The 72,089-nt window shown below is 42.0% G+C and overlaps 3 protein-coding genes and 1 pseudogene across 3 annotated transcripts in view; 2 read left to right on the forward strand and 2 right to left on the reverse strand.

Moving 5' to 3' along the window:
* Positions 1-22,561: 22,561 nt before the first annotated feature.
* Positions 22,562-27,398, reverse strand: LOC134099892 (immunoglobulin superfamily member 1-like). Its single transcript, XM_062552919.1, has 7 exons — positions 27,352-27,398; positions 25,852-25,881; positions 25,346-25,618; positions 24,814-25,107; positions 23,632-23,955; positions 23,445-23,555; positions 22,562-23,292 (listed from the first exon to the last, which is right to left on the reverse strand). The coding sequence occupies exons 1-7, from the start codon at positions 27,380-27,382 to the stop codon at positions 23,198-23,200; spliced, it is 1,158 nt and encodes a 385-aa protein (XP_062408903.1). The 5' UTR covers positions 27,383-27,398; the 3' UTR covers positions 22,562-23,197.
* A 1,791-nt stretch (positions 27,399-29,189) lies between these two features.
* LOC134099228 (uncharacterized) lies at positions 29,190-38,218 on the reverse strand (annotated as a pseudogene).
* A 19,968-nt stretch (positions 38,219-58,186) lies between these two features.
* On the forward strand, positions 58,187-64,148 carry LOC134099229 (uncharacterized). Its single transcript, XM_062552019.1, has 4 exons — positions 58,187-58,390; positions 62,572-62,734; positions 63,072-63,209; positions 63,979-64,148. Exons 1-4 carry the CDS (start codon positions 58,187-58,189, stop codon positions 64,146-64,148), a joined length of 675 nt encoding a protein of 224 aa, XP_062408003.1.
* A 675-nt stretch (positions 64,149-64,823) lies between these two features.
* fam118b (family with sequence similarity 118 member B) overlaps positions 64,824-72,089 on the forward strand; it is a 17,077-nt gene continuing 9,811 nt past the window's right edge. Inside the window, exons 1-3 of the mRNA XM_062552127.1 lie at positions 64,824-65,031; positions 66,305-66,394; positions 67,554-67,806. Coding sequence (XP_062408111.1) covers positions 66,312-66,394; positions 67,554-67,806 — 336 coding nt within the window. The 5' untranslated portion in view covers positions 64,824-65,031; positions 66,305-66,311. The remainder of the gene's footprint in view (positions 65,032-66,304; positions 66,395-67,553; positions 67,807-72,089) is intronic.

Consider the following 72,089-nt stretch of genomic DNA (forward strand, 5'->3'; position numbering starts at 1 on the left):
ATACACTTTAGATACTAATTTTAAGTAAAATGTAACTGAAATGCATTAAGTCAAGAGTTTATTCGAGCAAAACACATAAACACAATGTGAATGTTTTCAATGTAAACTGAATGTAAACAAATCAGGTATACCTTACTTGATTATATCCTTTAAGGCAGTTATGTGTGTGACACTCCAGCAAACTAGGTGGCGGTATGCACTGACTTGCCAGATAGCAAAGTTTAGTTGAATCAACATTTAAATATGGTTTGAAATATTGAAACTACGTTGAAGCCTGACGTTGAAGTGATATTGAAAGTGTCTCTTTTACGTTGAATCAACGTTGGATTTTCAACTATTCTGACACAGGTGATTGTGTGAAGTGCTGTCCCAAATACCTATCTGAGCCCATGTGGCAAAATACACGCACTCACTTAGCACCTGAAATCAATTAAGTCTGAGTTTAGTCATCAGGGCTCACATTGGCTGAATCTCAGTACAGCAGTTAGGGATTATGGGTAAGTGTTAGTTTCTTGTTTATAATGTTTTTTTTTCTTCTAATAACTCTTTATTGCGTATTTTTGGGATATGTACAGTATGCCATAGAACAACTGACTGAACAGTCAACAGAAAATGACTGTGTAAGGGATTTGTCAAGATTACCACTATAGAGAAGACCATGAAACATAAATGAAGCCATTTACACTGCCTACGTCTCTGCCTCGACACTGACATTGTGTTTATCCATGTGCTTTTCCATGTATGCTTCATACATATGCTCTAAAAAATGAAGAGAAGCACAATATCTCTGGTCGTAATCAATATCAGCGCTGCCTGTGTAGATAGCATTGACCTGCATCGATCTAGGGGAACATTTCACAAAACCATAGTTGCTAACTAGCTAAATTTCCCATTGCCAACCAACTAAGTTGCCAACAGGTTAGCAACTGGTTTTGGGAAACGCACCCTTGGTCAGGATCCATTACGGTCACTATTTAAAGCGTTTTGATCAATGGTGCTAAGAGGCTAGCTTAACTGTGCTACTCTAACACTCCATACACAGGAGAGGATGGATCAGATCCTCTCCAGCTCCAGAACTGGTACAGCCTGACTCTGAAACTGAAGTGGTCCAGGTGTGAAACTGGAGTAGTCCAGATGTGAAACTGATCTATAGTCCAGCTGTGGAACTGGTTTATTCTAGCTCTGGAGTGGATGTAGCCCGTAATGCTGTAAACGTAACGTGTTGACCTTGCATATTTTCTCCCCATGGCTCTAAGTCAACATGTGGCTTCTATTACATGCTCCCTGGAGCTGCGTGTGAGACGGACCGGGGCTTGATGAGGTTGGGGGTGGGGATAGGGGTGCCTTCAGCCACCTTCCGCCTTGTCTCGTCTCCAAGCATTGGATAAAAATAACCTATGGCTGAAGCCATTCTCCATCCTCCCCCTTCTCTCTCTCTCTCTCTCTCCACACTCTTCCCCCTTTCCCTCTTCTTTCTCTCTCTACCCTCCTCTCTCTGTTTCTGACATTGTCCACTGCTCCTCCTCCTCCCCACTCTTCGCACCTCAATCATTTCATCCTACTTCTCCTCTGCCCCCCATGCCTCTCTCTATCTCTCCCCTTCTCTAGTGTCCACTCTTCCTCTCTCTCTCTCCCTTTTCTACTTGTCCACTCCTCCTCTCTCTGTCTCCCCCCCTTTTCTAATAGTGTCCAATCCTCCTCCTCTCTCTCGCTCTCTCTTTCTCTGTCTCTCTCTCCCCTTCTCTATTAGTGTCCACTCCTCTCTGTGTGTCTCTCTCTCTCTCTCTCACTTGCTCTCTGTGTGCTGTGTGGCAGGTTCAGTTACCTGATGAAGGTCATGCTGTTTCTCATTTTATTCCCAGTGGGAGTAGCCTTGGAACATCTTGCCAGTGTTTCCATGGTGATGTCAGTCTGCTATTGAATGAAATTCTTTGTGTATCTGAGACATGCATGTCTCTCTCTCTCTCGCTCTCTGTGGCTCTGTTCGAAACGGGAATAACGGCTGCCTTTTAAGATACTATCTAACTGGGGAGCGAGGCAGCAAGGACAGTTCGAAAAATGATTTTTGCTGCCTAACATATCTTAGATTTCCTGAATAACGGTTGTTTTCGGATAGCCTGACCAGCCAGATCCACATCAAGCTGTAGGGTCAGAGAACTCACCGTATGGGCTCAATCGGTGGGGTGGGATAAACAGTTGTCTTTCAAATTCCCTCTTCACGCAATAGGATAGCGCTAAACAAATCATCTTTTTGTTTTCAAGTAGCAGGATGCTTAATGGTTGCATGTCAGTCATCATTATGTTGAGCCCGCCCATACACGACGTGATTGGTTCGGTGGTTTCTGCCTGAGCCCAGCTCCCAAGTCAAATGGAGAGTTGCTAGACTGCCCCGGCAGCAAATTAGATTTGCTGCCACTAGGGGCGTCTATTTCTAGGCTAGTTTTTGGAGGGAGCATCGACGCAAACTTCATGCTCCCTCATACCCATAATCCTTTGTGGCAACATCTGAAACGGCTGTGAAAAGTAAACAAAGTTGGCGGATGACATCAGTAATGGCTGCTGAATCTGTTTAAGTTTAATTTCTGTGACATTATTTTGCTTAGATTTGTAGATTTGAGATGAGAAATAAACAGTTTACTATCTGATTATACCATTGTTGTAACCATTAAAGCCCTCCTTGGCAAGATTAGCTATATTTCCCCCTCAGCTGGAGAAAGTGCATGCTATTTCTTATTAACTGTGGAAAAAAAGTAATGATAAAGCACATGGATTTGTTTACAAGCTAGTGAAATTGTTAGCATAAGTTCAGCAGAACAATGTGGATATTACAAGGTAAGAAACACGATTTAAAACGAGTTTCCTGTTTCTCACTGGGACGGTAAATCCCAATGTTGCAATGTTGGTTTTTCGGTCTGGGGACGCTTGGGGAAGCGGTCCGTGTAACGCTTTGCTTTGTTCTATTTGCAGATTTCACATGAAAAGAATGAAAAATTGGCTTAAAATTTCAATTATCCATTTTTCAGACTACTCTGAAAAAAATTGATTGCTGTTGCGTGTTTTATTTTTTGCATTGTACACTTGGGATTTTCTCCTCAGAAGTTTGAAAGTCAAACAATGACTCAATATTCTTGGACTGAACGCTGGGGGTTACCGAGGAGAGTTGCGTTGTGGCCCAGAGGTTTCACTTCACCCGATGTCTGCTTGGGTTAAGAATGGGATGGCATTAATGAGCTTACTCTTGTCAACTTGTTGTTAAACAGCTTCTGTAGGCATGTTGGTGGAGAGGTTTTTGTTCATGGGTAGGGTTGCTCACATTTATATTCAAACTGTCATCAACCGTGAACAAATGCTATCGTAGGCCTATAGGCGACATCAAAGCATCCACGACCCTGCACTATAGATTGTCCATTTGCTGAGAAGTCTGAAAAATGGATAATGAAAGTTTTGAACCCATTTTTCATTCTTTTTTCATGTAAAATTCTGCGAATAGAACAAAGCACTGCAAAGCGTTACACAGACTGGAAGCGGGGGAAGTCACCATATTCACCGGAACGGATCATTTAACCATCCAAATGACTACTAAACTCTAAAGCTAAAAGCTCATTTTTGAAATATACATTTAATCCAAAGTCATGTCTGTGGGACAGCTCTCTATTTAGAGAGGGAGGCAGCAGGCAGCTGTCTTCCATTTCAAACTGAGCTTGTGTGTGTGTGTGTGTGTGTGTGTGTGTGTGTACCGTTCGATCTACACAGTAAACTGGGCCAATCAATTCTAGGCAGAAATCAATTTATTGCGAACATTTCCTTGTTTTTGAAGCTAAACTATGTAAACCGTATTTAAAAACACATTTGTGGGTGATAGACTGCAGGATCCAGTGGATACTGGACAAACCACGCACTGCACCCCGAAAGGCACTTTGACATGGGAAACTTCTCTCTCTCTCCCTCTCTCTCCCTCCCTCCATCCCTCTCTTTCTCTCTCTCTCACACACATATACACTCACACAGTTTGTCCAGGAGGCTGGATAGAATTCACTAGCAAGGTCATTTGACATTCTTGCAATGTGGTGTTGACAGCAATACACACACATACTTCGGTCACATGTTACCAGATAGTACCATTGAAATACCTTTAACACTAACATGTGAAACATGTGAGAGGCCTGACAATCACTACTCTTTTTAGAAAAAGGAATATAGCTACACGTGTTACATATGCACACACACACACACACACACACACACACACATGCATACCATCACTCTCTCTCTCTCTCTCTCACACACACACACAAACACACACACACACACACACACACACACACACACACACACAAACACACACACAGAGGCCAAGAATCTTTAACATGTAAAATTGAACCAGTGCTGTGCCAATGATAGATTAGAGATATGAGCACACTTAGGCATTGTTTACATGTGCTCATATTGAGACTTCCCGCCACCTAAATAGGTACAGTATGTTCATATTTAAAAACTCTCATTCATAAACATATATTACAGTAACCGTGAAACAGGAACTTCTTATTCAGATGGCACTGCCACCTTCATTAGCATAAGTGTACCGTAATCTCCCGACTATTAGCCGCGGCTTACATTGATTTTGCAAACTTAATACAGGGGGTCAGTTACTGTAATATGGTGTTAATATGGTTTTGTTTCTTTTAAATGGCATTAAACACTGTCCTGCGGCTTATACACAATGTGGCTTATATGCGGGAAATTACTGCATGTGTACAGTATGTTTGTATGTATGTATGTGTGTATGATCAAGTATTTCCTATAAGATAAACACAAGTGTGGTCATGTAGAAGATATGACATTGGCATGTGTATGTTATACTGTATGTCAAAGTCTTTCCTTTATAAACATGAGTGTGTTAATATCTATGTTCATTTTTAAGACTCTCCTACCATAAACGTGAGGGTGTTGGTATGCCTAGATCTTAAACGCGAGCATATGTGAGTGTATAGTGTGTGCGCGCATGTGTGTGTGTGTGTGTGTGTGTGTGTGTGTGTGTGTGTGTGTGTGTGTGTGTGTGTGTGTGTGTGTGTGTGTGTGTGTGTATAGTGTGTGTGTTGGTATGTTAAGGGCTTGCAGCGGGGCCTCAGCATGGAACGCAGGCTCCCTCAGCACATCTCCAGGGAGAGGGGGCCGTAAACAGCTCGCATGCAGGGAGCCGGCTGATTGGCCGAGACAAACACGCCCGGCCAGCCACGCCCACACTCCTCTGTTCCTGTGATGTTTAATGTTACATAGAGTACCTTCATAACCACACTCTCTCTCTCCTTTCTCTCTCTCGCTCCTTTATTTCTTTCTCTCTCTCTCCGTTCTCTCTCTCTTTCTCGTTCTCTCTCCTTTCTTTCTTTCTTTCTCTCTCTCTTTCTCTCTCTCTCTCTTTCACTTCCTTGTCTCAATTACACACTTTCAATCTGTTCTCATGCATAGAGAACAGCCTTACAGTCTGTTCTCATGCCCCCTTTTATTATCACAGAAACAATAGAATGTATATCACACACTACCAGACCACCAGGCCAGGTATACCAGATATGCAGAATGACATTAACAGATGAAAGGTGAGAAGATATAAAGAGGTAGAGAGAGCGAGAGACTTCAATTTGAACAAAAATCGCTAGTTTAACACCGTCAAAATACCAATAAAGCCATATCTGGTTACATTGCCAAACCAGATATGCAGCTGAGGCAACAAAGGGAACTTTTTCTGTCCTGCTTACTCATTTATCCAAAACCTGAGCCAAGAGAGAGAGAAAGAGAGAGAGAGAGAGAGGGAAACATAGACAGGGTGTAGAGAGATCAATTACACAACAATTTAAGACTGAGTGATGCCGGGTTTGTTTACATTCCTTTCCCATGAAAGAGGCGCAAGGATGGATGAGAAGATGTCGAGATCTCTCGCTAGGACTCCTCACTAGGTTGGATGGGATGATGTTGAGATGTCTCCCTAAAACTCCTCAATAGGTTGGATGAGAAGATGTTGAGATTTCGGACTCCTCACTAGGTTGGATGAGATGTCGAGATGTCTACCCAGGACTTCTCACTAGGTTGGATGAAAAGATGTTGAGATGTCTACCTAGGACTCCTCACTAGGTTGCCAACGTTTAACATCCAACTCTCACCCCATGTCCCTTCACGTCAACTTATCTCCGAGCCAGGGATTCCTTTTGAGTAATAAGCTGCCCAGTTTTTAAATGCACACCTGTTTGCATTCTGTGTTCCAAACAAATCTGATGGTGTTTGAGTAAGCCAGTGTATGTGGAGGTGTGAGTGCGCATGTGCGCAAACGTGCACACACTAACACAAACACACACACACACACACACACACACACACACACACAGCCTCAGGCTGACACATATTCAGTCTACAAAACAGAGGCACACAAACACATAGTGTCTGCAAACTTTGTTGTCCATGTTATGTTAGGTGATGGTGCTTTATACCAGCGTACACAGCAGATGAGTTTACAAATAGGACACATTTTCCACCCTAGTGAAGACATAGAGAAAGCCTATGACAGGCTGTATCTCTCTCTCTCCCTGTCTTTCTCTCTCTCGCTCTCTCTCTCTCTCTCTCTCTCTGAGTATGAGTGTATGAGAGAGAAAGAGAGAATGGGGGTGGGGCACATTGTTTGTATGCGTCCAGAGATTCCTGCATGCGCATGTCTGGGGTATGATGGACGGCTAGTGGATATAACTGTAGTAGCATCTGAAGGATAGAAGGCGTGACCGTCATCTGACCACATAAATAGACACGTGTAGGTGTGTGTGTGTCTGTCTGTGTGTGTGTGTGTCTGTGTGCATATGGCGTGCTTACAACACATAGTTGAGGTGTGTCAGATGCACTGTTCCAGTGGGAGGAATTCTGTGCCCTTTGTGACACGCTCAGTGTTGTAAATATTACATCGTCACCCCTCTCTTTCTCTCTCCTCTCTCTCTCTGTCTATCAATCAGTCTGGTGATCTAGGGTGAATCAGACTGATTGAGTGAGTGAAACAGAGAAACGGAGAGAGAGATAAAGAGGGGAAGGCAACAGTTGCCAGACCAGAGAGGTCACTTCAGGTTGGTTTGCATCGTGCCGTGTTGCGTTGTGTTGTGTTATGTTGTGTAAACCAGTGGCACAGCACTGGCCCCTATCACCAACTGATAGGCTCCCTTTACAGGCTGACCTTGTTATGTTTAAGCACAGGTCCTGTTGTTACAGGTGTGTAAGAACATGGAGGCGTTTTAGGGCCAACTGGGAAACGTTCTCACATTTTATCTTAGACAAACATAAACAGTTGTGACCCTGGTGGACAAGGTGTCCAGATGTCTAGGCGTATATTTTTAAAACTCTCGATAGAGCGTACGCTCTTGGGTTCTCGGGCAATTTCATGTTTTTAAACACATTTTCGGGTGTTTTTTTTTTTTAAAAATACATATGTTCGCATTACCCACGTTCTTGGTCGTTGGTGATATTTTTCTTGTCGTTGTGTGCATCAGACACAATATTACTTTTCCAAACTCTTGCCATCATTCAGCTATGATATGGCCTAGTTCCAAGGGGAAAAGCCAGTCGGTTCTTCCTTTATGTGGATTAGCAGCCACGAAACTAGAACATGTAGACATTCGGCGCTAGCTTTCTACTTACAAACCCTTCATTATAATGACTTGCTTTAGGTTTGAACTTCTGAACCTGTCTAAAGCCTGTTACATATAAAGACCTACATCCATCAAAAAAGATTAGCAATTAACTTTTACACAATAATGAACCTTGTCCTAGAACACCATTATGCTGAAACAGGCTATTATATTTGTAGTGAAGATTATAGTAAAATCTAAAATGTTGCCAGTAAAACTGTTTAGTGGCTGTTTAGATCTGTCGATTAAAGTCACAACTTGATGTGCCAGACAAAGTGGCTCTCTGTAACAGAGAGAGAAGTACTGAATCTGGGAATACTGATTTGTTATAGGCCTTTGGAACTGCACTGACACACCCGGAGACAAAGATAGACACGTTACATTTCTTATGGCCTGTACAGACTACATGATTTCAAACCGATCTTAACACGATTGTGTCATGGCCGACAAATTTCCATTGTCATGTCCGAATACGAGAAGTCGAGAACGACACTCGAAGGAGGAAGCGTCTTGTAATGTGACATATTCAACGACCCACAATTTATTTATTCTTATTTATTTATTATTTATTTATATATAAAGTCTAGCATGTCAGAATTTTGGGGGAATCTCATACGGCTCCCGTGTTGACACTGACACTATGACGAGACGCCACGAGAATGCTACGACAGATGATCTTTTAATGTGGCCAGTCTTACGACCAAAACATGGCAAGATTTTGTTCGCCTAGTTTGACATTGTCAATCGTAAAAGATAATCACGAAAGACAAAAACAAATGTGTAGTCTGTAGGCTACAGGCCATTATGTGAAGGTCATGTTTTGATTTGTAGTAGACAAGATCACCATTACGTTTCATACTTGCTCGACATAGCTTCTTGACCTATGTAGGATTTCGTATGCTAAAGAAAATCTATCATATACTGTATGTGAGGCCTAGAATCTTTTAGGGGGCCTCAGTTTGGTTCTAGAAGGTTCTATTAACAAAGTGCATGTGACTTGTGATGTAGCCAGTCAGAGTGAAAGCTGATTGGCCAGGGGCGTGATGCCAGATATGTGTATTACAATTCTTGAGAGCACACCAAACACATTGCTTGTGTCTGCTGACCATGCTCTTCATTCTGTATTAATTTAGCTGTGATTTTATGAGCACACCTGTCTAAAGTGTTCCCAGGGTCAGTGTCAGGGGTGGTGGTGGCTCAGGAGGTAGAGCAGTCACTCAGTAATCTGGAAAGGCTGCTGGTTCAAACCTGTCTCCTCCTGACCCTGTCGAAGTGTCCTTGAGCAAGACACTGAACCCCAAATGGCACCCAATGTCCTGGCTGGCGCTTTACATGGCAGCCTCCAACACTGGTGTATGGACGCATGAGTGAAGGAGTAAATGGGTGAATGTAAGGGTTCCTCTGTAAAGTGCTTTTCAGTGCTTGGAAGAGAAGAAAAGTGTTATATAAATGCATCCATTTAGAAGGTGTCTGTAATTAATTAATTGTAGCTTGCTTATGTCGGTCAACCTTGAGTTGTCATTAGGGTGACACGTTGGACCTTGTCAAGTTAGCCAGACATATAGAAGCTAACAGACACTAAAAACAAAACAAAACAAAAACACACACACACACGCACACACACGCACACACACACACACACACACACACACACTTCCTACCTGTGTCCTTACCGGAAGTCAGTCCCCCACACTTGGTTTCTTTTGACCCAATTCTAGCGTTTCCTGTTTGTCTACTCCCTGTTCGCCTGTCTGATCTGTTTGTTTGTCTGCCTGCCTGTTGTCTCCTGGTTTGAAGCCGCGGGAGGTATGGGTATTATATTCAATTCTGCTTTGGCATCATAGACGTCTCATAATGGCGGGGATCAAAAGAGGTCTGAGGGAGGAAAATGCATCTAATGAAATAGTTCTCTGTGCTTCAGCCAGCTTATGTTAGCTTAGGGGTTTCATGAGAGATGAAAGGCATACATATTCCACTTCTAGGAGAAAAGTAAGCTTACTAGGTACAGCAGAGGTTAGTAAGCTATTCTGTGAACACATACTGTCTTGAGGACTTGAATGATATATCAACTATTTCAGATACTTTCGCTGCCACATACTGTACTGTATGCTCACCTTCTTTTCGAGAAGCTCGATTGACTTACTCTAAGTTGCTCACAGCAAGTGTTGTCTAAAGTGTATGTAGTCATATATTGTGTCATTTCTGCGGTCTGCGCTTGCCATGGCCTCAAAACAATGCCATTTTCAGGGAAATTTCTAATAGAACTTGTCAATTCACTCTGAGCCAGTTAACATGGGTTATTCCCCAAGCTGAGGCACTGATTCACACTTTAACTGATCCTGTCCTTCTCTCTTGTCCAACACGAGTTATTCTTTTCAGACAGTAGCCTATGGTAGTAGTGAAAAGCACAAAAAAAACCTCAACACCTTACAGTACATCAGTGGTCTCAAACTCTCAAACTTGCAGAACAGTCTCTTGCAGCCCTTTGGTTGATTCATGTCTGTGATGAGATTTGGTCCGCTTTGCATTTAGCTTTTTTCCGTTAGCTTAGGACTACTCAACCTTTTCCTGTCTATGTAGCCTACTCTACTAACGTTAGCTTTTGGGACTTCAGTTGTATAGACTAACGTCAATTGTGTTTGTTAGCACTGCTGTGGGTTACCCAAACAAAACAATACAAATAGCTCACCACAAGGGAGCCAACAGAGCTATCCTTGCAAATATGTGGTAAATGTCACGGAACTAAATGTAAGCAAATGTCTTTTCGGAGAAAAAGGAAATCTGCATTGGCAGTTTCCAAAAAAGTATGCAATGTGTCTCATTCTTCATTATTTGAGGCAACGTTTTGTGTAAGGACAGAACCAAATTGAAAGTGGCATAACTTTGAAGACGCGTCTTTCAGACAAATCAAGAGCCAGAAATGTCGATGGTGCAGCCGTGAAGCCAAAGGTAAAGTAATTTAATGAGGAACCATTTCTGAAATCTGAGTCAAAAGTATGCTGCTATTTGTGAATATCGTCTGCCCAGAAAAGGCATGTTATTTTGGGAAACAAGCTGATAAATGACAAGGCGCGACTAGCTATTTCTGAGGCATCCTTAAACTCTGCTAGGCTCCTCCCGTCATCTGGCACAGCAGCCCCTACACACAGTAATCAAGACTATCCACCTTATTCCTTAAACCGGAAATATGTATCGTTGCGATGGTTACGATACTGTTTTCAACTTCCGTTCATTCTGTTAACATGTGCGTTCTCCATAGCTCTCAGCATCATATATAACCGATATAAAATAGAAAAGTTTACTTTTATATGCGTTATGATATGTTAAGCACCGTCAACCGTCACGTTAAAATAAATACAATACAGCTTCACCGGAAATAGAAAACCGTTTTCGGTGTCATGGCGACCCCCATTGTTGGCTGCGGAATATCGTGGATAGTTTCATTTATGGTTACCATAACAACTTACCAAGTGCTACTAGCAGGAGTGTCACTCTCTCTTTTCAAAGCTCTCCTGAAGACTCGACTCTATCTAGAGTTCCTCCCCTCCTAGTCCCAACTCCTCCTCTTTTACCACCATTTCCACTTTGATTCACTTGACAAATACTTGAACTCTTTCTGCTCTCTCATTCTCTCATTTATTTTGTGTTATTATTGTTACTCAGGGCCTCCTCTCTGCATCAACAAAGATCTCCTCTGCATTGTAGCTTGAAAGTTATTCCTCATTTAGTCTGTCACTTTGGATGACAGTGCGTGCTAAATGAATGAATATAACTGTCTCAGGGGCTAGACGATTTTCTCTTTCTCCTACTCTATTGCACTGGCCCTATAAAAATACCACCTGGAAAGTGGCCTGTAGGTGATTTGAGTTTGAGACCCCAGTCTTAGAGGATACTACAAAGAGATTGCAACCTGAATTCTAAGAACACCCTTTTGAATCATAAAGATTGCAGTGCGTTTGAAAATTCCTATTTAAGGAGCTCTGCCTCATTGTCTGATGACACTAACAGCAGACCTTTTTCAATCCTTTCAGGTGTTGCTGACGTTCAAATGAGGTGATAATAGGCACCCGGCCGTGACTGCTTAGAGAAAGAGGAGCATCATGGATTTCCCTGAGGATTTGACAGTCACGACAATTTTCTCCCAGAGATTTGCATTGGCGCTACATGACTGTGCTAGCATTAGCCACATGAATGTCATTGTAAGCCGCTGTCATGCAACTCCAGACCACAGGAGATCCCCAGGGACCTGAGTCAAGTCAACCAAATGAGATCTGAGGCCATTCATGGCGGCTTTAGGTTAAAATAATGTTGGTTCAACAGGGTGATGTTATCACAGCTAAGCAGCTCTTTGTTTCTCTCTCTCTCTCTCTCTCTCTCTCTCTCTCTCTCTCTCTCACTCACTCCAGCTTGCTCTTTCTTCCTCTCTCCCTCCCTCTCTCTCTTTCCATCTCTCTCCCACTACTGCTTTTCACCCTTTGTCTCTCCCTCAGCCCCCTCTCTCCCTCTTTCTCTCTCTCCTCTATTCTCTTCCTCTTTTGTTCCCTCGCTCACCCTCTCTCTCTCTCCTTCTCTCTCCATCTCTCTCTCTACATCTCTCTCTCTCTCTCCTTCTCTCCCGCGTTCCCTGGCCCAGCATGGCACCTTAATCCCCTCACAGAGGCGCTTAATGCGGCCCAGGCTGCCATTGCTGCTGCAGCCTCTCCCAGTGGCCCACTTTCAGCCTAATCCTGCACTGAGCCCTGGGCCCAGGGCTGGACAGAGGCCCGCTCCCAGAGACACATAGCCATACAGACACAGACAGAGGCCCGCTCCCAGAGACACATAGCCATACAGACACATAGAGACAAGCCCGCTCCCACAGACAGCCATACAGACACAGACAGAATCCCGCTCCCAGAGACACAGACACACATAGCCATACAGACACAGACAGAGGCCCTCTTCCATAGACACAGACACATACATAGAGACAAGCCCGCTCCCAGAGACAGCCATACAGACACAGACAGAGTCCCGCTCCCAGAGACACAGACACACATAGCCATACAGACACAGACAGAGGTCCGCTCACAGAGACACTGACACAGCCATAGACACACATAGACACAAGCCCTCTCCTATAGACACAAGCCCGCTCCCAGAGACAGCCACACAGACATTGACAGAGTCAACCCGCCTTGGCAATTGAACCCGTCTCGAGGGGTAGTATTATTGCCGAGGTGGGCTCAGTGTGAAAGGAACAGGTCAACCCCGCGATTAGGCGTGTGTGACTGATGACGTATTTGGCAAGGCAGGAGGTTAAAATACAGGAAACACACAAGAGACGAGGACAACTTTAGGTGCTGTGTCCACCAATCGCGTTTTTTACGCTGAGAGCGCCCTGATTGAACCTCCTTTTCTCGGCGCTTCGGTCATGTGTTTATTGTTGCAAAACCGTCTGCCAACACGTCTTTTTGGAACGTGTGCTTAATGCTAGCTAACTAGCCAATGAGCTAACTGAAATGGCAGCAGTCGTTCAGGACTGAGCACACTAAAATATGACTTCGACAGACAAAAGGACCTCATTTGGCATTCAAATAACATAACAAGTGGGCCGCCATCATTTGGAAACTAAACCACCAGACATGAAAATCACTCACCTTTCGGCGAAATTCGCCGTTTTGAAGCCAAAACAGGTGACTTACATGATTCGTGCAGATCCGATGAGAAAACATTTGGGGGGGGGGGGGGAGTTGTAAATTGAATTTACAACTGAGTTTAAAAATCAGGCGCAGACGCTTACGCATCTTGAGGTCCAGAGCCACATTTAAAACGTTTCTGATCAGCAACGGATGCGTGAATGTAGCCCCTATGCGTTTAATAAACATTGGAAGCTAATTGTTGACAAAGACGCAACGCGAACAGAACGCGCACGCCAAGTATAGCCTCCCTGTTGTGAGCGCAGATGCGTCTGAGATGTCAGGTGAAATAGTGATCCTAGGAGAGATGCCGAGGGATTTCACAGGTGGGCTAGTTGAAACTTTCAACTTCTATTAGAAAAAGACGCTGAGATTAGTGTAGCAACGTAGCATAGGTTGTTTTCTTCTAAGGTTCGTTTTGTCCAGAGACACTTTGCCTATGTAACTCAAATGATTCGCTAGTAACGTAGCCAAAAAAAGTTGCAACTGCTTCAGACCACAAGTAACGCACGTAACCGTTTGAGTTATGTGTGTGACTTGCGACAAGTTTCAGTTACACCCTGATCATTATGATTTACGAGTTCGTAAGCCAGGCGTAATGTAAATTTACATTTGATTGTCGAGTTACAGGACCCTGATCAGTAGCCTAGTCTGTAGCCTACCTACAGGTAGCCTACAGTTTAACATGTAATATGAAGACAGTTCACATAACTTTATTGGTTGGTTAAACACACTAGCACAACAATTGCATGTTAAAACGTTTAAACACAATTTTACAAATTAAAGCCTATCTACCCTATTTTATATAATATAAGTTTGAAATAGTGTGTGTCTCAAGCAAGTATATTGATTACCTGGTTTTGACCAACAAATATTCGTACTTAACCTTATTCTGATAGTCTAAGTGTCCATTAGGCCTATGAAATCTTCAGAAATGTGTAATAACTTCATTCAGAGAGAAAGAGAGAGAGAGAAAGAAAGAAAGAAAGCGGGTCCCTCACACTTTGGAAGATTTTTTTCATTTTTTTTTTCACGTTTTTTTGTTTTTTGTTTTTTTTCAGGGTGGGGGGGACCCGTGACCCGTTTTCATGTCTGAAACCACATAGCACTAGCATGACAGTTGTCTTTATCGGTTTATCTCCGAGGTCCGAGGCATGGTTAACGTCATTGTTCACTCCCAACTTGCGTGTGACGTGCTGCTAGGCAACGCCTCCCAAAACTCGCCTCTAAACTCGGCTTGAGACAACCCGGGACCAAAACACGTCCACCTTTCACACAGCGAAATCCCCCTGAACCCGTTATGTAACGCTAATGTACCGTTTCTCAGTCTGAAAAGGGCTATAGACACAAGCCCTCTCCCATAGACACAGACACAGCCATAGACACACACAAGTCCTCTCCTACAGACACAGACAAGTCCTCTACTATAGACGCACACAAGCCCTCTCCTATAGACGCACACAAGCCATCTCTCAGACACACACACACACACACACACACACACACACACACACACACACACACACACAGATAGATATACCCACAGTCACAGACAGACCTACAGACAGACACACACATACACACACACACACACACACACACACACACACATACACACACAGAAACACACACACACCCGTGCACGCGATACAATGTGTGCGACATATTGAGAAAGAGATTAAAATTCAGAGAACCTAACAAGCTGAAAGACACACACACATACACACACACACACACACACACACACACACACACACACACACACACATACGGCAATTCAAATATATTGAGGTGAATGAGGAGGCTTTATACTCCACTATGAGAAGTTCATGGATCAGTAAATCTCAATGGCATGGCTGCTAGCTAAAACAAGTGAACAGAGAAATAGGTATGGAGAGAGAGAGAGAGGAAAATTGAAGTGAGTAAGTGAAGACATTTCATGTCCATGTTTCTTGTATTTGTCATCTTTTGTATGAAAAATGCTCGGTGTGCCATTTCTTTGAATTGAATTGAATTGAACACAAGTAGAGGGAGAGGCTAGAGAAAGAGAGAATGTGTGGGGGGGAGAATATGCAGTGCTGAGACAGACAGAAAGAGATGGAGAGAGGGAGAGATAGATGGGGAGAGAGGATGGAGAGAGGGAGAGAGAGAGGGGAGGAGACCGATAAAGTGAGGCACAGGGGGGAGACCAAGGGATAAAGAGAGAGAGAGAGAGAGAGAGAGCGAGAGAGAAAGAGAGAGAAAGATGTGAGGGTGAGGGCGGTGGGAACGAGAGGGAAGGTGGGTGATGGGGCAGGGGCGAGGGCTATGAGGTCGTGTCGGGGGTCAACGGGTCCAAGCTCGGCTCAAGCGGGAGTCGCCTGAGGGCGAGGAGCACAGACAGGAGTGGTCCCGTGAGAACAGCTCTCAGACACACACATTTAAACTGTACACACACACACACACACACACACACACACACACACACACACACACACATATTTATACTGTACACACACACACACACACAGACACACACACAAACACACACACACATTTATACTGTACAGACACACACACACACACACACACACACACACACACATTTATACTGTACAGACAGACAGACACATGCACACACACATGTATACTGTACAGACACAAACACACACCTACACACAGAGACTCCATGAGCTCACATGAATGTATATATAATATATTATGTTAGATAAAATTGTGTGCCAGTACATTGTGTGTGTGTGTGTGTGTGTGTGTGTGTGTGTGTGTGTGTGTGTGTGTGTGTGTGTGTGTGTGTTGTGTGTGTGTGTGTGTGTGTGTGTGCGTGCACACCCACATGTGCATGCTTGTGTCTTTGAGAGAGAGAGAGAGAGAGAGAGAGAGAAAGACACAAAGCAACCAATTAGGCTATCTGAATATTCAGATTCTGGTTTCTGTTCTCTTATATTTTCACTCCCTCATCAAATACCACAGCCTTATTCACACGTGATCTCAGCCAACACCAGAAACTGACTTGGCTAGAAGCCCATTTCTCACTCTGACCCTGAGGGATGAGTTGACAAAACTGCTATTTTACAGTTGTGATGTGACGTTTTCTTAGTAACGTATACATTTTGCGTAACATCAATACATGACACACAGTACATTACACACAAGACAGCGACGGAAATGAGGGAAATGCCATGGAAACCGCTCAGTGTGGCCAGCGGTTGTTAGAGTTTCCTTGAGACTAAGCTGTTCACTGTACAAGGTCACCTTGGGCAAAATGTCTCCAGTCGCAGAAAATCCAAGATGGCGGACGGAAGAGCTGTTAATTGTCAACAGCGGCCCTCGCTCAGCACTTTTCCAATAGGGAGCCAGGGTGGCGTAAATCTTAGCTGTCTGTGTCAGTGTGAAGCATGTGCACAATGGGCTTTTAAGCATGCATTGATGTGTATCTTGTGTGTAGGTGTGTGTGAGCTTGCATACGTGTGTGTGTGTGTGTGTGTGTGTGTGTGTGTGTGTGTGTGTGTGTGTGTGTATGTGCATGTGTGAGTGCACAATGCATTGATCTGAGCCAGAAATACCTTGTCCCCTGAGACACATTGACGCGTGCACACACACACACACACACACACACACACACACACACACACACACACACACACACACACACACACACACACACACACTCTCTCTGGCCGTCATAGCTGATGTGACGTGGTTTGCCTGAGTGATTGCCACTGAATTTCAATGAGGAGGAAGTGGCCATCCTCACATCTTTCTCTCCTATTCTCTTTCACATCCATGACCTCAAGAGCCCCAGCAGGAGATTCCATGGAACACCATCTGCCCAGTTACAGAATGTTTCTCTCCGCAACCTTCCAGATCCTCATGAGCTTTCCCTCTCGTGCTTTCTGGGTAACTGTGCAAAGCTCAGTTCCTTGTTTTAACAGCATGTTACTGAATACATGTATTCAGTTAGATTTGAATAAAAACATAAAATATGATACAGTATTTATATTTATGTTGATCGTAAATATTTACTCATTAGTAAGATCGGAGAGGCATGTCCATCACTACAAGTAAACACTTGTCAGTGGGATCAGGCAAGAATAGCTACAGTAGGCCACATGTATTATGTACAGTATTGTATATCTTGGTGAGAGTGCATCAGCAGTGGTGTGGTGGGTGAGCGTTCAGCACACCTGATTTCACTACATTTCCCCTCTCTTCACCACTAGCACTTACAGCCTGCTGGATTCCCAGATAACTAAAAAGCTGTCAGTCCTGTTGATATCCAGAAGAGAGGTGAACAGTATGAAGTGGTGAGGGTTGTGGTTGTGGTGTTATATATGAATATTAAACCTCTTCTTTCTATCCCTAGATAAAACAGTTTCTTTTTTTTTTTAGACAGGAATGTGGTGACTAGGAGGGTTAATCGGCTCTCCCCAACCCCCCTACTACATAAATGTGTAGTGACAAGCTCTCGTGGCATTAGTGAAATTAAACACATCACATGACAAATACACAGGACCCGTTTATAATATGGCTGTTGTTCAGATATTAATCACATTTTAAGGGCTTGTATAATATGGCTGTTGTTCAGATATTAATCACATTTTAAGGGCTTGTATAGTTCTAGATTTGAAGAAAAAAAAATATGTTGATGGATACGTAAATTAATTTAGTTTACCACGTGCAGATATCAGTCATGGTCACTCCTGAACACCGCTTACAGATCGGTTTTCAGATATTAGATAGTAGTTATCGGTTATCAGATATCAGTTATCGGTTATCAGATATTGGTTATCGGTTATCATCGGTTATCAGTTATCGCTATCAGACATTAGTTATTAGTTATCGGTTATCAGTTATCGTAGTCACTTCTGGACACCACTTACTGTATTCTATCTTGTATGTAGCAGAAGACAAAAACACCACACAGACTAGTATGTTTAAAAGATATTCATTGAGTAATCAGCATATTGTCCGAACAGCGTGTGTGTGCGTGTGTGTGTGTGTGTGTGTGTGTGTATGTGTGTGTGTGTGTGTGTGTGTGTGTGTGTGTGTGTGTGTGTGTGTGTGTGTGTGTGTGAGACATAAAGAGAGGAGGAGAGAGAGATAGAGGTAGAAAGACAGGAGGGCGAGAGAAAGAAAGGTAGAATACAGAAATAAATGAAGACAGAAAACCCCTTGACATTATCACCCCCAAACAGTTCAGAGCATATAGCCGGGCAGGGACCCTTCCAACAGCACCCACGTGACCATAGCTTACAGAATTCAGAGAAACTTTCTGTCAAGTGACTCATGCTCCCTGAGCAGCTCATGCTTAGCTCCGTGTGTGTGTGTGTGTGTGTGTGTGTGTGTGTGTGTGTGTGTGTGTGTGTGTGTGCAACTGTACACTATAATTGTGCTTGTTCTATGTGTGTAAGCATAATGTTGCATCAAATCTCCCTTTCTGTGTGTATGTGAACGTTTATATGTGTGTATGTGCATGTGTGTGTGTACAAGTAACACCTACATTATAACACGTACATTAGTGTAGTTTCATTAGAAAGATTGCAATGGTAGTAATTTCATGTGTCACAGTGAAATACAGTACATGATGATGTTACATCAGATCTCCCTTTGTGTGAGAATGTGAACGTTTAGCGTGTGTGTGTGTGTGTGTGTGTGTGTGTGTATGTGTATGTGTGTCTTTGTAAATAGTCTCTATGTGTCTGTGCTTCCCCTGACTCTAGGGATGTGTGTGTGAGAGTCATTTGTGGAAGCTTCAGACAGGCCTATCTCATGATACTGTAACAGAGAGTGATATTGCATCAGATCGGCCTGTGTGTTTCCTGTGTGTACACGACCAGAGTTTCATACACAGACACACACACACACACACACACACACACACACACACACACACACAAATGCACACACACTCATATTGACATACACACATGTATACACACACTCACACACACACACACACACTCACACACACACACTCACACACGCACAGAGAGAGAGAGAGAGATTGGCATACGCACACACACACACACACACACACACACACACACACACACACACATACACACACACAGGCGTACACACGTGCACACACACAAACACACACGCACACACACACCCACACACACTCAAATACCACCACATGAGTGCGCAAGAACCAATGTGCCATCGAGCACGTGGAAGCAAATACACACACACAGTGGACATAAGGTGTGGAAGCAGCATGCTTGTGTCTACAAATCATAATGCCCATCAAACAAAGTCAAATACAGACACTTACTCTGTCGACGTGGCGGTATCTAAAGATAGGCGGTACACAGAGACAAGTATAGGAATTGCTAGGGCTGCAACTAAATTTCTTTTTTTACTTTTTAGCTGCTTAAACTGCCGATTAGTTGTTGTGGGGATTTCCATAGCATCTTGTAAATATGAAGGGTTCAGATGCGAAACCCTCTAAATTTAATTCTTTCAAATGAGCATTTTGTATCAGGCTCCTACAGGATTTTGCCAACACATCAATATTTCAGACCAGGAAGAGTCTGGTGTTTAGCGTGTTTTGAAGTGAAATTATGTCATTAACGTATACTATGTGTGGAGAACATTCAATCACCATCGTTATCTCATTTTTGACAGAAGTGGCTTTTAAAGGCTTTTGCATCTGAACTCTTCATGTAGAGTGCACATATAATATTATGGGATACAATGGAATTTATTTTGATTGGAATACTCAAAGTCCCAAATGTCAGACATGATCATTTTGCATAACTATAAATGACACAAATATTACAGTACTATACTACAGTAAAAACAATACAGTAACCAGAATTGTAATTTCAGTTCAGCTGCCTGCAAGCATCACACACAATACCCTCTCTGACTAAATATCTGGGGAAGAACAGTCTTGAATGAGGTATGCAGGCGTGGTCAGCCTCCACATTTGCCGTTCGCTATAGAGGTCGCGCAATCTCTACCCTTTTGTTAAGTGTCTCACCCCTGTATTGCTCCTCTATACTCAAGGAGACAACCGTCAGGATACAATTGGGCAACGTTTATTCATTCTTCTCTATCCGGCATACATTCATACAGAAGTGTCAGTAGAGCGCCGCCACATGGCCATAACCAGTCAGTACAATCCTATACCACCCCTGTACACCAGCACCCAACAAAATTGGTCGCTTCTCTGGTCCTTTCTGTTATAACACAATTGGAGGCTTTTCCACTTCATTTTTCTCTGGGCTGTTTTTGGCTATAGGTCTTGTCGAGGTGTAGCCTGGGTGTTCCCATCCTGCCTTGCGAGGCGCTAGCCAGGCTAGTCGAGGTACTTACTGTAGGTTTCAAATCACTGACAGTCTATTGTATAACTGTGTTTAGATACAGTATATGCAAAACGATGACCAAGTAAGTCTAACCTTTTAGCAAATCTGCTCGATAGCTATCAGTGGTTTCAGTAACAGTGCCAGAAATAGCAGTTCTTGTGTCTTAGCAATTGCAAAAAAACAAAAACTGTAATCGGTCTCTCTGTGTCCAAACCCACCCACGCCAAGCACATTCCACAATGTACTGAACTCTGTCGTTCCCACAGCATAGACAGCACTGGGGCTCTTTAGATAGTCTACAGAAAGGGCTCTATCCGTCCGTCACAGAGACTGTTCCCTCAGCCTGCTCTGGTTGGATGATTGGACTTTTTATGTCAATGTGGAATGAAGTATGTACTCTGGACACAAGGGCTCTTACTGTGCCTTACTTCACTGACTGTGTGTGTGTGTGTGTGTGTGTGTGTGTGTGTGTGTGTGTGTGTGTGTGTGTGTGTGTGTGTGTGTGTGTGTGTGTGTGTGTGTGTGTGTGTGTGTGTGTGTGTGTGTGTGTGTGTGTATGTGTGCGAGTGCATGCTAAAGGAAGAGGGACTGTAAATATGTGAACAGCTGCAGATTAGAGAAAGAACACACACACACACACGCACACACAGACAAACACGCTCACACACAGACACTACCTCTACTAGTTAGCCTACATTTCACCCGCTCCTCTCTCTTAAAAGGAGAATTCTTGCCATTTTTGACATAAATCTCTGTTTCTTGAGGTCACGAGATCATTAATCGGTGCTAACCTACAGTAGCCAAGAGCTATAGAGCAGCCAGGCAGCACAGTGCTCTAGCCCTGGGGCATCTGTAACATTGTTTTTGAGTTTTCCTTTAAGTCATATACTTCTTTAAACATGACTTCATATCGTAAACTTGATTACCCCCCCTGACCTTTGTGATGTTCGGTATTAGGGGAATATACCTTTAAGGACACGGGGAGTTATTATGGGATAGAATACAGAGCAGCCGCGGGAGCGGGAAGTTAGACTACCGGTTGGATTGTAGGCTAGTATGCACGTTATGAGTGGAGCTCAATAAACATCACAGAGTTGCAGAGCTATTTCAGAAACGTTGTTGTCACCTGTGAGAGTGAAGAGAAGGCTATCACAACCATGAGACTGGCTGTTAAGCCCAGAGTTGAAACCCACCGGATCCTGCCTTATGTTATGTATCTTTCTTTTAGGTCTATGATCTCAACAGGGGAGTGAGAGGGAAGTGAGGTTGTACTGGAGTGCAGTGACCTCTGCTGGATGGCAGGAGATGGTGCAGTGGTGCCATGTCCCAAAGTTTTATTTGACATATTGGAATGTCATTATATGAATTATCCCACATAATAACATATTTTGAAGACATGTACAGTGGGGAGCATATGCATTTGATACCATGCTAAAGTTGCCTAAAAAGAGGAATATAAAATCGTCATTTGACAATTGATCTTAATGCCTTATTTTTTAAAAAAATAGTAAAAACAGCTAAGGACACCAATTTTCTGTGTGATTGAAGAATGTATTATAAAAAAATAAATGTTCTTCCTTAAAGAGACCCTATGCAACTTTCTGCAGGAGACGATCGCTCCTTGTTTACATCTGGAAGTCTGAGACGAAGAACCACGCTTGCAATTTATATATTTAAATATAGCCTATACATGTATAAATATACAAGCTAAAGCTGTCGGGGAAGCTCTGCAGAGAAAATGCAAGCATAAAACGAGCGAAAACGAAAAACGAAATCGCCAATCCCGCATAGTTCCTCTTTAAATGCTAGGGGTCATAAGTATTTGACCCTTGTGTTAAATTCAGGAGCAGGAGGGTTTTTTATATATATATATATGTTTTATATATGTTTTTATTTTTAAAGGCCAGCTATTTCATGGATCCAGGATATTATGCATCCTGATAAAGTTCCCTTGGCCTTTGGAATTAAAATACCCACATCATCACATACCCTTCACCATAGCTAGAAATTGGCATGGGGTTTTGTCCAGTTAGCCTATTAGCCTGTCTGATTTGCATTGCATAACTTCACCAGCGGAATCGATACATAAACTAATGAAAATGATTGAAAAATACAGTAAGGTTTCTGGATACAAGTTAAATGAATATAAATGTGAATCCTTAACAATCAGAAATGCAAAAAATCAAACCTTTAAAGATTATTATAACTTATGCATGTTGGCAGCTACTAGAAGACAAACAAAATCAATCTCAAAGAATGACAGACAGAGCAAGGTTTCAGTAGAGTGGATAACACGATCAGAATTGGGAAAAGGTTGGGATCAAAATTGTCACGGAGAATTAAAAAGGTGTTGTGGACCAAAACAAAGGCAGACAGAGACAATCAAAACACAGAGAGGGCCAGAGGAGGGCTACAAGTGAACAGAGTCGTGGGATACTGACACAACAGCTTTCAAATATACCAGACTACTCTGAGTTATAGTTTTGATAGAGGCCATCATGCTCTTCATAGTCATTGCCTGTGGCAGTGGGGCCACATAGTTATTCTACATTCAGTCTTCCTCCAGGACACCGTAGCTATATATGTTCTCTACTTCCTCGTGTGTCTCACCAGCTCCATTGTGAAATCCATATCTGTTTGCAGAACCTGTTAAAATGGAGTGTGGAAGGCCACAACACATTGTTAATGCAAAAGCGGAAAAAATGGTTTAGGATATTTGTTATTTCAAAAGTTACATTAAAATCAGCACCACAGTCCTACACATAGATTTATCTCATTAATGAGATGGTTTGACTCACTCTGTGCCACAGTGTTCATCTTTTTCTTCACCAGGTAGAGAATGACAGGGATCAGCAAAAGTAGGAATAATCCTGAAATCACTCCAGATGCAATGATGGGAGCCAGAGATGCTGGAAAGGGAACAGGGAATTACAAGAGAAAAGAACAAACAAACAAACAAATAAGGCTCAGGTGCTGGATGTTTACCTCTTACGATGACTGTCAGTGGTGCTGTCTGTCTTGACTTGAAGGTGCGGCTGGACACAGTGACCTCATAGACACAGCTGTAGTTGCCCTGGTGGGAGTAGTCTGCCTCAGGAATGTAGAAGGAGGCTGAGTGGTTGATGGCGAGCTGAGTCCTGGTGCTGTTAGACCCATCAAAGATGAGGTGGAAGGAGCCTCCTTGGTGCTGTGGCTCAGTAGAGCAGATGAGGGAGAGGCTGTGGCCCCTGGTCACCTCTGGCCCCTGAGGCCCCCAGAACAGCCCTCCATCTGGGGCACTGAGAGAGATGTTGGGCTGCACAAGCACCACTGGGGAAGGAGACAGTTTATCAGTGGAGGATTAATATGAGATGACACGTCGTGACTTAAAGCTAGATTGGCTCTTTATAGAGGTCTACCGTGCCTTGACAACTTTCTTAATGAGCTTAAAATGAATTGTAATTATTGAACAGAAGACTGTGATAATGGGATTACAGTTAGAAAGGGAAAAACTTAAAATATGGAATTTTATGGAATGGTACGGAAGCCCTGAACCGCAAGTGAAGAAAAAAAAAATTGAGATGCTATCTTGTTATTTCGAGATCATATCTCGTTATTTCGAGATAATATCTCATAATTTCAAGATAAAAGTAACATCTCAAAATAACGAGATAATATCTCGAAATAACGAGATAATATAACGAGATAATATCTCGAAATAACGACTTATTATCTCGAAATAACGAGATAATATCTGAAAGTAAAAAAAAAACAAAACATTTTTTTTATATATATTTTTTTTACCTAAGTGTGTTATCTCGAAATAACGAGATAGTATCTCGTAATTACGAGATATCATCTCGAAATAACGAGATAATATCTGAGGGGGAAAAAAAAAAGAAAATCTTATTTTTTTTTTACATATGTGTATTATCTCGAAATTATGAGATATTATCTTGAAATAACGAGATATGATCTCGAAATAACAAGATAGCATCTCAATTTTTTTTTTCTTCACTTGCGGTTCAGGGCTTCCGTGGAATGGAATGTTAATGGTTTCATATTAAACAATATCCTAACTAAAGATCCTATCATTATAAACAAGAAGATATCCTTATATCCATCCAGAGTCCAGACGCTTCAAAACATTACTTAACAACAATATGTCCAAATGTGATATGGCATTACCTATTACAGAGAGGCTGATAGTATCACTTTGGGGGGAAGTGAAATTACGTCTGGAAACCCTTGTTTGATACTGGCAATCGAAAGCTCCTTCGTGGGTAAAGTCCACTTGAGGAATGGTGAAATTGGCAGAAGTTCCAGTGTCTTCCACTGTCTCTGTAAATGACCCATTGGGCTGCTGTAGGGTGAATGTACCACCCTGGTGCTGTGTGGAGATGGAGCATCTCATCTGGGCAGACTGACCCCAAGGAACCTCTCTGCTGGTTTCCAGTGAAAGACTTGGCTTCTGTAGTACAACTGGTGCAAAACAATCAGTACAGAGGAAATGGAAATACAAACTGAAATATCACAGCAGGATTTCACATCTTGTTACAAATTTAGTTAAAAGAGGGGTTATACAGTAGGTAGCCATTTAGAAGTGAAGATATTCTTTAATACTGCTGCTTTATCATTTAGCTTGTTCCCAGCTTTACACAGCTCATATCAGTATCAATCTGTTTTTCAAGGTGAACCATCTGACTTCACATTCACTCACCTACAGTGATACTAATGGAGCGGCTCTTGTAGAAGCCAGAGCAGGGGCCACATGTGTAGCTGCCTGTGTCAGAGACATCCACAATAAAACGAGTGAAGGTCACACTGCTACTGTAGTAACTGTACTGTCTCATGATGGAAGAACCGTTTCTGTATAAACAGACATCCTTGTATTGACGGTCATAAATCCCGCCACACATGATACGAACAGTTTCTCCTGGTGAGACAGCTGAATATGGGGAGCTGAGCAGGATGTAGGGTCTGTAAGATTGACCTGGAGGAGAGAGCAATTTAAGACCTTTAATGAAAGACTGTGCTTATAAAAAGTATTCAACCCCTTGGATATTTCCCCTGTAACGACATTCATAAATGGCAAATGTATTACTTCTTGTGGCCTCCGTCTTAACAATGAGTACAAATAGCAATGCAGATTTAAAAAAAAAAAAAAAGATTGCAAAATCAAAAATAGCTCTCAAGTTTATTTGAATGGAGAAACACTTCACTTACCAGCTACTGAAGTGACACAGAGACAAAATACTATGAAGAGAGAATAAAAGAGTTTAGTATATACATTACTGCATCCCTAAAATGATTGTCCACCCCGGTGCATTGGGACATTTGACCCTTTAAGAAAAGGCCATCCTCAGCACAACAGTTTCCTTTCTCCTCTCAGTGGTGAGAAATTCCCCTGCTTTGGTTAGCGAGTAGTTGAAGTTCTTAACCGATTTTCTTTGTATAAGTATGCTTACTTGCTCTGCACAAGCTTAAAGGAACCGTATGTAAGAAATATATTTCAATTAATCATAAAATGGCTGATATGTATGTCACTAGACATTAATAAATCATGCTCATTTCAAATGCTTATATCACAGACAACAGTAGTCCGGCCAGGATATTATCACTTGAAAGCGTGAAGTTGCAGTCCTCAACTGATGTTGATGTTTACATATTGTGTGTTTTGGCTTGATGTGCCACCCTCCACGTATCTACTAATCACAGAGTCAGTAGCCTAGTATTTTGGCATCTGGATTGCCAACTTTGACTCTGAGTTTTGGCCAAAATCCTACATACTGTTCCTTTAAGTATAACTACATCAAAGTCCCTTCTACAAGTCTAGATTCTGACCCAGTGATAGTTTCCTCTGAATAAGAATGTCAAAAACGGTTGCAAATTTGACAGGGGGGGGGGGGGGGGGCATTTACCTAACAGGTTGGATCTCTGAAAATAGGTGAGCGCTCCTAAATATTTCAAACTTGAATGTCTGCTATTTAAGCTAATACTAAACTTTCTAGGTTTTGCTTTCATTTCTAGATTATCCTGCCATATCCAACTTCCTATTTCAACTTTTCTATTCAACTTTTTGCTATTCAACCTTTTTCATCAACACTTTTACTTAGTGAGTATTATGTGTGTGTTGATGGGGTAGGAGAGAGAATGATGTCCTTGGGAATGGACGTCAATTAACTTCTTTCCACAAAGACCAATTGAGCAAATCCAAATTTGCGTACACGTTAGTTTGGGTTCAACCATGCTAAGACTTGACCATTTGTCTTGTACATATTTGAAAGCAAAACATATTAGATTTGATATTTCACAACACAAATGCATAGCTTTATTTTATTGAAAGCATTTTAAACCAAAATGGAAAAGCACAGTTCTATATACTGTATGTATTTGTAGGTCAACATATGTTGTCTACGGATAGGGCGCTAATCTCAACAATGCATGCAGTCATACAATTGAAATTGAGTTTAAACAAGCAAACAAACAAACAAACAAACAAACAAACAAACAATTAAAACATTTGAATTCCAGATAAATGTACCAGTGAATTAATTTATTTGTATGATTATATGATTTTTGGATTTCTTGTGGGCTGTGGAATAAAGGGGGAAGCTCCTTTAATCCCACAATGTGCCACTGCTTGGTAAAACATCCATAAATATGTTGATACGGCAGAGGAGTTCACATTGCACATTCAGATAAGAAAAGAGAGTTTAATTTTACCTGAGACAACAGCGAGGACAGCCATCGACATCTTTGTCTCTGATGAGAGTTTCATGAAATGGGCATGTCTTCCTCTTTCTCAGTTCCTTTTAGTCTCTTTTACCCACACTGTGGTCAAGAAAGTCATCAAAGCTATGTCAGCAAATTAGTATGTCATCATACTTATTAAAAAAAAAAAAAAAAAAAAAAAAAAATGTTGGCTGACCAATTACAATATATCTCAAAATTAATATAGCTCAGCCATAGACTGTAAAAATGTATTTTTGAATTATTACAGTGGCATACTCATTGTTTGCTTTTTTTTTATTATTTATAATAAACAATGGAGCAACTGTATTTCACCTGAGGAGGCGCTGAAACTGATTTTCTTTTTATTGTAAAATAATGTTTATTTTGGTGTTCCCAAAACACCTGTAACTTCATGCATTTATTCTGTGAATGGGACATGGGTATTGGTACTTTACACTCTAAATGTCCATATACTTTTCCATTTCCACATGGATTTTCATGGCCCTACTAACTACCCCACATACACATGAAAATGACAAGTAATTACAAACATGCCTTGTCATTTGTTGTGGAGACTTGAAATGATGGGAAAACATTAATAAGCTGATTCCAGATAAAATAGTGATTGACACCAAATTAATAAAATTAAGAAGTCTAGGGCTCTTTTGGACGTCAAGAGACATTTAGTGCAGACATTACTGTAAATTGTTTACAAATGCTTATTATGAATTGGTCTCCATCCTAGAAAATTTGGGGAGGTTAAGGAAAATATTTGTCTAAATGTCAATGCCCAAACATGGCATGAGTTTCAAGCTGTAAAAATGAAAGAATTTCAAGGTCTGAAAAATATCTGAAGACACAGAAGAGTACAGAAATATTTCACAGGTCTTGGTTTTAGGACACATTGATGATAAAGACAAAGTTTGAACAACATCTGAGATAGTAACAACCTTGTCTGATTTGACACAAAATCACTCATTTAGATTTTTTGTCAGTAGGCTAAACCTTTTGATCTCCTATCAATTTGAACCACAGGCCACAACATAAGAAGAGGAAGCAGACGAAAATTTTCACCAAAAGTGATAATTTATTAAACAATTTACAAACATTTAACAAAAGCAATAATTATGTCTAGAGGGTAGAGGTATGTGTGTTCATGCTCTTTGACTGAGTAGGAGTGTGTGCATCGAAAATGAGAGAAACAGAAGAGTGCATGTTGCCTTGCTTTCATTAGCCAGGTAAGTCAACTGCCAAACTACATGATAGCACTGTAGCTGCATGACCGGTATAGGAAGTTGTTGCATCATTGCACTGTAGCCTACTCTTCATAGCATGTTCATAGCTCGACAGACAGACAGACAGACAGACAGACAGACAGACAGACTGACAGATAGATAGTTACACAGTTAGTTTACTACTTCATCAGTTATTATAGTTGATGCATTTTGCTGGTAGGCTGTTAATAAAAATGATGCATATCTGAGGTATGTCATCTGGTAAATAATATCAATTTGGTCACCTATATTTCTTAAATTATACTTGATGCAAATTTGGCCTATATTTCAAAACCCCACTTTTTTTTATGTCACAATTGGGACACATTACAGAATGAGTGTAGGTCAGTTTTCTACCAACAGCTAATATGGTGTGCTGAAGAGATGCAGTTTTTAACTAAGTTTTAAGATGAAAATTATGCCACATAATGACGTATTTTGAGATACACAAACATGCATGTGGTTTGTCAAGTGCTTACCCTGATCAAGGCACTGCTTAAGTCAAGTCTGGATCTGTGAGACTACTACATGACATCCAAACATACCCCAACAGTCTCAGTTATAGTTTTGATAGATGTCATCCTCTTCATAGTCATTGCCTGTTGCAGTTGGTCCATGCAGCTCTTCTACATTCACATAGTCTTCTTCCAGATCTCCTTCAGTGTCATCCTCTTCATAGTCGTTGTCTATGGCATTTGGGCCATGCAGCTCTTCTTCTTCTTCCAGATTTCCACCAGTGTCTTTACCATGATCCCTCTGGACAGCGGGCATGACTGCATACGTATAGATGTTCTCATCTTCATCAGGTGACCCACCTGTTCCATGATGAAATTCATATGTGCTGGCAGAACCTGTTCCAAGGCATTTGTTTTGAGACCACAATTATAAATACTGTACATTAGTGGAAGAAACAGTTTTTGCAGTGTGTATTTAGCGGTACACAATATGACCGCCGCTCAGTTCTCAATTCTCTCCACAAAAATAAATTACGCTTCTCAACTTTCCTGTACAGTATCTCCGATTTGTGCAATATATGTTTATACTGTATCTCCTATACTCTTGCAGTTCATGTGTATATGAGTGTGTGCATGTGTGAGTTTGCTTTTGTGTTTAAAAAGTGTGTGTGTGTGTGTGTGTGTGTGTGTGTGTGTGTGTGTGTGTGTGTGTGTGTGTGTGTGTGTGTGTGTGTGTGTGTGTGTGTGTGTGTGTGTGTGTGTGTGTGTCTGTGTGTCTGTGTGTCTGTGTGTCTTTGTGTCTGTGTGTCTGTGTGTGTGTCTCTGTGTGTGAATGTGCGCATGTGCTACGCTACCGGCGGTCATAATTAATGAGATGATTTCTGACTCACTGTATATATCATTGTTCATCTGGATTGTGTGTGTATGTGTGTCACTCAAACACTTTTTCTTCACAAGGGATCAGTAAAAGTAGGAACAGCCCTGAAATAACTCCAGATGCAATGATGGGAGCCAGGGATGCTGGAAAATTAGCAGGTCATTACAAGAGAAAACAATAAACAAACAAACAAATAATAACTTTGACGGTCAGTGGTGCTGTCTGTGTTGACTTGAAGGTGCGGCTGGACACAGTGAGCTCATAGACACAGCTGTAGTTGCCCTGGTGGGAGTAGTCTGCCTCAGGAATGTAAGGAGGCTGAGTGGTTGATGGTGAGCTGAGTCCTGGTGGTGTTAGACCCATCAAAGATGAGGTGGAAGGAGCCTCCTTGGTACTGTGGCTCAGTAGAGCAGATGAGGGAGAGGCTGTGGCCCCTGGTCACCTCTGGCCCCTGAGGCCCCCAGAACAGCCCTCCATCTGGGGCACTGAGAGAGATGTTGGGCTGCACAAGCACCACTGGGGAAGGAGGCAGTTTATCAGTGGAGGATTAATATGAGATGACACGTCAATAAGAAATAGAATGGCTCTTTATGCAAGTCAACAATGCCTCAATAACTTTGTTTGCAGTATATCCACAATTTTATTGTAATTATTGAATAGTGGACTGTGGATTGCAGACAAGGGCCCGTCTTCACAAAAATGTTTAAGGCTAAAAGTAGCTCCCAACTGGCGAATTTAGGAGAAACTCCAAAAAAATCGGGCGTGTTACCCCTAACTTTAGGACTCCTTTTTTCACTAAAAGTAATTCACAAAGCATAAAGCCTAAAAGTAGCTTCTAAGTCTAGGACAGCTTAAAAGAATTCGAGAGGACACCTAACTCACTAAGACCTATAAACAAACAATCCTAAACCACTTTTTGTAGCATTCCAAGTGACAATGTTTTGAATGAACATGCGTTTAAAGGAAGTCTCAATTGCAAGGGAATAATTGTGCATTGTAACTAAGGGATGCAATAATAACACCAACAACCAAAACCGTCATTGCGGGTGAGCTAAATGTAACATCTCATTGTTAATCAAATTAAATAGTTTCTCCTCTTTGTGAATGTAGGCTACGTGTTTTCATACAGATTCATTCTAAACATGTTGCAAGCTGCTTCAATCCATACTGCTTTAATCCGTAGTGTATTTCATTATGCTACTGGGATATTTGCTCTGTCTTGCTCTTTATTCATTTAGGCCTATTTATTCATCATCTTCCATCCTTCACAGTACTTATAGCACACACATTCTCAGCTAAGCCAACTAAGACCTGTCACCTGTCGCTCGTCATCGTAAGGGAGGTTTTTGCCATCATTCCCACATTATAATCATAAGTCAATCAAGTCAACGTCAACCATAGCAACGGAGCTCTTATCTTATCTTGATTAGTTGACATTTTTCCTTACTAAGAGGAGGTCTGAGAGGCTTTGTGAATAACTTTTAAGAGAAAACTTCTAACTAAGATCTTTTAGTGCGATTTAGGAGTACTCCTAGTGGTAAAATAAAATGCTTTGTGAATACCGGCCCAGGGATTGCAGTTAAAAAGTCTAAAGTTTAATGCTATAAGATGGAAGTTTTCATATAAAATAATATCCTAACTCCTTATGTCCAAACCTGTAAATCTTTACCACATTACTTAACAAAATGCCGAAACCACTTAGATCATAACGAAATGTCCAAATCCTCCAAAACACTACTTACTGTAACAAAACACAGACATATGTACATACAGTATAATTGGATTACCTATTACAGAGAGGCTGACTGTATCACTTTGGGGGGATGTAAATTCACGTCTGGAAACGCTTGTTCGATACTTGCAGTAGTAGGGTCCTTTATGGATGAAGTCCACTTGTGGAATGGTGAAGAGGGCAGAGGTTCCAGTGGTGCCCTTTGTCTCAAATGACCCAGAGAGCTGCTGTAGGGTGAATGTACCACCCAGGTGCTGTGTGGAGATGGAACATCTCATCTGGACTGACTGACCCAAAGAAACCCTTATCCCCTGTCATCCTCTTCATACTTGTTGTTTGTGGCAGTTAGGCCTTGCTGCTCTTCTACATTCACATAGTCTTCTTCCAGATCTCCATCAGTGTCTTTACCGTGATCTCTGGTGAGCAGGCAGGTCTGCATTTAAATAGATCTTCTCATCTTCATCAGGTGACCCACCATCTGGTCCATGATGAAGTCTGTATGTGTTTGCAGAACCTGTTGAAATAAAATGGAGTGTGAGAGACCACAATACATTCTTACACAAGTGGAAAAGATGGCTCTAGGTATTTCAGTCAATAATTGAATGGTTGACGGCACATTATAATGGTTTAGTATTTCAAAGCTTTACATATTATTACTGTTTCTCAGGAGAGAACCATGCCATTAATTGGAGAATTCAGGTTTGAGGCTCAAAAGGGGATTTATTGAACATTTTTTGAAAGAGTGAAAAAGCAGACTCGAAAACTCGAAAACCTATCCTGGCTCCGCCTGTCGTACTTCCGCCCACACTGAAAATTGATTGGTTGACTTACTGGTTGGCATTAGGGAGCCGGTATCAATATTCGGAGACTCTAGGAACTTCCGGGAGACTTGGGATTACCCAACATTAGTGATTGAACTCCAATGTTTTCAAACTTCAGACAAGCGTCCACCGCCAACCAGGAAATACACGTTTGCCAATGGATCTAGGCCAGACCCTGATTCTGAACTTCCTCCAGGAGTTGTTGGAGCAAGGGAAAGCTGCATCAACTATTAAGGTGTACGTGGCGGCTATTTCAGCTTGCCATTTTGACATCGGAAATACTAGCCCAGGCTCTCATCCTCTGGTGATACGTTTCATGGCAGGCGTGAGACGTATCAGGGTGCCTCACCCCGTTCTTTTCCCGGCATGGGATCTATTAGTGGTTCTGCGTGCACTGGCGGAGCCGCCCTTTGAACCTCTTCAGTCAGTAGACATTAAGACGTCGTCACTCAAAACTGCATTAGGCTACTGGTGGCGTTGGCCTCCGCTAAGCGAGTGAGTGAGATACATGCGCTCTCAGTACATCCTTTCTGTTTACGCTTCTCAGCTGGTGGTGAGAGGGTAGTGCTACTGTATGTCCCAAAGCATCTTTCACCCCTAAAGTGGTCACAGCTCCTTTTCAGAATCAGAGAATTGAGCTGTCTAGTTTTTCACCGCCTCCTTTTGCCTCGGTGGAAGATGAAAAATGTAATAAGTTATGTCCTGTGCGTGCGCTGTGTTTTTCCCTGGATAGCACAAAGGGGTTTAGACGCTGTGAGCAGCTGTTTGTGTGTTATGGGGCGGCCTCAAGGGGTAAGGGCGGCCCTTTCTAAGGACAGGCTGGCGCATTGGATAGTGGAGGTACAAGAGCCTAGACTTAGAGCTAGGGTGACCATACATCTGGATTTCGGGAGGACAGTCTGGTTTTCGAGCCCTTTGTGCGGATCTCTCTCTGCGTCAGGAGTTAGGAGTGATTGTATAAGTGAGCTTTGTTTGGATGTCATCTGGCGATCAAGTCCCATAGAGTAATAGGTCTGGTCCCTACTCAGGGAACCAGTGTTACAGTTGTAACCCAGACATTATCAAGAGGTAAATACTGCCACCTAGAGGTGAAACCAAATGTAAAAATATGTTTGAAATACACATACTGTGGTGTAGGCCTATGTTTGTGATAAAAACAGACGGCAAAATCTGTTGGCAAATGACAAAATCTGATTGCAAATGACACTTTAGTATTGTATGAAGTGTAACAGTGTAACAGAGGTCGTCTCTCCTAGATCACTCTGTGTTGTGTATGAAAGGATGGACGCCACAACCGAATGGAATTTTGTTGCTTTATTGCTCTGAGACATTAGAAAAGAAACAAATAATCAGGCATGGAGCAAGCCAGGCGCATCAGGGATCCTCTGCCTCAGGACAGTCGCAAAAGAGCGCGACAAACAATTACGGTCGCACAAATTTACATAAAAAAAATATTTTCAAACAATTATACAATACGTGGCATAGCACAGATATTAGAGAAGAAAGAAAATGATCAGGCATGGAGCGAGCCAGGCGCATCACAGCTCCTGCCAAACAGACCAGTTAAACCACTTATTACAGTAAAACATGACATATCTGTCAAGTCAACACCACATGGCATAACGCAGATAGCAGCACGCTTACTACTAGCCTAATACACACGCTAACTGGCTGCAGCATAAGAAAACATTAAACATTTACTCCAGTGTCATACATTTCATAGATGTTGTCTGAGGCAGTTAGGCCATGCTGCTGTTCTACAATCTCATAGTCTTCTTCCAGATCTCCATCAGTGTCTTTACCGTGATCCCTCTGATCAGCAGTCTTGACAACGTTTGCATAAATGTTCTCATCTTCATCAGGTGACCCACCATCTGGTCCATGATGAAGTCCATGTGTGTTTGCAGAACCTGTTAAAATGGAGTGTGAGAGACCACAATACATTATTACACTAATGGAAAAGCTGGTTTATGGTATTTCAGTCATTAATTGAATGATTGATGGTACACTTTATGGTTGAGCCTGGGTATACCCATGCTGCCTTGCGTATGATTTCATTAGGCGCGTTCAAGTTCAACTCCAAATGACCTCTTGCAGCAACGAGAGCTGCCGGTGACAGCAGGGGAGGGGATACAAACGCTGCTATGAAGTTGTGCACTCTCTACTTCCTGTAGTCTAGACTTGACCATGTAAAAGCCAATTAGGGCAAAGACCTGACGTTATGAAGGCAGGGTCTAGGCTCCGCAGCGCTCCGCAGTACCTAGAGGGCTGCTGCGCCGCTGCTCAGCAGCCGCCTTGCCACGCCTTGCTCCCGTGATAAGTTGAGGCCATGTGATACCGACTGGCGAGTCGAAAACACACCCATCTAGACCATCGTGGACAGATTTTTAACCACGTGCATCAGTTTTTGTGCTGCGCAGCCATCTTGAACGCGCCTATTCTTACAGCTAGGCAGCTTCATTTTCTCCTCAGCTAGGGATCCAATCGCAGAAGGGGTGTGTGTGTGTGTGTGGGGGGGGGGGGGGGTCTTTTGAAGTAATAAAACACTCTACATATGTCACCTGGAATAGGCTAATTGATACGACAGCAGGGGCGGAGCTACATGGTGGCCAGGTGGGGCCACGCAGGGGGTCAAGGCTGTGTTGATTAGCTTCGGCAAGTTAGCAAGCGCCATTTTCAATTATGGCGCCTCATGGAGCATTTAGAACCAGCTCCGTGCACGAAAATCCGTGTTGGGCACGAGCTCTCATGCGCGTACATGTTGGTGGACGGGTACCTACAGCCAATCATTACTCCGTGCGACACTCCACTGGACTCACAGGTGTGCGTTCCCGAGCAACTTTTTCTGCTTGTTGTTACGCGGCAAGCAAGGTATGTGCATTATCGCCACCCTCTGAACTGGAGGATGACTCTCTTTTTACAGAATGTCCAATAAAGATCAATGTAGGTCCATGCGTCATTTCCAGCTTTGGATCTTTGCGCATGGTCAGAGCCGACTGGCGCTGGATCGGAGCTCCAGTGTTCAATATGGCGTTGACGAAAATTGGCCGGATTTACTAGCCTAGCATCGGCCATTCATTTGTATGGAGGGCGGGACTTAGTCACGCTCTCCAGTTATATATAATACCTCCATGGGGCCACGGCCACCACTAGTCAAAGCTCAGCCACGCTCTTTGCCCTCCAGCCTCGTTCAGCAAAACGTAAATAATAATAAGAATGAATTTCAATTCAATTCAATTAAAAATAATAATAATGATTTTCAACGTTTTCAATTTTAGGCAACGGAATGTATTGGAACATGCTCCATGCGGCGCATACTTGAAAATGGTGTAATGCTAACATGCCGAAGCTAATCTGCACGGTCTTGACTCCCTGGATAGTAACCAGCAAGAAAAACCCAGAAAATGCTCTGCAGACCAAGGCCGGAACAAGGCTTTTAAAGAGGGTAGCCAAGTGCACTACATCTTGGCTAACTGGATCACCTGGTTGGGAGCAAACACAGAAAATTGCAGCTAACACAACATTCCACTCACAGCCAGTAGGGTGTGCTAAAAACCATAACTGTAACAATAAGTTAACTTATTGACAACCTTATTGGGCAGCCGTGGCCCGTGGCCTACTGGTTAGGGCTTTGGGCCTGTAACCAGAGGATTGCCAGCTCAATCGCTGACCAGTCCACGGCTGAAGCGCCCCTGAGCAAGGCACCCAACCCCTCACTGCTCCCCAAGCACCGCTGGTTGGGCAGGCAGCTCACTGCTCTGGGTTAGTGTGTGATTCACCTCACTGTGTGTTCACTGTGTGCTGTGTGTGTTCACTAATTGGTTAAATTGGGTTAAATGCAGAGAAACATATTTTCCTCACAGGATCAAAAAAGTATTCTATTAATATTCTATTATTCAACAATAGCAATAAGAACTTAAGGGGTCGTAACACATATGAATTCATTAGCAAAAATGTAGGATACGTTATACTAATAGATAGTATTTAATTAATGAGATGATTTCTGACTCACTGTGTGCAACAGTGTTCATCTGGATTGTGTCCATCTGTGTGCCACTCAAACACAGTTGTTTTCTTTTCTTCACCAGGTAGAGGATGACAGGGATCAGTAGGAACAACCCTGAAATCACTCCATATCTAATGATGGGAGCCATGGATGCTGGAAAAGGAACAGGAAATTACAAGAACAACAAAGACACAAATAAACAAACAAATAACACTCAACAAGGTGCTGGATGTTTACCTCTTACAATGAGAGTCAGTGGTACTGTCTGTGTTGACTTGAAGGTGCGGCTGGACACAGTGACCTCATAGACACATCTGTAGTTGCCCTGGTGGGAGTAATCTGCCTCAGGAATGTAGAAGGAGGCTGAGTGGTTGATGGCGAGCTGAGTCCTGGTGCTGTTAGACCCATCAAAGATGAGGTGGAAGGAGCCTCCTTGGTGCTGTGGCTCAGTAGAGCAGATGAGGGAGAGGCTGTGGCCCCTGGTCACTTCTGGCCCCTGAGGCCCCCAGAACAGCCCTCCATCTGGGGCAATGAGAGAGATGTTGGGCTGCACAAGAACCACTGGGGAAGGGAGCAATTGAAGAGTTCAGATGCAAAAGCCTTAATAAACACAGTCAACAGTGCTTCAACAACTTTGTTTATGTCCACAATTTTATTGTAATTATTGAATAGTGGATTGTGCATCGCAGACCTGGGATTTCAGTTAACAAAAGTGAAACATTTTCAGATGTTGTAAGGTGGAAGTTTTCATAGAAAACAATATCCTAACTCCTTATGTCTCCAAACCTGTAAACCTTTTGCAACATTACTTAACCCTCATGTTGTCCTATAATCTTACGACGTTCGTTGTCCTTGGGGTCAATTTGACCCCAACTACAAAAAACTCTCAAAAATGATTAAAATTATTTTTTTTACCCAATTTTTTTTTGTGGTAGGTACTTAACAAGAGTGTAATAACCACTATCAAAAGCCCTACAAAACAATCCCACCCCCCCACACCCCTTTATGAACCCTGGAACCCTGACTGGCAATATGGCCAATCCAGTGTCAACAGCCCAAAGGCTGACTTTTTGGACTTTTTCAGACCTGCCAAAATAACTTATATGTAATATGTACTTGTATATGAAATAATGATAATAGCTACATGTTCTCATACTATTACAATAATAATATCCATAATTTGTCAAATATTCATTTTCATCATGTTTCATAAAAATGGGGTCAAATTGACCCCAATACCAACTAACCAAAACTATTTTTTTTACAGGACATTGGAAACATATTTTTGTGCAAATTTCATGTTTACTCTGTTGTACCCTTCAAATAAGGAAAAGTCATGAAACTTGAAGCAAAACAAAAAAAGTGAACCATATATTTTATGATGTTAAACACTGCTTGGGGTCAAATTGACCCCAAGGACAACATAAGGGTTAATTACAAAATGACGAAACCTCTTAGATCTTAGCCTTATTTCCAAATCCTCCAAAACACTACTTAACAAAACACAGAAATATGTCCATATACTGTATGATATAAGCACATTACCTATTACAGAAAGGCTGACAGTAGCACTTTGGGGGGATTTGAATTCACGACTGGAAACCCTTGTTTGATACTGGCAGTAGTAGGGTCCTTCATGGATAAAGTCCACTTGAGGAACGGTGAAGAGGGCAAAGCTTCCAGTGGTTGTCATTCTATCAATAAATGACCCATAGGGCTGCTGTAGGGTGAATGTACCACCCTGGTGCTGTGTGGAGATGGAGCATCTCATCTGGGCAGACTGACCCCAAGAAACATCTTTGCTGGTTTCCAGTGTAAGAGTTGGCTTCTGTAGTACAACTGGAAAATAAATTGGGGTGAGAAGCAAGAGATAAACAAACTAGAGGGGCACTTGGAGAGTGCTGGACTAGACGCTTGTTGCCTATGGGGACTATTTTCAGGTGCTACGTGACATGACATCACTGCGCCCATGGTGCGTTTGCAATTTTCCTTGATTATTACGCCAGATGAAAATGTGTCTCCATGTCAAATCAGCCTAGAAAATCGGCAGCTTTCATTTTCAGTTTGTCTTATTGCACTTTCTAACTTCAGAAGAGACACGTTTTAAATGGGAATATTACCACAAAATCTTAGTCACTTTTAAATGTGAGGCTAGCAGGCGAGATGCTAATGGTCTAAACTGATTCAATGATCTATAGGCTGAAGCTAAAAGTTGTATCGCCAGACTCACAGAACGCCTCGATGAATGGGGAAATGGTAAATATCAATTGTTTTGCTCGAGGCGAGGTGAAAAATTAGCTTAATTCCAAAAATGGCGGAATATCCCTTTAAGGTCCCATCTTTATTTCCAAACCCTCCAAAACAATACTTAACAAAACACAGAAGTATGTCCATATATGATATAAGCACATTACCTATTACAGAGAGGCTGACAGTAGCACTTTGGGGGGATTTGAATTCACGTCTGGAGACGCTTGTTTGATACTGGCAGTAGTAGGATCCTTTATGGATAAAGTCCACTTGAGGAATGGTGAAGAGGGCAGAAGTTCCAGTTGTGTTCTTTATCTCTGTAAATGACCCATAGAGCTGTTGTAGGGTGAATGTACCACCCAGGTACTGTGTGGAGATGGAGCATCTCATCTGGGCAGACTGACCCCAAGAAACCTCTCTGCTGGTTTCCAGTGTAAGATTTGGCCTCTGTAGTACAACTGAAAAAATAAGAAAAGTGAATCAAACTAGAGGGGCACTTGAAGAGTGTAGACCTATGCCAGTGGCAAACACTTTGTCTCATAATGTTCCTGAAAGAAGAGTGAATACTGCTACTGCTACTATTACTATTAATATTATTATTATTATTACTGCTGCTACTACTACTACTACTCCTACTACAAAATTCATTAAAGGTTAGGTAGCTGGAATATGGATTGTTTTAACTAAATCAATATTCTACCCAGTAAGATCCCATCCTTATTTCCAAACCCTCCAAAACACTATTCAACAAAACACTGAAATATGTCCATATGATATATAATCACATTACCTTTTACAGAGAGGCTGACAGTGGCACTTTGAGGGGATGTGAATACACGACTGGCAGGCTTTGTTTGATACTGGCAGTAGTAGGGTCCTTCATGGATAAAGTCCACTTGAGGAATGGTGAAGAGGGCAGAGGTTCCAGCGGTTATCTTGGTCTCTGTAAATGACCCAGAGAGCTGCTGTAGGGTGAATGTACCACCCAGGGGCTGTGTGGAGATGGAGCAATTCATCTGGGCAGACTGACCCCAAGAGACCCCTTCACTGGTTTCCAGTGTAAGAGTTGGTTTCTGTAGTACAACTGGAAGAAATAGGGTGAGATGCATAAGTCAATCAAACTAGAGGGACACTTGGAGAGTACAGACCTCTACCAATGGCAAACACCTTATCTCATAATGTTACTGAAAGGAGAGTGAATACTGCTGCTGCTGCTACTATTACTATTAGTATTACTACTACTACTACTACTAGGCTACTACTACTGCTACTACTACTGCTGCTGCTGCTGCTGCTGCTGCTGCTGCTGCTACTAAATTCATTAAAAGTTAGGCAGCTGGAATATATGGATTGTTTTAACTAAATAAATATCCTAACCACTAAGATCCCATCCTTATTTCCAAACCCCTCAAAGCAGTACTTTACAAAACACAGAAGCATAATGATCTATAATCACATTACCTTTTACAGAGAAGCTGACAGTGTCACTTTGGGGGGATGTGAATTCACAACTGGAAACATTTGTTTGATACTGGCAGTAGTAGGGTCCTTCATGGATAAAGTCCACTTGAGGAATGGTGAAGAGGACAGAGGTTCCAGTAGCTCTCTTTGTCTCTATAAATGACCCATTGAGCTGCTGTAGGGTGAATGTACCACCCAGGTGCTGTGTGGAGATGGAGCATCTCATCTGGGCAGACTGACCCCAAGAAACCTCTCTGCTGGTTTCCAGTGTAAGATTTGGCTTCTGTAGTACAACTGGAAAAAATAGGGTGAGATGCAAGAGACAAAATTAAAAACTATAGGGGCACTTGGAGAGTGCAGACTTCTGCCAATGACAAACATCTTATCTAATGTTAAAGGAGAATGAATACTGCTTCTACTATTACTGCTGCTACTATTACTATTACTGCTGCTAAATCCAGTAAAGGTTAGGCTGCTGGAATATGGATTGTTTTAGCTAAATCAATATCATAACAGATCCAATCCTTATTTCCAAACCCTTCAAAGCAGTACTTTACAAAACACAGAAGTATGTCAATAATGATCTATAATCACATTACCTTTTACAGAGAAGCTGACAGTGTCACTTTGGGGGAATGTGAATTCACGAATGGAAACATTTGTTTGATACTGGCAGTAGTAGGGTCCTTCATGGATAAAGTCCACTTGAGGAATGGTGAAGAGGGCAGAGGTTCCAGTAGCTCTCTTTGTCTCTGTAAATGACCCATTGAGCTGCTGTAGGGTGAATGTACCACCCAGGTGCCGTGTGGAGATGGAGCATCTCATCTGGGCAGACTGACCCCAAGAAATATTTCTGCTGGTTTCCAGTGTAAGATTTGGCTTCTGTAGTTCAACTGGGAAAAAATAAGGTGAGAAGCAAGAGACAAAATTAAAAACTAAAATGGCAGACCTCTTCCAATGGCAAACACATTATTACCTCCGCCAAGGAGCTTATGTTTTCATTGGGGTTTGTTTGTCTGTTTGTCTGTTTGTTTGCAAGATAACTCAAAAAGTTACTGATGGATTTCAATAAATTTTCAGGAAAGATCTGAATGACCCAAAGAGGAAACAATTACATTTAGCAAGTGATCCGTATCACCGCTTGGATCCAGGAGGCAGTTATGTTTTTGATTGGCGGACGTCTGAGCGCTCAGAGTAATTTTAGTCTCATACCGTAATTTCCCAACTGTAAGCCGGGGCTCATACATTTTGCAAAAATTCTTCAGATATGAGGTTAAAACACAGGGACAGTTGAAATGGTATTAATATGGTTTTGTTTCTTTTAACTTGCATAAAACACTGTCCTGTGGCTTATACTGTATACAATGCGGCTAATACACAGGAAATTACTGTAATATTACTGAAAAGAAAGTGAATACTGCTGCTGTAACCTCAGTTGTGTGGAACCACCGCAGTCCAGCCCTGCACATGCCCGGACTTGAACCCGTGAAACAGCAGCACTTCGAAGTCGAGCGTACTAACAATCCAGCTAAAAGCCCAGGCTACTATAGCTTTCATGCCAGCAGCGCCCCCTTGAGGCATCGGGGAGTGAGGTTTACTAATGTTTGATAAGCACAGCTAGCTGGCATCCGTTACACTGCTATTACTACTGCTGCTACTACTACTACTACTGCTACTACTAAATTCATTAAGGTTAGACAGGCGAAATATGGATTGTTTTAACTAAATCAATATCCTAACCACTAATATCCCATCCTTATTTCCAACCCCTCCAAAACACTAGAATCAATTAGGAAGGAGACTGGAGCACACAGAATACACTTGCAGTCTTTAATGGTGCAAACAAAAGAACTGACGTTTCGACACTACTGTGTCTTCTTCAGAGTTGAGACACAGTAGAACTCTGAAGAAGACACAGTAGTGTCGAAACGTCAGTTCTTTTGTTTGCACCATTAAAGACTGCAAGTGTATTCAGTGTGCTCCAGTCTCCTTCCTAATTTATTCTCCTGTAAGTCCTACTGAGAAGCACCTGAAACAGCAGAAGATTTTGGATTTTGGATGCGCAGAGTTCTTCATTTATACAAGCCTCCAAAACACTACTCAACAAAACACAGAAATATGTCCATATATGATATAAGCACATTACCTATTACACAGAGGCTGACAGTAACACTTTGGGGGGATGTGAATTCACGCCTGGAAATATTTTTTTGATACTGACAGGAGTACGATCCTTCATGGATAAAGTCCACTTGAGGAATGGTGAAGAGAGCATAGGTTCCAGAGGTGTTCTTTATCTCTGTAAATGACCCATTGAGCTGCTGTAGGGTGAACGTACCACCCTGGTGCTGTGTGGAGATGGAGCAATTCATCTGGGCAGACTGACCCCAAGAAACATCTTTGCTGGTTTCCAGTGTAAGATTTGGCTTCTGTAGTTCAACTGGGAAAAAATAGGGTGAGATACAAAAGTCAATCAAACTAGAGGGGCACTTGGAGAGTGCAGACCTCTTCCAATGGCAAACACCTTATCTCATAATGTTACTGAAAAGAGGGTGAATACTACTGCTGCTGCTATTACTGGGACAGCCGTGGCCTACTGGGTTGGGCTTCGGGCTTGTAACCAGAGGGTTGCCGATTCGGTCCCCGACCAGTCTACGGCTGAAGTGCCCTCACTGCTCCCCGTGCGCCACTGGTTGGGCAGGCAGCTCACTGCTCTGGGTTAGTGTGTGATTCACCTCACTGTGTGCTGTGTGTGTTCACTAATTCGGTTAAATTGGGTTAAATGCAGAGAAACAAATTTCCCACACGGAATCAAAAAAGTATATTCTATTATTACTACTAATACTGCTGCTGCTGCTAAACTCATTGGGTTAGGTTGCTGGAATATGGATTGTTTTGACCAGTGTTTCTTAACTGGTGGGTCGGGACCCAAAAATGGGACCCCTTATCAGATCTAATGTTGTACCTTAATTTTAATTTGAATTTCCCCTTGGGGATCAATAAAGTATCTATCTATCTATCTATCTATCTAATAGATATAATGTATGGGACGGGTCGCGACTTTATGAACATAGGAAATTGTGGGTCCCAAAGTCAGACCAGTTAAGAACCACTGGTTTTAACTAAATCAATAACCTAACCTCTCCCATCCTTATTTCTAAACCCTCCAAAACACAGAAATGCGTCCATATATGATATAAGCACATTACCTTTTACAGAGAGGCTGACAGTAGCACTTTTGGGGGATGTGAATTCACGACTGGAAACCATTGTTTGATACTGGCAGTAGTAGGATCCTTCATGGATAAAGTCCACTTGAGGAATGGTGAAGAGGGCAGAGGTTCCAGCAGTTGTCTTTCTATCACTAAATGACCCATAGAGCTGCTGTAGGGTGAATGTACCACCCAGGTGCTGTGTGGAGATGGAGCATCTCATCTGGACTGACTGACCCCAAGAAACCTCTCTGCTGGTTTCCAGTGTAAGACTTGGCTTCTGTAGTACCACTGGAAAAATATGAGATGCAAGAAATGAACAAACCTCCAACCTCCAACCTCCAAACATCTTATCTCACAATGTTCCAGAGATGAAGGTGAATACTGCTGCTACTATTAGGCTGCTGGAATATAAACTGTTTTAAATAAATGAATATCCTAACCACTAAGATCCAAACCTTATTTCCAAATAATTCAAAACACTACTTTCCAAAAAAAGTTAAATTTGTCCAAAAATCACTGGAACTGAAAGAGAAGTGCAGAGTAGTGTGTAACCAGACAAACAACACAGAGAAAAGATAATAAAACACACATGATATCATGGCAGGTTTTTAATTGTGTTGCATACACAAGAGGGCCATAAGGGTCCTTCTAATAATAACTATGCTTAGTGTTTTGTTAGGATTAGACCATTTACCAAATTATTTCCATCATTGTTTGCCTGGTTAGCTGACACCTCTTTACTCACCTACAGTGATGCTAATGGGCTGGCTATGAGTAGAGGAGGAGGAGTAGGCACATGTGTAACTGCCCTGATGAGAGGAGTCCACATCAAACAGAGTGATCGTAGCGCTGCTCTGGGAGTAACGAAGAGCCTCTGTATGCAAGTGAAATCCATTTCTGTACAGAAGTAAGTTGCCGTTGCACTGGGATGCACTCCTAGAGCATCTGATCAGAACATTTTCTCCAGCTGAGACTGTTGAGTGTGAGGAGATGAGAGAGATGGAGGGACCTGGAAATGGAAAAGAGTCACATTCACAAAGATTCACTTGATTGCTTTTTTAGCAAGTTTACTTTTATCATTATGTATTTACTCACCCATGGAACAGCTTACCCCTGCATCCTCACCATGGCCACAGTTGTGGTTGCTATTGTAGGAGCATTGGGTCAGAGACTGTTCAGTACCAGAGCAGGCAACATCATCCATCCGAATCATCCCTGTGCCTGCACCAAAGGAGGCTGTACTGAGTGCACAGCCACACCCCAGCTGTCTGCACACCACCTGAGCATCATTCATGTCCCAGTCATCATCACACACAGTTCCCCAAACGTAATAATACCCAGCCTTATTATAAGTGTGTTCCACCTCCACTCGACCTGAGCACCGACTGCCCCCATTCACCAGCCTGATCCGGTCAGCGACTACAAATAAATACAACAGACACAACACAACACTCATAGTCAACGCTGTCAAATGCCATTATACCATCATGGTGGATGGATATCTTGATGGTTGTAAAAACAAGAGGTTTAGATTTGAGATGTTTATGATATGAGATGTTTGTTCCAATACATTTAAAGTGTAACTGTTACTGCACCCTAAAATATGTTTTTTTGAGCTGTTGATTGATTGAAATTACTCATAAGTGGTGACCACAAAAATCGTGTTTCTCGAGAAAAGTAACATTTCGTATGATTTTGTAGTGGAGATATAGCTCTCCGCGCCCTCTACAGGTTGAAACATGCCATGGCATTTTGGTCCAAAATGCTATTGGAATGCTGACGTAGTCCTGCACTTTTCTGCCAAGACTACGTCACCGGGTTGTTACAAATTCGGAATGAAACGCCCCAACACCTGCTGCCCTGATTAGCCTGTGATAAGCCATGTCTGCAGCACTCATTCCCAGATTGACACGAAATCACCATGGTTGATTTCGTGTCAATGTGGGAATGAGTGCTACAGACATCACAGGTAGGCTAATCAGGGCAGCAGGTGTTGGGGCGTTTCATTCCTAATTTGTAACGACCCGGTGACGTAGTGTTGGACGAGAAGTGCAGGACAACGTCAGCATTCCAATAGTATTTTGGATCAACATGCCATGGCAGAACAGACAGAGAACATGACAGAAACACGATTTTTGTCAATATTAACCCTGGTAATAGTATAGTTCACCACTTATGAGTATTTTCAATCAATCAACAGCTCAAAATATTTTAGGGTGCAGTTACCCTTTAAGCTCATGCAATCCTGAGAAGGATCTTTGAGTTTATGTAATCTTTGGGGAAATCTTTCACTTACCAGATACTGAGGGGACATTGAGAGAAAGAACTGCTGGAGAGAGAAACAAACCAACACATGTACAGTATATCAGTATGTAAATATGTAAGTTACTATGTAAGTAAAGATGTGATATTTGTTGAATATGCTTACACATAGTGAAATTCGCACAGGCACAACTAAAGTTGAATTCCAATTTGTAATGACTCAAATTTCAAATTGCACATAGTTTCTCATAGGCCTTAATTCAACTAACATACATTCTTATTGTCCTATGGCCGTACTACTTGTTCTGATAAATGAGTGGTGTTTTATGCAGAAGTCTTAGTTTATGCAGTAGGGGGTGGTGTGTAGATTTGCTCATAGCCTATAATCTTCCTATTTCAGCTTTTCTGTTTCTCATGAGCACTTATGATTCTAATTGCAGGAATAGAACACCGAACTCAATAGTGCAAACATTAAATTTAACAGCAATAAAAAAAACCTGTTATTTTTGTTGAAAAGTTGAAATCCAGACAAATGCTATGAATGTATACAATTCTACTTGTGTGATAAGACATTTTTATTTATTGTGGCGCGTATAGTCACCCTGCGTGAACTCAGACAAACCCGTTATCAAATTTGAATGGTTCTGCAGGTCAGGAAAATGTATTGATTCCCCATTTTTGAATCACCCAATACACCCAGATCTGATCACAGTCACGCACCTCAACCCAAACAATGGCATGCGCTGATGGTGACAGTGTTCAATTTAATCTGACATATTCACAAGAATCAATAGAAATGTAATCCTCATGTTGTTTTTATCTAATATTAGTTGTGCAGATGTACTGTCTATCTTATACACACCTACTGAACCAACAAAGTAAATGCAAAAATAGAAACTTTTGTGTAATTATTCCATATTTTGTGTCATCTTTCTATATCAGAACATCTGACATACAATGCAAATAGTCTAAGAAACCTCAGAGTGTTACCTTTCATTTGAGACCAAGATTATGCTTCGACACAAAGGGGTTCATGTGCAGTAAGCATTTGATTGTCAGTATGCATTTTAAAAAGCCAACAATTATTTCCTGTGTGTCACTTTACACAGAAGAGAAATTAGTTTAGTGTTACCTGAAAGAAGAGCGAGCACAACCATCGACATCTCCGTCTCTGATGAGAATATTATGACATGGACAGGTCTTCCTCTTTCTTTCTTGCTGTAGTCTCTTTTAACCAGACTGCATTCGCTCGTAAATTGTGAAGCGTATGTCAGCAAATGTCAGCCTAGAGCCAACTGTCAGTCTCTTTTTTTCAATCGCTAAGCGCTTACCCATACTTCAGATACTTTTTTCTAAACTCTTAGACTCACATCTACAAAACACAATATAATTTTCTTCACAAAAACACATATTGTTACATATACATGAACACTATAACACTATTGCAGGTATTTGCATGCAAAACATGCAATCCACCATTTTTACACTAAATTTGGTTGGGAACTGTATATCCACATGTAATGTTCACATTCAAAAGCATTCCAGTAAAAAGCAAATATTTCCCTTCTTTTACTGTTTACTACAGGAGGCAGTAGAAATAATGTTTACAGTATGATAGAACAAAAAACGTTTTACAGTATTGCTCAGATAAAAACATTTCAAATCCCCTGGGCCCCCTGCTCTTACTCGTCCTCATCCAGAGATTACAGTGTTTGTCTTTTTCTGTTTCTGTTTCCAAAAACATCACTCCTCAAAGTTCTCTTTTTACTGTATAAGTGTCAATGTAATATCAAAAAATAATTCCTGCGACTGAGTCTAAGCCATACTGGAATTAGCTGGTTGGCCCAGTTTACCCAACATAAATCAGCTGTGTGTCATTTATTCAATTGTTTGTTTATTACAGTTTTTTCTGATTGCTCAGGCACATTTTTTTGTATCTATTGGCTGTTTTTTTGCAAAACTCTACACAAAAATAGAAAACCTTTCACCAAATGATCAAAACATTGTACTGTAGTACTCTTGCAAAAGCGAACACAGCTTGCTTAACTCTTCACACCTTTGTAAAAATGGTGTTTTCATATTAACCAGTAAACACAAGCCATCATTTACTAAGCATACAATGTGCCAACTAGTAATAATGATAATAATAATAATCAGCTAAATCCACCGCAGGCATACAGCATATATCCACAGTTGAACCAAAGCAAGGATCTTTGGTTCAACTGGACATACAGTATGCCTTGTCATGCCTGTGGATTTTGCTGATTATATAAGACTTGTGATATTGTGTAGGCTACTTGAATACGTGAAGAATTCTGTTAGTTTGAACGTGGAAAATGTACATAAAAACAGAATGTGACTAGATGCAAATTTCATAGCTGCAAAAAGGACACAGACAACATATCAAAAGGATACAGACAACACATCAAAATTATATGTCCACTAGCAACACGTTTCAAAAAACATTGTAATGAGGGCAAAATGCTTTAAAATGTGTGTAATGATCAGGATGCATAGAATCCTGGATCCATGAAATGCTCAGCACACTCTTGAGCCACCATGCCAGTAGTAATTCCATCAGACACAGGCAGTGGCGATTCTAGAGATTTGTAACAAGGGTGGCCCTAGTTTGGCACTGGTTAATTCAAGGGTGGCATCTAGATAAACAGAAACAGGCTCAAGTTATTAAATTAGCACATATGCATGAGTAAACCATGCACCAAGCACCATACTCATAAATTGAAGGACAAAGAAGGACAAAGACCATACTCTCACATCAAATGTCTTGGATAAAATGTCAAATACAGTTTTCAGCTCATTTTCAGCTCTGAACAAAACCCGTTCAGAAATTAGGCCATTTGAGCAAAAGTGGAAGTGTGAAATGTTTTTTTTTGCCAGTGGTTCTTGACTGGTCTGGTTTTGGAACCCATCATTTCACAAGTTCATAAAGTTGTGACCAACTATGTAAGGGATAATGTATAGAACGCCGGTCATTATCGGAAAATAATTCCCGACAGGACGGACAGAACCCCGACGCGCAGCGGAGGGGTTTTGCTTCGTACTGAAGGGAATTATTTTCAGATAATGACCGGCGTTCTATACATTATCGCACTTATTATATGGCTTCACTTATTATATGGCTTCACCACGTGATGCCACATCAAGCAGGAAGTGTGCCACGTCAGACAGGAAGTGTGCCAAGCCCTTTCAGTTGAGGAGGGGATGTTTATATTTTAGCTCAACAGCCAATCAAATGACATCGCTCCCCTCTGCACTTCCTTAGCTTGTGTGTTGATTGGCGGGGGCTGTTAATGGCCCAGCCCCCCCCCCCCCTTTCTGACAATATACTGGTCTGGTTTTGGAACCCATCATTTCACAAGTTCATAAAGTTGTGACCAACTATATTCTATTTATTATATGGCTCTCTAGAATGTTGAGGGAGCTCCCATTCACTTTGAATGGGCCTCTCAACGTTCTACCGGTCCGTTATATCTGCATATTGACCGCTCCGAAGGTATAATGACCGCTGCCAATGGCAACGGGTTCACTCCGCTAGTGGTTGCGGAAGCCACAAAATGGTAGCCAAGTCATTGCTAAAGACACATTGAGATAAGTTGATTTTCTCGTTTTGGCAAGTAGCCATATAATAATTCAGCATTCAGGCCAACGAATATGGTGAGGTAGCCTACATAAGACACGCAAAGTGCCTGGCCTATTTGTGTGGAAAATGCAGATGTTTGGCATTACATTTGTGAAGTCTTTAACTGCTGATATTACTTCAAAGTACTAGCACTCGACAGGTTTGTCTTTGACAGGGGTGCGTTGTTTCCAAGTGGCACTTTAGTTTGGATGGTTTTATGCGCACCCTACACTGTCTTATATTGTCCTCAATTTAAGTTAATCATATTCTTACTTCAAGTTTTAAGGGTTGCAGCCAACTTGCGTTTCACATGATATCTTAAAATGATGCATACTTTTATAAAATTAGCTCCCTAACATTATATCTAATGACCTGTCACATAAACATTGTCTATGTCCATGCCATGGCAATGACTGACATATAGGCTACGGATAAAGTTTATCAAAATAACGGGCCAATGATAGATCTGATCAGGTAGCATTTTAAATTGGCGATCTTTCATTTCTTTTTAGCCACAAGCCTCGTGACCCATCACTCAGATCAGTACCACAACCCACTTTTGGGTTCCAACCCACCAGTTAAGAAACACTGGCCTAAGCTATAAACTTTCCACAATGTCAATATTACATTAGGGCAGTAGACTATTTACAATACAACATAACAATACAACAGTGTCGGCTGAGTAGGTAGAATAGGCAGATATACAAATTTGCCTACATTACACGATTCTACAATTGCAATACTGGGTTTTGTGTGTGTAATAAGATAAATGGGCACTGGCAGATGCGATAGGTAAATATATGTTTTCGTGTTAGCGCAAGCTGTAGCCTGTAGGCCTATAGACCGGTTACAGCCCCCTAACAACCGTCGTCAAGAACGAACTCAGAGGACAAGCGAACTCAGAGCCGCACGGACACGCACGGTCTGTGCGGCACGGACAGCACAAAGCAAGCGTGCTGAACTTAGTTGATTAAACTCATCGACTGATCATACGGGTCTAGTGACCACTTTTGATCAGGTAGGCTAAAGTAAGCACTATTCTAGGCTATGACTAATGGCTAATAGTGTTCTCATTTTAATCTAAACCAGTCCGATCCTATGCTCTACTGGGACGGGGGGCACTGTGCACACGTACCGGACCCCACCCCCCTTCTAAAAAAAAAAATAACACAGACTTGCATGCACGACCATCATAGCACCCACACTCATAAAGCTGTCAACCAAACAGCTGAGTGTGTAGGCCAGCAGAAACGACCAATTCAAAAATAATGTGACACGACATAAACAAGCAATCATGCCACAGCGGGCTATTGTAAAGTCCTCCTTATCTTACCTTAAACCTGAAGCGTCTGTGTTAGCACTTGTGGTGGATGCGCTAGCATCATTGCTATCAGCTTCAGTATTCTGCCCGAACTTTAATCCAGAAATCGTAGGCTTATTTGCTATTTTTTGTATTATCTACCTTTCGTTTCGTTTGTGTTCTCTGTTTGTGTGTGGCTACCAGATTTGTATTTGGTATTGTATTATTTGATGAGGATTCATTAATAAACCAACACTTTTCTAAATGTCATCACGAACTCATGTGTACACTCTAATATACAAGACTCAGGTCCGAATGAGGACGCCACCAACAGGCAAGGAGTGTTTATTACAACTAACTACAATTTAGGCCTTACAGTAAGATAGAGTTCTATCCTATCACTTAGGTTAGGTCCTATGTTCACTGACTTTGCAAAACGTATCATTTCTTGTAGCCTACTAAATAAAACATTCTTACTTCCTTGTTTTAACCTTACAAATACATGTGACTTTGCAATATTTCTTTTTTTCCCTATCACCTCAAATTCACAACTTAAACAATGCTTTACAATCACAGAAGTTACAGAAACTTTTTTTTCCACAATAAACTCAAGTTCATAACGTGCACTTACAGCAGAATCAGCACAAATTGGGACGTATAACATTTGAATACCTCAAAGGGCACCTGATTGATGTTTGTATGATGAGTTTGGGCCCTGGCTAGTGGATGTGTGGCTCGTTCCAAGAAAATTTTAAAGCAGTCAATGATCACACCACACAGTTTGGAGAGTGTTTTCGAAAGTCCATTGGCATTGTTTTCATGAAATCATCTCTCTCTGCCCACATGATCAAGGGTTTGAGGCAAGCACATGATATGTAAACCATGATTAAAAGTTCTTGATACAGTTGCTTTACTGATCCCTCTCAAATCTATAGGCCAAGTCTTTTCCATAAAGATGAAGTTTAATTAGCATGATAGTGAGAATACGTTTTTGGAATGCATGCAAAGCTGATGAAGACGGAACTCTTGTTTCAAGGTGCCCTTTGAGGTATTCATACAGGGAAAACGGTAACTGCCAGTTGGGAAGGCTAGTGAAGTGAAGAGTTTTCTCATAATTTCCAATAAATCCAGCTCAGTTTTATTTACTCAGTTCCTCATGCAACCCATTCACTTCGTTTTGTATCTGTTCACAATGTTTCATTGTCATTTCAGTCTGACAAGAAACCCCTGTAACAGCAACATCTCCCGTACAGACATTCACACGAGTGTGCATCTCCAATAGCAAAGCACTTTCACTCCTGACCCGTTTGTCGACTCTTTGCTGCAGTCGGTGTCTTTCTATGCTATCTTTCTGTACACCACAAATGTTATACCTACGTCCCAATTTGTGCTGATTCTGCTGTAAGTGCATGTTATGAACTTGAGTTTATTGTGGAAAAAAAACGTTTCTGTAACTTCTGTGATTGTAAAGCATTGTTTAAGTTGTGAATTTGAGGTGATAGAAAAAAAAAAAGAAATATTGCAAAGTCACATGTATTTGTAAGGTTAAAACAAGGAAGTAAGAATGTTTTATTTAGTAGGCTGACAAGAAATGATACGTTTTGCAAAGTCAGTGAAAATAGGACCTAACTAACCTAAGTGATAGGATAGAACTCTATCTTACTGTAAGAAGAGATGTAGGCCTAAATTGTAGTTAGTTGTAATAAACACTCCTTGCCTGTTGGTGGCATCCTCATTCGGACCTGAGTCTTGTATATTAGAGTGTACACATGAGTTCGTGATGACACTTAGAAAAGTGTTGGTCATGAGAAATTGGCCTCAGTGGTTTATTAATGAATCCTAAATAATACAATACCAAATACAAATCTGGTAGCCACACACAAACAGAGAACACAAACGAAACGAAAGGTAGATAATACAAAACATCGCAAATAAGCCTACGATTTCTGGATTAATGTTCGGGCAGAATACTGAAGCTGATAGCAATCCCAGCAAACAATTAACGTTCTGCTAACTTTCACTAACGTTAGCTTTTGGTTCCCCTATGGTTCGTTTTTCAGCAACCTACTAATAACGTTTAGAGAACGTTATCTCCAGGTTGTCAAAACAAATAACGTTCCCCTAACGTTTTTACAACTAAAGAAAAAAACGTTATATTCTGGTTGAATCCCAGCAAGCAAATAACGTTAGCCGCTGGTTCTCCTGTGGTTAGTTTATCAGTAACCTTCTAATACCCTGGAGAGAACGTTAGCTCCAGGTTATCAAAGTTTCCCGAACGTTATTACAACTAAGGAAAAAAACGTTATATTCTGGTTGCATTTCTCTTTTCACACAACGTTGCTACTTAGTTGTTTTTAGGTATCTTATTTGTATAACCATATCGGTATTCTCTGGTTATGTGCGTGGGGTTGATTGATGAAAATCGCCCCAGAGTTTCTATGAGTTTCCAATTGAACACGGCCAGCAGCCACACTGCAAAGTCGGAATAATTTGTTGCAAAATCGACATATAGCCCTATTCTATTCTTCCCCCCTCTGTTGGATTGATATTCGGCCGACCAAAGCCAGCCCGTCAGCTTAAGGGACCAGCACGAGAAGCTAGGTTGAGAAACTTTCATCTCCGTGAGTTCTGGGGTGTTGGTGTTTTAGCAGACTCAACCTCGCTAACTTTAAGACATTTGGATAACACAGAGATAAAGTTACTCACGTAGGCTGGCTGTATGGTATCGATCACATTCTTCACATCGTTCTCCATGCACTTGTTCCATTAAGTCCAACAGGCTTTTAAAAAACACTGTACAGGGTAAACCGGGTGGAAGAGCTAGCTAGCCATAGTCCCAGGCAGGCACACAACGATTTCATGCTAACTAATCTGACGAATAGTTTTGGATTAATCCATAATCGATTAGAGTGGCACCTGAAATGCATTCATGTTTTTAAAGCTTTATTTGTTATGAAAGTATGATGACGAGGACTCAAATGAATTATTTCTCAAACGTTGAGACTGCATCTTAAACAGCACAATGTTCCCGGGGGAGAATTGTTTTATATTAACACTTAGTCCAAGTTATAGCCTATGTTGCTGTGCTGTTCACTCAGCCTATCCCACAATTCCCAGTCCCAATTTAAAACAAAATAAACCAAAATCCATCATAATTCTGAACCGAGGACTTTTAATGGCATACGATGCAATAAAAACAGCCAGTTTTGAATGTTGAAACAGTGTGTTAGGCTAGCGCCTGCTCTGCTTATGTTTTGATCTGACTAATCGTTTATTATAGGAAAAGACACCGTAGACAAGAAAGTATTAGACCTAACCGCATTTAAATACTTAGCTGACACATAGATATATTGACAGGTTCTATTCGTCGCAGTTCAGCAAGCAGCTAATGGTAAGTGAAGTTTCATATACTATAATCATTGCCTAAGCCACCAGAGACGTTCGCTCTCCCAGGTTACAGACAGGCTGTCGTCGCAGACGGCGAGTGAGCAGCGAGGCAAGCAAGGATGTCACGATAATTCTACATATTTTTTCCCCCTTTACACTTTGTTGCTGGGAGGTTAGGGGAACGTTAATGCAACCAAATATAGTAAAGTTCCCTAAAGGATAGGAGAACGTTCTGCTAACCAAAATAAACAACCAGAAAAAAACGTAGTATTTTCGTCAAGAAAACTTTCCTGGGGAACCTTGTGGCAACTTTCGCAACTTTCAGGCAACGTTTTCCTAACCAGGAAAAAAACGTTCTAAAAACGTTCTCCTAACCAGAAATTGTTAGCTGGGATGATGCTAGCGCATCCACCACAAGTGCTAACACAGACGCTTCAGGTTTAAGGTAAGATAAGGAGGACTTTACAATAGCCCGCTGTGGCATGATTGCTTGTTTATGTCGTGTCACATTATTTTTGAATTGGTCGTTTCTGCTGGCCTACACACTCAGCTGTTTGGTTGACCTCTTTATGATTGTGGGTGCTATGATGGTCGTGCATGCAAGTCTGTTTTTTTTGGGGGGTGGGGGTGGGGTCCGGTGTGCACAGTGCTCCCCGTCCCAGTAGAGCATAGGATCGGACTGGTTTAGATTAAAATGAGAACACTATTAGCCATTAGTCATAGCCTAGAATAGTGCTTACTTTAGCCTACCTGATCAAAAGTGGTCACTAGACCCGTATGATCAGTCGATTAGTTTAATCAACTAAGTTCAGCATGCTTGCTTTGTGCTGTCCGTGCCGCACAGACCGTGCGTGTCCGTGCGGCTCTGAGTTCGCTTGTCCTCTGAGTTCGTTCTTGACGACGGTTGTTAGGGGGCTGTAACCGGTCTATTGTAAACTCACATGCTAAAAACAATAAGCCATGTAGCCTATAACTGCAAGCATGTTTGCTAGATTACTTATATTTCTGAACCCTGATATTTCAAACTAGTGTGCTACAAGTGCATCAAGAAATTTCTCGCCTTTGACTGTTAATGGTGAATCGTAGACTAGGATTTTGGGGTGGCACCTGGGGTGGCCAATTGAATCTCAAGGGTGGCCTGTGCCACCCGGAGCCACCCCTCTGGCTACGCCTCTGCTGGTTTAGATTAAAATGAGAACACTATTAGCCATTAGTCATAGCCTAGAATAGTGCTTACTTTAGCCTACCTGATCAAAAGTGGTCACTAGACCCGTATGATCAGTCGATTAGTTTAATCAACTAAGTTCAGCATGCTTGCTTTGTGCTGTCCGTGCCGCACAGACCGTGCGTGTCCGTGCGGCTCTGAGTTCGCTTGTCCTCTGAGTTCGTTCTTGACGACGGTTGTTAGGGGGCTGTAACCGGTCTATTGTAAACTCACATGCTAAAAACAATAAGCCATGTAGCCTATAACTGCAAGCATGTTTGCTAGATTACTTATATTTCTGAACCATGATATTTCAAACTAGTGTGCTACAAGTGCATCAAGAAATTTCTCGCCTTTGACTGTTAATGGTGAATCGTAGACTAGGATTTTGGGGTGGCACCTGGGGTGGCCAATTGAATCTCAAGGGTGGCCTGTGCCACCCGGAGCCACCCCTCTGGCTACGCCTCTGGACACAGGGAAGGGTAATGAAGATCAATAATTCAAGTGCAGGAAGATGTTTTTTGCATTTTCATTTTTAAAGACGAAAATGTATATATATACTGTATATATAAAATCTTCCTGCCTCTGTGGCATATGGTTGATCTGTATTTTATGTTTCTGAGTAATATGTGGTATCATTTAGTCTGGGTGTTGTGGAGTTCATGTTTGTGATAATGTTCCATGTACTCTAGTGCAGTCTCATTTAGACCAGTCAGTCAGTCCTTTGCTCTGAGAACAGTAACACTTGGCATGGGTGTGTGTTCTTCACTACTTGTTTGTATTTCCTTTTTATCACACAGTTCACACTTACTAGAAACTTGTTGTTGTTCTCACATTTTCTATTGGTTGCCGAGGGGAAGCTGCCTGCAACAGCCTTCACTAGTTGTATGGCAGTTGACTGGATGATACAGATCGTAGATCACAGTCAGAGTCACCTGCTTTGGAGAAGCCCTGGCTGTAATGTGCAGATTGGGGCCGGGCTAAGACCATAAAGGTGACTGGTCATTTGCTGCCATGTCCTTGGGACAGTGAAGAAGAAGTCAGGTGAGCTGAATGATGTCATCCCTTAAAAACACGTGCTGATCCCGTCACTCGTTCCCACTGGACCCAGGTGACGTGTTAAAAGTCAAAAAGTCAAAAGTCAAATTTGTATCATATACGCAGTGGTCATTCAAAGTGCTTTGAAATAAATGAAATAGAATATTATGACAAAATTACATTTTTTTTACATAATACATAAAAAATGCAAAACAAGAAAAGTAAATAATGTTGGGCCTTGACTTGATATCGTAAAAGGAGTTACAAGACGAATTAATTTCAGTCTCAAATCAATAGAGAGCATTCTGACTGGTGGCATAACAACATGGTATGGTTACAGCACTGCCCAGGATCGAAAAGCGCTACAAAGAGTCATCAGATCAGCACAGCGTATTACAAGGACTGAGTTACCATCCATCCAGGACATCTACAGTCAGCAATGCAGAAGAAAGGCCAAGCGTATCGTTTCTGACTCCAGTCATCCCAGCCACCATCTCTTCACCCTCCTGCCTTCAGGCCGACGATACAAGAGCCTAAGGACCCGTACCAGCAGATACAAGGACAGTTTCTACCCTCAAGCCATCAGGATGCTGAACTGTCCTGGGAAACCCCCTTAAGATGGCACTTTTCTTCTTATTTATTTTTTTGTTCTTTCTAATTTATTTCTGGACACTTGAGCACAATGAATCTCATCACATAAATTCCTTTTTATGAGTATATGACAATAAACTTGAATTGAATTGAATTGGAAAAAAAAAATCATCAATATACCATCTTAAAAAATCTCTCATCACTCAGATCTCCCATCTCTGACTTCTGCTATTTTTCCAGTTAAAGTGTAATTGATGCATTTAGAAATACCACTAGCCTTTGGGTTCTTCAGAAATCCATCACTGAATTTTAGGCTGCTGTTGGTATGTCAAAAAGTCACAAGGTGGAGCTGTTGAGTTCCTGGTTCATGATGGTGCTGATGATGACTGAAAATACACGTGGAACTCGTCTGCACTCTGCAAGCAAGTCAGATAAGATATCATTGGAACGTAAGTAGCGTAATTAGCAGTCATTTTCTGAAATTATCACTAAATAAATTGCACTCGAAACTCAGGATTTTGAACACTCTTGGTCAATGCGAAAGTCTTCATGATTTGGATATTTTTTCATGCTACAGTCAGTGGAAGACCAACATAGGACTTTCAACTTCGCACTTTTCTGAAGTGTGACAAAAGCTAACATTAACGGTACCATTAAGGTTCATTTAGCTGCTACAGTAGTGTTCAGACATCTATGCGTATGCGAACAGGTGTTAACTCACAGAAGGAATTGTAAATGATCAGCGCAGTTGGCAATATTGGTCAGGATAAACCATGATGTTAATCTGCCAAAATCTAGAAGGCCTAGCCTGCCTACCCTACAATAGTTTGGTAATGTAGGCTAGTTCTTTTGACCAAATTTCTAGAGCATGAAACAGGCATGTTTGTACTACATATACTGAACATAAATATAGATGCAACACGGATCATAGATCATATATTTCAAAAGTTTAAGTAAAAGTTCTGTTAAGAAATTTGGTTAAATCCAAGAGTAGTTTACAGGCAAATGTATTATGGGGCTCATCCATTCCTGGAGTAAGTTGGACTACTGCACATTCCACATTAGTTGAACTAGTCTAGTTCGATCATACACATGGTTTACAGTTTATTAATATTAATATCAACCTTATCATTTGTAATTTCCCCCTCAGATAGCTAACTCTACACTTCTTCACCCAGAAGTTCCCGCATGGCAAATTGCATCATGTGTTAACGATACAAAAAAGTAACTGCATATTGATTTAATTTTCTTAGGATAGAATGATGGCCTCTATGTCAGACAACCCCCCCCCTTCTTCTACCCTCTCAGCTGGAATGCCGGGCGGCTCTACAACAAAGCTGTGCAATTCTTGCATGCAACGCATAAATGTTGCATGCAAGAAATGCAAATTGTGTGGGGCCCAACAACCAATGAAAAGGAAACTCCAAAAGGCAAAGGAGAAGATCAACCAGGAATGGGGGCAAAAGCTTAAAAAGGGCGGTAATACCAATAAACTGGTAGATTCTGCCCAGATTCTGGTAAGTGGTGTCTAAATATTGTTGCACCTGTCAGCTGACAGATGTTTCACACAAGTTACAGTAAGGGTGGCTGGCTCATATTACGCATGCAAACGGCAGCACTGCGCTGACACCCAAACTTTTCAATTACTTGCGCGCGCAACAGCTGGTCTGCCATGGTGCCGAGGAAAGCACAGAGGCAATGGCATTTTGCTGCTCTGATACTCTTGCGCGTGCCGGTTGAACTTTGACCGCAGCGCACTGTAAATCATAGGTATTTTGTGCTGAGCCCGGTGGCAAACGCAACCAACATCTTTGGGACATTACCTCAACCAAATAGACTGGGTACACCCAGCCTGACCTGCTGGCGATTGGATTTTGCCCTGCAGCTTGGGCTGGAAACCTGCACATCTATCTCTCCTGCTCTCCTGCAGACTATCCAAATGCATACAGCGTCATTTGAACTATGCCCATTGATCATACCTCTTGTGCAGTAGAAGTACAATACAGACTCCCCAGACTAATCAGGCTTGTGCACAATTCCGAATTTTAGAATTTGTCTCCATTCAATTCATGAGTTGGAATTTGAATTGAATTGGCCCCACCCCACAGGAAGTTGAATTTGAATTGGAATTGGAATGACAGGAAGTGGAATTCAATTCATGGCAATTCAAAACAAATTCACAGTCACATAACAGGACAAATGTGTTGAATCTCACATACATTCAGTTCAGGGAAAATTACATTGGAAATGTAATTGATTACTGTTTTCAATTATAAATGGTGTGTTTGTTGAGATATCTGACATATTTTGTGAAACTTAATTGTTAAACACTGCAAAAAAAGGGTGTCTAAAAACAAGATAAAAACACTAAATCTGAGGTAAAAGGTATACTCAAAACAAGTGACATTTTCTGTCCATGCAGCAAGATAATTTCACTTGACAAGATTTTGGGAATTAAGATAAATAAAAAAATCTAGAAATAACATAAGCTGAAATGGCTAGTTTTAAAGGGATATTCCGCCATTTTTGGAAATACGCTCATTTTCCACCTCCCCTCGAGCAAAACAATCGATATTTACCTTGTTCTCGTTCATCCAGCCATTCTGTGAGTCTGGCGATACAACTTTTAGCTTCAGCCTAGCATAGATCATTGAATCGGATTAGACCATTAGCTTCTCGCCTGCTAGCTTCATGTTTAAAAGTGACTAAGATTTCTGGTAATTTTCCCATTTAAAACGTGTCTCCTCTCAAGTTAGAAAGTGCAATAAGACCAACTGAAAATGAAACCTGGTGTTTTTCTAGGCTGATTTGACATGGAACTACACTCTCATCTGGCGTAATAATCGAGGCAACTTGCAAACGTACCATAGGCGCAGTGATATCGTACGCAGCATCTGAAAATAGTCCCCATAGACAACAAGCAGTAGTAGTGCCAGTAGTGTGCAAGTTGCCTTGATTATTACGCCAGATGAGAGTGTAGTTCCATGTCAAATCAGCCTTGAAAAACACCAGGTTTCATTTTCAGTTGGTCTTATTGCACTTTCTAACTTGAGAGGAGACACGTTTTAAATGAGAAAATTACCAGAAATCTTAGTCACTTTTAAACATGAAGCTAGCAGGCGAGAAGCTAATGGTCTAATCCAATTCAATGATCTATGCTAGGCTGAAGCTAAAAGCTGTATCGCCAGACTCACAGAATGGCTGGATGAACGGGAACAAGGTAAATATCGATTGTTTTGCTCGAGGGGAGGTGGAAAATGAGCGTATTTCCAAAAATGGCGGAATATCCCTTTAAGATCAGATTACTTATAAATATAATTTGTACATCCCCAAAATAAGTAAAATATACTTAATATTAGCATAAAATGCTGGTTGTAAAATTAGGTTACTTAAATGTGAACTGACCCGGATTATATTTCTTTTACAAGTATATTTTCTGGACTTTTTGCCTTTATTCAGATAGAACAATGAAGATAGACAGGAAGCGAGTGTACGAGTGATTGGGATATGACCGCAGGTGAGATACGAACCGGGTCCCCGTGGGTGCTTGCACAAGTACATGGTACTAATGCTGTAATCTGTTGCGCCACAGTGCCACAGCTTGTGACAAGTCTAGATTGCGTGTATTTAAAGTTGTTACAGCCTCAGAATAAGTTAACTATAAATATAAGCATAAACTGCTGTTTTTAAGATGATATCTTAAATCTTAAATGTCATCCTAAATTAAGTCAAATTTTCTTGTTACTGAATCTTAAAACAAGCTTTATTTTTATGAGAATTTGAGGGAGAGATGTAAACGATCTCATAACAGTATTTACCTAACTTTAAGATTAAATGCCTATTTGAGACAAAAAAAGATGTGCTTGATTTAAGATAGTGTAAAGTTGAACACTTAAAGTAAGAAATTCACTCTTAAAACAATGTAAATGATCTAAACACTTCTAATGTATTTTTTTTTATCTTGATAAGAATCAAATAATTTGCAGTGTACCCTTAAATTATGTATGTGAATTGATTTGAATTTCATTGAATTTCAATTCTACTTCCCTTAATTCAAATTCGAATTGTAATTCTGCATCCTGTTTTTGACCTCAATTCAAATTCAATTCAAACTCAAGAATTGAATTGGAATTTAGGAGTCATTCTCAATTCAATTCTGAATTTTGCACAAGCCTGAGACTAATGTTCAGTCTTAAAAGATTGAGCTTAGTCTGGTGATAGCCAGGCTATCAACCAAGAGCAACCTAGTGGCGAGCGCAGCCACATATAGGCCCTTTCCGAAACCAGCCCCTAAATCCTAACACTACACACTTCCACTTCGTTTGCGCGTTCACGCGAGGGTCCGCCACATTAAGTATCATCCGAAACGAATTTTGAGTCGAGTGAAGTGCCTAGGGAGAGGGGCTACCACGCCTCCAGGAGCAAGTCAGCATCGATGCTGACTTGAAACGCAGGTGCAACCGTTTTCAAGTGTTCGTGCAGCTCGTGTATCTCCCTGCCAGTTGTTTTTTGGTCCGTATGACGGCATTTACAGACAAAAGCGTGATTTAAGCTACATTGTAACAACTCATGTTCAGTTTGATACTCAGTAAAATGTGCAAGATCGTACAGAAGTAGGCTGTAATATTTGAACACATGTGCAGGTCGCATTCACAGCACTTTTATAATTTGATGTTAAATAAAGCATAAAATGCAACTCCTCACTCATAGTAATGAAAGGAGAGAAGAGGGATGTATATCCTAATACATAGGGGTGTCCAGAACATCTTAATTGGCGATTTAATATATATTGGCTTCATAATTTCTATGAAAACGAATATGACGTCAACTTCCTTCTCCCTTCAAGTGCATCCGAAATGTAGCGCTGTTTTTACCCCCTAACCCTTCAAATGCGAGTGTTCTCCGTACCCACGAGTGGACTTGAAAAGGAAGTTCACTCGCTAACCGAGTCGAAGTGAGTAGGGATCCGTTTCGGAAAGGGCCATAATGTGAAGTCCCCTGTATGCTTCCAAATGGTTAGGGCTTCGGGCTGGTAACCGAAGGGTAGGAAAAATGTGGGCGGGGGATTGGTTGAGCACTGCTCTCCCATGCCCACATCCACAGTTGAAGTGCCCTTGAGCAAGGCACCTAACCCCTCTCACACTCACACACACACACACACACACACACACACACACACACACACACACACACACACACTTCAGCAAGGCACCTAACCACTCACTACTCCCCCCCCCCCCCCAGCGCCGCTCGGCAAGCAGCTCACTGCTCGGGGTTAGTGTGTGCTTCCCCTCACTGTGTGCTGTGTGTGTTTCACTAATTCACGGATTGGGATAAATGCAGAGACCAAATTTCAAAAGAGTATACTTACAGTATACTTATACTTTAGTTTAGTGAAGTTTGAGTCATTTGGCCTCTGGGTGGTGCTATTGTTTGTCAAGGCCTAATGTCTCTAGGTGCTGTCGTGATTTCAGTGTGAGCCAGACCATGTGAGATTTGAAAAAAGAGATCATTATATACAGTAGGTAGGTCATACTGTTTGACCACATCAGAGGCAGTAAATGGTCAATATAATAGGTACCACAAGGATTTACAGTATTTGTGGGATTTATCCTGTTGTAAGCCATCTTCAGTATGCATTTCTTTTCTTCAAAACATTAGTTCATCCATGTTGACAATGTTTCTAATTTATTTGCAGATTCACAAGTTCAAGATGGTGGGTTTAAACCCAATTATTTTGTTTGGATATGCTAAAAAGAACACCATTGTCTGTGACTGCCTCAATGGCTTAGAGTTAGTTACAGACAAAGAAAAAGGAGCAATCCAAGCCATACGCGATCAGTATGGGGATCTCTTAAAAGGTTAGTCCGCAGAAAGTTTTATTTGTGCGGATATTCCGATTTTATTTTTTATTTTGTACAATTAAGGATCTCACAGCACCAACTCTGTGTAGATTCAATCATTAAGCTCTGGTTTACGGTTGGAATCATTTAATATGTGCAGTTCTGGGTATGATTATGATTTTTTATTATAAAATGTGTTATTGTTATTGTTATTATTGCCATTATTATTATTAGCAGTAGTAGTAGTAGTATACCTATGATTTAGTGAACATGTACAGTATTCTATGATATACAAGGAAGATACTATGCATTATTGTAATAAGTAAGATTTTCACTAAAATAACTCATCACACAGAGATGATTGAGAGACAGAGAGAGGCCCAGTCGTCTTCTACGGAGGCCCCAGAGGGACAGAGAGACCCTGCAGAGAACTCAGCGAATCTTGAGGCAATGAAGGACGACGAGAACCTCTCTGTTTCTAAACTATCTTGTGGTAAGAAGGACTATGGATATTCCCTTTACCTTAGATCTGTAGGTGTCCCATTTGCTTTTTAGATGTTGATGTTGAATCCAGAGGAGGGAATTTGTTAATGAGGAGGCATGTACATCCAAAAATGGCAGGTGCCAGATTCCAAAAGTTTAGAGCATGAGAAAACAAAGCTGAATCTGCACACTGAGCACCCTTCTTCAGACCTGTCCATAGGAGGGAACAGATAACAATGTAGATTTAGGCAAGATTAGAGTTTGTTTGGATGCATAATGTTCTGTATGATACTGTCTCTGCTCTGTAGATGTCTCACATTGGGGAAGCAAAGGTGTAAACTAAGCAATTTGGGAAGAAATGCTAGTGCACTCAATATGTCCTGGTCCAGGCATCTTTGTGTAGCTTTGACCTAGTTAAGTTAAACTGGGAACAGACCACACGATTTTATTTAGTCGCACTTAACAGGAACAAGGTTAAGTAGACCAAATCTACAGACGGAATCTGGTAAGATTAAGAGTTAGTTATGAGGACAAACATAATGATTCAGCTGTTGGCTGTTCACAGTGGATCTGGATAGAGTCAACAAAGGAAAGAATGAAATCTATCCCTCAAAAACACATAGTGATTCCTGCCACGACTGAACACCAGGACTACCATTGACTCTCTCAGATTTCCCATGATTGTCACCGATGCTCCATCATTTTAAAGTCAAAGCTGACGTCTTTACTGGGTTACATTGAGAGGTCCTTTTTATTTCCATTTTTTCCTGTTCACACAGGCAGAGGACAGTCGGCAGCTGACTTGGAGTGTAATCCATCGCTACTGCACAGAGTCCACCGGAGATTTGAGCCAAATCTGTCAGACTCAGCAGCAGCTATCTCTCACAGGCACGTGGCACTTTCCCATGTCTCCCCTAGGCTGCATGCACCTTTTGGAACCTATATGTGAATCCTGGATGTCTGCCAATCAGTTTGACAAGTAACCTAATCCCCATACAGCCATATGGTCCTCAATGAGGCACTGGCAAATTGTTCAGTGGAAACAGGAAGGGTGTGTTTTAGGAAGCTTGATCAGTATGATTTATTTAAGAGTAGAGGGTGATACATTTGGGAGGAAAGTCCTTTAAAAGGATAGTCTGTATAAAGGTGACCTACATAGTCTGTTTCTTAATGTATAAACTATGTTAAAAAAAAAAAAAAAAAAAAAAAAAAAAAAAAAAACATATTCCAAAACCCCATATTCTGGCTATTTCATTTGGACCTGTACTGCTTTGCCTCTACGTGTCCTCCAAATCTGAGGTGTCTGGAGGTCTCTCACCAAACTTCAGTTAGTCTGGCATGCTTATTATTTTTTTCTGTTTTTCTTTTGACTTTTTAAATTATTATAATATAGTATCAATACATGTATAACTCTTGTTATAATCATGAGTTATAATCACGCTAGCTAGGGTAAGTGTTAATGGGTCACCATAATCGGCAAGATGAATGACTCAGCTACTGTATCTGGAATGTAACAAGTTGAGGTGACAACAATCGAGTCAAGTATGGCTACATACTGCCTACTTCCTGCTGAAGCGAGCCAATGGGATTTTTCATTCTACATGTGAGCTGGCTGCAGTGTGTACACAAAAAGTTTCGACTAAATCAATCTCGCTGCCAAGTCGTTTAACAGCTGGCCAACGATACGATTAGGTTGTCGAATTAATTCCAATTGTGGCATTTTCGAGTGGATTATGTTCCGCCTCTCGTTGGAATTCCACTGCCCTATTTTAACTCGTTGAAATTACTTACTTGACCCTTGAGTTTACAGTTGGGAGAGTTTGTCATCCAAGGTAAGTCTGATCAGCATTTATCGGCTAGCCACGTTAACAAAAATGCCATACCTCTCATTCTATGCCTGGGCATTTTTAATGCTTAACTTTGACTCAAGACCTGAAATGTGTTAATTACTGAATACGTTGGTCGAGCTTGTAAATTGTGTGAGATCATCTAGCGAGCTAGTTATGACAGCTAACAATAATGTCAGCTACAGTGAGTTAGTTAACCAGCACTTTTTTCTGCTTGACAAACCTCTAACAACGTGTCTTTGGGCGAATTTGTTCACCATCAGATAACTAACTCATTCAGACACAAACAGCAGTGACGTTAGTCGGCTAGTTGGTCTCTCTTTTCGTAGGCTTACCGTTACGTTAGCCAGCTCGTTTTTCTGATGTTGACCAAGCTATGCTATCTCGTTAGCTAGCTACTGAATCAAAGTTTCTTACGGATTGCAATGAAATGAGAAAGTTTCTATTTTGTGCCATTCATTTAGTGTTGACCACTGTCAGTGTTGTTAATGTGACCTGTCATGTGTTTAAAGAGTTACTTTTGCAATTGTTGATTAATGAATAGCTTGCCGTGTGTTAAAATTAAAGGACCACATCTGCAAGAGGCAGGCTTTGCTGATAAACACAATTTAGCATTCATTGTACTCAATGTAATCCATCGGGATTTAGGAGGGGAAGTTATTGTCATCTCATAATATCTGCCATTGCTTCCTCAAATGGTCCTTGGACAAATAGCAGATGTTGTAGACCTCCATCCTATTAAGGAAGTCGATTTTACTTCGACATGTTTACCACGACCATAACCCCAGTTTGGAAACCGACATCTTTCATCGTCGTGCACGGAAGGAAGAAATCAATTTCCTTTTTTGCTGATACCTATTGCCAAATTAAGTGGAGGTTGACCCCGAAGGAAGTTAGTCGATTAACATAAACCCTCTCAATAATGGAAAAGATATAGGTGAAGGGTCAGGGGATTCCTAATAAGGAAGGTTTGTAAACGCGGCAAACACAGGAGGGTTAAGAGGCAGTTTTAGGGTCTTGTGCTTTCTCTCTCTCTCCCTCTGTCTGTTTAATCACGACTCATACCATCAGTTGACCGTATGTTCACTTTGTTGAATCTTCAAGAGATTAAGACCCACTTCATGCCTCATGCTATTACATTTTGCTTTCTGCTATAAATTAATCCAAATAAATAATCATCACTGAAGCATACCTCATTGCATGCTTGTGTTTGTGTTTGTTTGTTTGTTTGTTTATTGCCTGTGGTCTGAAAATGCAGGAATCGAATGGCCTCTGGTGTGACCGTGAAGGTAGAGAAGCGCCCGGCTCCTAACTCCGAGGATGTCCATACAAGCATCAAAAAAGCCAGGTACCCCACCCCCCCAACACCCATCTGACATACATAGCCTTGTATGAATGTGACCTCCCTCACAAAACCGTGTTAGAGGTATCAAGACCTGACCTGGAACAGTAGATGTGGTACCTTTGTACTGCCGCTCCGAGCATACCAGCACATTGTTCATAAAACCTGTCCAAACATTCACAGTCACACAGTGTTGAAGACTTGCATGGCTGTAATGGGAGCCAAAATGGTTGGTTGGTTCGAAATGGCATGCAGTCTCTGTTGAACAGGAGAGAACATTTCAGGGGGCTATGCGTTAATTTGAATCTTTGTGCTCAAAGACACACCATTAGACACATTATTTGTGATTTATTTGTGTGTGTGTGTGTGTGTGCGCACAACCTTGCGGGCCATATTTAGCTTGCTTAACAGCGCACCAATGTACAGAGCTATGTATGCACAAATACTGTAGAACTGTGTTCAGGTGGATCAAATTAACAAAAAAATCCCACATACACACATGGGGAAAAGGAAAATATCTAAATACTGTCTTTGCTCCCAAAAGTTTTTATTGTACAACGTTTCGACCACTCTGACAAGATGCTTGATGTACCTGACTAAAGGGCCGTTCACACCAAGAACGATAACGATAACGATAACTATAACCATAACGATAAAAGCGTCCACACTGGCCAACGATAAGAAAAGTCTCTCCTCATGTTAATGAATGTGATGGCTAGAATATTTTGGGTTCTGATTGGCTGTTAGCTTTTTATCGTTCTCAAAATCGCTCTGAAAGTGATCAACAACGATATCGTTCTTCATGTTGTTATCGTTATACTGTAGTTTAGGTGTGAATGTTGTCATTCATATGAACAAGAGCGATATTTGTTTATAGTTATCGTTATCGTTATCGTTCTTGGTGTGAACGGCCCTTAAGACCAGAGAGTTGTTGAAATGGTGTACAACTGAATCACCTTTGAGATCAAAGAAGACAGTGTGTGGATATTGTTCTTTCACAGCTTATTATTATCTGGCTTCTGTTGCAACATGTAGGTGTGTGCATTCCCACATTGCTTCACATACACACATACACACAAACACACACACCCACACCCCCACACACACACACACCCTTACTTACAGGAAATTCTGTGCCTTCTTCCTGTTCCGTCATCCCTGGCAGGAAGCTGCTGCCCAGCCTGAAGACGAAGCGGGCGCGGGAGCTGGTGCTGGTGATTGGCACGGGCGTGAGCTCGGCGGTGGCGCCGCAGGTGCCCGCTCTGCGCTCCTGGAAGGGCCTGATCCAGGCGCTGCTGGACGCCGCCAACGACTTCGACCTGCTGGAGGAGGAGGAGAGCCGGCGCTTCCAGAAGAGTCTGCAGGAGGACAAGAACCTGGTGCACGTGGCGCACGACCTCATCCAGAAGCTGTCGCCGGTGAGTAGAATATTGCGCCCAACTCCCGGTTTGGGACGAGGCTGGGTAAGACCTGCTTGATCTGCTGGCGATTTGGATTTGGCGCCCTCCAGCTCAGACTGGAAACCTGCACATCTATTTCTCCTGCTTCCTGTCCACATCTTCTGGGTCCAATTACAAACTAGCTTATCCGAAAGGCGCACTCGAGTCGTTGGTCTGATTGGCTGGAGGACTATCCAAATGTGTACAGAGTTATTTGAGCTACACCCACTGATCACGCCTCTTGTGCAGTAGAAATAAAGCGCAGACTACCAAGACTAATGTTCAGTCTTAAAAGATTGAGCTTAGTATGGTGATAGCCAGACTAGTTTGGGACAACTCGTTGAAGGCAAACGTATTGACAACTGAGAAGGGGTGGGAATCACATAGTGGGGGATATCGCAGCCACTCACAGCCTCTGCCGTTTTGGGACAACTCGTTGAAAGCAAACGCATGGACAACTGACTAAAATTAAAAATGGCGCCAACTATTCAACCTCTTAGTTAGATCATTTTTCCATGGGCCAGCTGGTAGTGTTTAGGGACACTCATTCAATCCAGCTGTCGTTAATTTCAGACTGTAACACTTTTGCCGTTTTATCTAGATCAGTGGAATAGTTGTTTGACCTATGCAAAGCAAACGCAAACCACATGGTTTTGTTTTCACCGAGTACAGCCCATAGATTGCGCTTTATGTTAAGAGGAAATGACACACTTGTATCCTCCATAGGTTGAACTGTGATACCATTAGTGTTTATGGTGGTGGCCCAAGACCTGAAGCTTTCCCTGGTGACTCACATGAAAGCTGAAACTGTTTTATAAAGAGTACTCAAAACACAGGGAATTCTGGGAAGGCACAAAACAGCTAGAAGTGATTCTGCAAATCGATACGAGGCAAGCAGAGTCTTGTAGTTGAGCCTGTGGTTATGTGGAGACAGGCAGGCAGGGATATGATGAGACCTCATGCTGTTTCATTGAGTGCTCAAAGCCCAGGAAATTATGTGAACGCTCACAGCGTCTGGGAGCCCTTCCTTGTAACTACTGATTTATTGTCAATGCAGATCGAGTAGAGGCTTGTAGTTGAAGCTGTAGTTAAACTTATAGTTGCATAGCCTACAACAGAGTCTGTTGCCTGTATGTTGCCTTTTGTCTGTTGCCTTCCTGGCTTTCCTAATATTAAGGCATGCTTGCTGTGTTCAGTCACGTGATGATCTTACATGACCTTATCTCGTGCCTTCCTGCAATTTCAAAGCGGAGTTGAGGCTTCGACATGACACAACATGATATGACATGACATGATACCATGCCGTGAAAGGGCTGAAACTGCTGAGCAGGGTCCAGAATCGGCTGAGACTGAATGACACATTACCAGGAATTCAATAACAGCACTAATCCAGGCAGAAAAAAGCTAAACAAAATGTCATGCAACCAATGCTGCCTAGGTGGTTATCAGTTTATTATTGTTTAACTGCATTGGTCACATATCTTAGAGTAAAGGTTGTCCTATGTCATATCATAGGAGATTGGGATTGTGTTTGACAAGTTTATTTTTCACAATTATTCATATTTTAAGTAACCTATTTTAATCTTCAATTTATATTTGACATGATCTGTTATCTATGTTTGTTGGCTGCCTTTGTCTTCTTCTATTTTCTTCTGTTTCTGTTTCTTCTATTTAACTTCTGTGTCTTCTATTTAAAAAAAAAAAAAAAAAACAGGAAGGCATTGCCATTTTGCTTGTGTATTGTTTTGAGAACAACACCGGGTCTGTCACAAGGCCTTCAGTTTGCCCTGCTAAGCAGCGAAACAGCTGGACTCTGGGATTAAGCTGCCTGGATGTTTGGCTGTATAGCGAAGGGAGAGGGCCGTCCCCCACCTGGCCTTGAAGCCAGATCCCTGGGGTAACAAACTTGCAGCTTGAGCGCCATGCCAAAGACCAGGCACACTTAGAATGGCAGTCAGGGCGCATAGTATGGTGCATACTCAACCTTAGTGATGGCATTCACCGTCACAGGCTGAAAAGATACAGCATAATTGAATGACCATTCAGCAACGCCTCTTTAGTGATGCTGCTACGCGTGGGCTTTTTAAATTGGTGTTAGGACATGTCATTGTGAATAAAGACATTTGAATTAAGGAGTGCTTTGGCTAGAGAAATGTATTTTCTCTCTTTTGTTGCCCCTTCAGTGAGGCCAGATTCAGTGCCTCTCGTGTGGTGTCTAGGTGATCCTCTTCTCGTTTTAAACAAACGACGTCTGCAACAGGAGGCCTGACCACAGTTATGTGAGTGGAGGCCTTTACAGTAGGTGTGGATGATAAGTAGAGTTTTGGTGGGGTGTTGCCAAAGAACGCTGATTACTGACTCCCCTTCAAAGGTCTCAAGTGTAGCCTTCACATACAAATGCAACTCTGATGCATGCACAGCACAGTATGCCTCAAAGGCCTGTTTCACTAATAGGCATGAATGCTTCTCCTCTCACAAGACTTCTGCGTGGTCATTCAAATGACCACCTGCGTAGGCACGAGCAATGAGTCCGTAAGTCCATAACCTTGTTCTGGGACACAGTGGGAGCCTGTGAAGGACTCTGTGTTAAGTGCTTAGTCGTTAACCCACTTTTGTGTGCCACTGGGTCAATCAAGAAAAAAACATGGCCTGGTGGGATTTGGCTTACCCTGTTTGTTTGCCTGGTGTAATGTGTTGTGTTGTGCGGTAAAACACAAGGGCTAAGCTGAGCAGTGTGGCCCTGGTGGAGGCGGGGGGGCAGTTAAGGGGTGAATGGGGGTGGAGGGAGCCAGGTAAAGCAGGGCTGCTCAGGTCCAGGTGATCGCGGCCACATACATGGTTCATATTGTATGATTGCCATATCAGGCCAGTATCAGAAGTAAAAGTAACAGTGAATGGCACCGTACCTGACGGAGGTGGTGGTAATAACAGAGACTAAGACATGCGTTGTTTGCATTGCTGATACTGCGCTGTAAACAGCACATTGATATGAGGATTAAAAGCTATCTCCATGTGTGGTGGATTTTGCCGCAGTGTCTGAGTGGCTTTGCTTGGATGAGTCCAGTTTCTCCTCGTGATACTCTCCAGCTCACTCTTGACCTCCACGTGAAGGTCAGGGGCCCATCCAGGTGGCGGTGTCGTTCTGGCCCTGCCTGCTGAAGAGCCCTTTGGCTGGAAACGTCACCGTTTGGCTTGACTAGTAACTTTCCCAAAGGGAGGAGCAGCTAGCCTGGTCCTAACCATCCCATAATACTACCATTTCATTTCGTATTATGGTCTGGCATTTCTTTGCTCTGAAGCGCTTGCAGGAAGCGGGAAGTAACGCCCAGTTCTGGTTTGAATTGATTGGACAGCTCTCACCCAATCGGCGATAGTTACTCATAACAACATAGCGCAGGCGTTTAACGTCATCGTCACGAGCGCCCTCCCCCTTTCGCCCCCACCAACCCGTCTCTTCGTTTATTGGCTGCTTTCTGGAGGGGGGGCGTTCTGTTAGCCTGGCACGCCCTCCCAGTGACGCAACGCCTTCAGGCTTTTGCTGCTGGTCTGGTCAACTGCTCATTGAGAAGGATTTCTGAGTTCCCGAAATCTGCGGAACTGCCCCCTTTGGTCGAGAACCAATCAACTTTGAGCAGCTCCAACGGCTCTGGGTAGAGGCGTGTTCAAGGCAGAGGAAAGAGTGTTGTTATTGGTTTAAACTCGGCAAACCGCTTTCTGACATCTACCAGTAGCAAATCGAGGCACTTAAAGGAGGCGGGTCAACCAGCGCTTGCAAGAAACCATGTTAGCACAGGCTGTTGGTCAGACTTAAGTCTCGCAGAGCCTTTGAAAGTCGATGGTAATCAGGCTAGCGTTCTGTTACAATTCTACCGAGCAGAATGCTCCACAGAGGAGCACGGCCAGACTCGTAGTGGAGGCAATCCTTGGCCGGAAGTACGTGGATGGCTCGCGAGGCTAAGGAGCAGCAGCGTGCTGTTTTTTTTTATCTTTCACTTTTCTGTTCTAATGTCCTTTTTCTGAGCATGTGGCTTTTTTTGGAGGATGTGTAAAACCGTTTTTCGGTTTCTTGGTTCGGTTCTGGCTGACATCTTGGTTTGATCCGGTCCAGGTCTCAGACCAGACTGTCAGGCCCTCACCCTCCCCTGGGAGAGAGGCACGCAGTGAACATGTGAGGAGTTCAGGAGGGGAGTGTGCAGTGCAGTGCAGCAGGGAGAGAGCTGGAGAACTTCCTTGCTGAGGAAGTAGATTCTGGGCCCCAGCTG

Source organism: Sardina pilchardus, chromosome 13 (genome assembly GCF_963854185.1).
Source record: "Sardina pilchardus chromosome 13, fSarPil1.1, whole genome shotgun sequence".
In the NCBI taxonomy this organism is placed as follows: domain Eukaryota; kingdom Metazoa; phylum Chordata; class Actinopteri; order Clupeiformes; family Clupeidae; genus Sardina; species Sardina pilchardus.

Excerpts from the sequence above, each read along its gene's own strand:
- LOC134099892 (XM_062552919.1), bottom strand. The coding sequence starts at position 27,382 with ATGTCGATGGCTGTCCTCGCTGTTGTCTCAG. Across the intron at positions 25,882-27,351 it reads TGTCCTCGCTGTTGTCTCAG|TATTTTGTCTCTGTGTCACT; the intron begins GTAAAATTAAAC and ends CTCTCTTCATAG. Across the intron at positions 23,556-23,631 it reads ACTGACAGTCATCGTAAGAG|CATCTCTGGCTCCCATCATT; the intron begins GTAAACATCCAG and ends TTCCCTTTCCAG.
- LOC134099229 (XM_062552019.1), top strand. The coding sequence starts at position 58,187 with ATGCCGGGCGGCTCTACAACAAAGCTGTGCAATTCTTGCATGCAACGC. Across the intron at positions 62,735-63,071 it reads GTATGGGGATCTCTTAAAAG|AGATGATTGAGAGACAGAGA; the intron begins GTTAGTCCGCAG and ends CTCATCACACAG. Across the intron at positions 63,210-63,978 it reads TGTTTCTAAACTATCTTGTG|GCAGAGGACAGTCGGCAGCT; the intron begins GTAAGAAGGACT and ends CTGTTCACACAG.